Source organism: Bufo gargarizans, chromosome 9 (assembly GCF_014858855.1).
Source record: "Bufo gargarizans isolate SCDJY-AF-19 chromosome 9, ASM1485885v1, whole genome shotgun sequence".
Taxonomy (NCBI): domain Eukaryota; kingdom Metazoa; phylum Chordata; class Amphibia; order Anura; family Bufonidae; genus Bufo; species Bufo gargarizans.
Genome location: NC_058088.1, coordinates 20873291 through 20945379, shown reverse-complemented (window position 1 = coordinate 20945379; position 72089 = coordinate 20873291). Strand labels below are relative to the sequence as shown.

The 72089-nt window shown below is 44.9% G+C and overlaps 1 protein-coding gene across 1 annotated transcript; it reads left to right on the top strand.

The window, feature by feature from the left end:
• The first annotated feature begins 20797 nt into the window (after nucleotides 1–20797).
• Nucleotides 20798–54624, top strand: LOC122946223 (mamu class II histocompatibility antigen, DR alpha chain-like). Its single transcript, XM_044305673.1, has 5 exons — nucleotides 20798–20942; nucleotides 42712–42957; nucleotides 47022–47306; nucleotides 48432–48585; nucleotides 53930–54624. The coding sequence occupies exons 1-4, from the start codon at nucleotides 20870–20872 to the stop codon at nucleotides 48575–48577; spliced, it is 750 nt and encodes a 249-aa protein (XP_044161608.1). The 5' UTR covers nucleotides 20798–20869; the 3' UTR covers nucleotides 48578–48585; nucleotides 53930–54624.
• The last annotated feature ends 17465 nt before the right edge of the window (nucleotides 54625–72089 follow it).

The window sequence follows — 72089 nt, the reverse complement described above, 5'->3', positions numbered from 1 at the left end:
AGGGGGCTGAGTCATTTGGGTTACTAGAGGTGGCGATGCGGAGGTGAGCCACTCCCACTCCCCACTCTACACCCATATTCCTGACAAGTCAGGTGAGGGTGCGTCACTCCATAATATCGTAGGAGGCGCTACCCAAGGTATTTAAAAACAGGAAACATGTTGCGGTTTGAATGGCCATAAATAGGTGGTATAGAGATGCATGATCCAAACATGCAGTGTGAACAGGAACATAAAGATATGTATAAACAGCTCTGCAGCTGTAGTCAAAAGTCGCAATAATCAAGGTCCCCATATGTACATAGAAGATGTCGCACAGATGGAGAGACAAGAGAACTGCAATTGTATGTGTGGAATTACAATAAGAGGGGTGACGCTGGACTATACCTACTAACGCTGGACTGCACCTATTAACCAATTATATGTCAGTATACTTGTGGACACATATGTCTAATTTCTCTGGACAAAATAGGTATAGAGTGGTTATTATAGGTATTATAGGTATTAAAGGTATATAATAGGGGACTGGAGGTGATAACATACTAGTGCGTGGATCTAGATTCCTCAATGAACGAGCTAAATGAAAGCTGCTCATTGAGGCCTGTAGGATAGGAGGTCTTTAGCTCAAAGATCCACCACGTCTCCCGCTGTAATATCCTCCTATCCCAGTTGCCCCCTCTCTTCAGCCGGGGGACTGATTCAATACCCATAAAGGTGATGCCTATCAAGTTGCCATTATGGCTGATTTCAACGTGTTTGGCGAGGGGGGTATCCCTTTTGTTCCTAATGTCTCCAAGGTGTTCCCCCACCCTCCTACGAAGTTCCCTTGTGGTTTTACCCACGTACTCTAATCCACAATGGCAAGTGGCCTTATAGATGACACCCTGAGATCTACAATTCAAAAAATTCCTGATATTGTAGGTCTTATTGGTGGTATTACTTTTGAAGGTGCCTCCTTTTTTAATGAACGGGCAAGCTACGCAGCCACTACAGCGAAAGCAACCCACCGGCGGTTTTAACCAGCCGTCTTTTTGGTCGTTGGTCTCGCTGAAGTGGCTGCGTATAATTCTGTCTCGTATCGACCGACCCCTACGATAAGTAATGTTAGCACGGGGTGCAACCACATCCTTAACATCTGGATCAAGTAACAAGATGTTCCAATGTTTTGAAATAACATCTCGTACCTCTTTGGCTGCCCCATCAAAAGTTCCAATCAGACGAATCTGCTTGTCGCCCTTGTCTGTCTTATTGGGGTGCAGCAATTCGCATCTACTCCTAGAGCAGGCCTTTTGATATGCTTCCCTCAGGGTCGAGTCGGGATAGCCCTTTTCCTTGAATCTTGTCCGTAGGTCGTCGGCTTGTAGTTTAAAATCTCTCATATTGGAACAGTTCCTCCTCATTCTTAAATACTGTCCTGTAGGGATGCCTCTTTTAAGCGGGAGGGGATGATGACTGTTCCAATTGAGAAGAGCATTGGTGGAGGTGGGTTTTTTGTAGGTTTTAGTATGAATCTCCCCTCCTCTCCCTCTCATAATAACCACATCCAAAAAAGGTAAAGTGTCCTTTTGGACCTCTGATGTGAACCGTAGTCCCACTTCATTAATGTTGAGGCTGTCAACAAAGTGTTGTAGGTGATCAGCCTCCCCATTCCACAATAGGAATATATCGTCGATGAACCTGACCCACGTCCCCACCTGTGTGACGACGTGGGCCAGCGAATCACCGAAGACGACATTCTCCTCCCACCAGCCCAGGAACAAGTTGGCGTACGATGGGGCACACGGACTCCCCATCGCCGTGCCCCTGAGCTGGTGGTAGAATACCCCATTGAATAGGAAATAGTTTGATGTCAACGTAAATTCCAAAAGTTTGATGACCAAATCATTATGAGCATAGAATTGTCGGCCCCTAGTCATAAGAAAGGTCTCAACTGCTCTCAAACCCAAACGATGTGGGATTTATTGTTGAGCCAATTATTTTAAATATTAATTATTAAAGACATATCTTTTAAGATGTACCACCATTCAATTTAGTATCTAATTATTTTGGGCATCATTATATATATAAGTGTGACCAGCTTTCAATATAGGTTGTTATCACATACTTTTCAGATTTTTTAGGGTATGGCAGGTTTCTTGGCGACTGGTTTGGATAGGAATTCCTGGTTAAATGAGGCTAGTGATGTATTTTCCGAAAAAACACTGACTTTGAAAAGATATACTCCCTCCTTCAAAACAGCCTTCAAGGAATTGACAAAAACCTTCAAGGAACAGATTAGCTCTTGGTGGGAGATTCAATACCTGGAGAATTACCTGAAACATGAGATAGTTCCCAGGGGGCTCAGAATCTCGCTCACTCCAGCCAATAGATGCAGAAGTTCGGCACTAATGGCTAAATGGGAGGAGGAAGCCACAAAGAGCTCCTTGAGGTTTATGACACTCCTATTGGAGGAAGAACGAATTAATCTGAACCAACTGGACAATAAGCTTAAAGAGCAGATTGAAGTGACTAATAAACTTAAACAAGAACCAGATTTTGCGAATAAGGAGGCACAACTTAAGACCACGTTAGAGAAATTTCAGTTTCACCTAAAAGAAAGAAAGCACCGTCAGTTCAATAGGGATCTGCAAGACTTTCGTGAAAACAGGGTCTACATCACTATTGAACGCGGTCCTCAAAAAGGAACAGGAAAACTAGATTCTGACATCTCTTCCAGTGAAACTGACATCTCTGAAGGCGAAAAGGAGGGTGGCCAATCAAATCGAGGGAGAGGTCGCGGACGCAGAAGGGGTAGAGGACCACGGGGTACCTATGAAAATAGTGGGTCACGTGGCTCGTATGACAACAGCGGTGTACGTTTTTTAGATCAAGGAATTCCCTATTACCTGCGAAACCGCAAAGAACCTGTAACCCCAACGACATTGAGCCAAAACAGTGTGGGCAGATATTGAATCTGTCATCACGTAAACTTGAGCAAGCAGAGATGGCAATTCTCTGCAAAGGTTTATCATTTGTACCCACTTCTTTCTTTAACTTGTTCAATTGGATCAAGGATCTGAGTTTGTTCACCAGAAAACTCAAATGGCATAAACACTTTTCCTTGATCGGTAGACGTGAGAGTAAAGAATTGGGAATCCCTTCTGATATTTTACAGGATGTCAAATTGCTCTTTAACCTGAGTGACTGCACCATGCAGGAGGGTAAACGGCCCTTTACTACTTTGAAAAATAGAAGTACTAGAACACCACCAACTGGGGACCCCTCCTGCATTGATGTATTCTTAAACCAAGTGTCGCGAGATTTGGAGAAAATTACTCTGGAGAAACCCAGATTCAATTGCTCCAAAGAGGAATACAAGGCGATAGAAAATCTGGCTAGTGACAAGACCATCACAATTAAATCCTCCGATAAAGGGGGTAATGTGGTGATTCTGGACACTTCAGACTATAAAAACTTATGCCTTGATTTGTTGAAAGACAAAGACACATACGAGAGACTTAAAGGTGATCCCACTATTGGTTATCAAACAATACTTAAAAACATCTTGGGTGAGGCCAGATCTGCTGGCTTGATCTCAGGAGAAGAGTTTGATTTCCTTTTCAAAAAGTATCCCACTATCCCGACTTTCTATAGCCTTCCCAAGGTCCACAAGGGAACAACACCTCTCAAGGGGAGACCCATAGTTGCTGGGGTAAATAGTTTGGGACAAAATGTGGGTATCTACCTGGATTTCATCCTGGCCCCTTTTGTGAGGACCCTACCATCCTACATTAGGGACACTAGCGACCTTCTTGGTCGCCTGGATGGAGTGTGTATTGATGGTAACACTTGGCTGGCCTCCATAGACGTGGAGGCGTTATACTCCTTAATCCCACATCGTTTGGGTTTGAGAGCAGTTGAGACCTTTCTTATGACTAGGGGCCGACAATTCTATGCTCATAATGATTTGGTCATCAAACTTTTGGAATTTACGTTGACATCAAACTATTTCCTATTCAATGGGGTATTCTACCACCAGCTCAGGGGCACGGCGATGGGGAGTCCGTGTGCCCCATCGTACGCTAACTTGTTCCTGGGCTGGTGGGAGGAGAATGTCGTCTTCGGTGATTCGCTGGCCCACGTCGTCACACAGGTGGGGACGTGGGTCAGGTTCATCAACGATATATTCCTATTGTGGAATGGGGAGGCTGATCACCTACAACACTTTGTTGACAGCCTCAACATTAATGAAGTGGGACTACGGTTCACATCAGAGGTCCAAAAGGACACTTTACCTTTTTTGGATGTGGTTATTATGAGAGGGAGAGGAGGGGAGATTCATACTAAAACCTACAGAAAACCCACCTCCACCAATGCTCTTCTCAATTGGAACAGTCATCATCCCCTCCCGCTTAAAAGAGGCATCCCTACAGGACAGTATTTAAGAATGAGGAGGAACTGTTCCAATATGAGAGATTTTAAACTACAAGCCGACGACCTACGGACAAGATTCAAGGAAAAGGGCTATCCCGACTCGACCCTGAGGGAAGCATATCAAAAGGCCTGCTCTAAGAGTAGATGCGAATTGCTGCACCCCAATAAGACAGACAAGGGCGACAAGCAGATTCGTCTGATTGGAACTTTTGATGGGGCAGCCAAAGAGGTACGAGATGTTATTTCAAAACATTGGAACATCTTGTTACTTGATCCAGATGTTAAGGATGTGGTTGCACCCCATGCTAACATTACTTATCGTAGGGGTCGGTCGATACGAGACAGAATTATACGCAGCCACTTCAGCGAGACCAACGACCAAAAAGACGGCTGGTTAAAACCGCCGGTGGGTTGCTTTCGCTGTAGTGGCTGCGTAGCTTGCCCGTTCATTAAAAAAGGAGGCACCTTCAAAAGTAATACCACCAATAAGACCTACAATATCAGGAATTTTTTGAATTGTAGATCTCAGGGTGTCATCTATAAGGCCACTTGCCATTGTGGATTAGAGTACGTGGGTAAAACCACAAGGGAACTTCGTAGGAGGGTGGGGGAACACCTTGGAGACATTAGGAACAAAAGGGATACCCCCCTCGCCAAACACGTTGAAATCAGCCATAATGGCAACTTGATAGGCATCACCTTTATGGGTATTGAATTAGTCCCCCGGCTGAAGAGAGGGGGCAACTGGGATAGGAGGATATTACAGCTGGAGACGTGGTGGATCTTTGAGCTAAAGACCTCCTATCCTACAGGCCTCAATGAGCAGCTTTCATTTAGCTCGTTCATTGAGGAATCTAGATCCACGCACTAGTATGTTATCACCTCCAGTCCCCTATTATATACCTTTAATACCTATAATACCTATAATAACCACTCTACACCTATTTTGTCCAGAGAAATTAGACATATGTGTCCACAAGTATACTGACATATAATTGGTTAATAGGTGCAGTCCAGCGTTAGTAGGTATAGTCCAGCGTCACCCCTCTTATTGTAATTCCACACATACAATTGCAGTTCTCTTGTCTCTCCATCTGTGCGACATCTTCTATGTACATATGGGGACTTTGATTATTGCGACTTTTGACTACAGCTGCAGAGCTGTTTATACATATCTTTATGTTCCTGTTCACACTGCATGTTTGGATCATGCATCTCTATACCACCTATTTATGGCCATTCAAACCGCAACATGTTTCCTGTTTTTAAATACCTTGGGTAGCGCCTCCTACGATATTATGGAGTGACGCACCCTCACCTGACTTGTCAGGAATATGGGTGTAGAGTGGGGAGTGGGAGTGGCTCACCTCCGCATCGCCACCTCTAGTAACCCAAATGACTCAGCCCCCTCCGACTGTGCGACCAATCACCTTAGAATGTTATGGCCGCATTAGCATGGACCGCCCCTGATCACGTGAAAGTAACGAGTGACGCGACCTGATACGTCACAGGTCACGTGACTGATCACATGGACCGGGGGGAGGAGCCTAGCTGACGCGCGCGCCTTTAAAAAAAACGCCAGCGCGAATAACCCGCTGCCACTGCCATACGCAGGATAGGTGCGGACCATGGACCCAGGTTGAAGTTCCAGCAAGCTAAGTACTGCCTATTGTAACTGTCTAGGATTGTGTCTCATGCTGCTTCAGCCTCATATGGAATGCTGACATAGGCACATACTGCCTGTCGCTACTCACCTGTGGTCCAGTTTATACCTGAGTCCCCTGATGATCTGGTGCTTGCCAGTGAAACGCGTTGGGATAGTGTTTCTTTGTTTTTTCTTTTTTCTTTTTCTATCATCTGATCTTAGAGGTGACTGGTCCTTTAACTTCGACGAAGCTGGGCAGTCAAACAACAGGTCTAAGGGCCATCTAGGGTCAGACGGAGGGAGTCCTCATATAGAGTATAGGGACACATATAGGGGTTGAGACCCAGTATCTGTCCACCTCTCCTTATCTCTATCACCTTTCATTCATAACTCAATCCTCCGAGTGGGCCAGTGTTCACACCGCCTGGCTCCACAATTTTTTCTAACCTGACCAGTTCACTGAGGTTGGCAGGGAATAATTTTGTCCTCCAGGAGAGGTTATTGTTACAATGTTTATTGTTGAGCCAATTATTTTAAATATTAATTATTAAAGACATATCTTTTAAGATGTACCACCATTCAATTTAGTATCTGATTCTGTGTAATCACTAATTGAAAGGGGCATGTTCAAAATAATAGCAGTGTGAAGTTCAATGAGTGAGGTCATTCATTCTTTGGAAAACAGGTGGCAATTATTGCCCTTATTTAAGGAAGGAAGGCAGCAAATGTTGTACATGCTGGTTACAGTGCATTTCTCTGAAATTCTGAGGAAAATGGGTCGTTCCAGACATTGTTCAGAAGAACAGCGTACCTTGAGTGAAAAGTTGATTGGAGAGGAAAAAACATAATGAAGTGCAGAAAATGATAGGCTGCTCAGCTAAAATGATCGCAAATGCTTTAAAATGGCAACAAAACTACTATTCGAATGGATAGAAGAATAGCCAAAATGGCAAGGACTCAGCCAACAATCAGCTCCAGGAAGACCAAAGAAGGTCTAAAGTCACCTGTGAGTCCTGTTACAATTAGGAGACGCCTATGTGAAGCCGAGCTATCTGCAAGAAGCCCCAGCAAAGTCCCACTGTTGAAAAAAAAAAGACGTGCTGAAGAGGTTACAATTTGCCAAAGAGCACATTGACCGGCCTAAAGTGACATTCTGTGGACTGATAAAAGTAAGATTATTATTCTTTTTGGGTCTAGTGGCCGGAGACAGTTTGTCAGACGATCCCCAAACACTGAATTCAAGCCACAGTACACTGTGAAGACAGTAAAGCATGGTGGACAAGCATCATGATATGGGGATGTTTCTCATACTATGGTGTTGGGCCTATTTATCGCAGACCAGGGATCATGGATCAGTCTGAATCCATCAGAATACTTGAAGAGGTCATGCTGCCTTATGCTTAAGAGGAAATGCCCTTGAAATGGGTGTTCCAACAAGACAAAGACCCCAACACACCAGTAAACGTGCAACATCTTAGTTCCAGACCAACAAAATTGACGTTATGGAGTGTGTGGCAGGCGCAGCACTATGAAGTGCCCTTTGCGCTGTGGCATTAGAAGAATTTTGATAACTCTGACTTTTAGTCTAACCAGACAATTACTCTGTAATTCCTCTAGCGTCGTTCTATGGAAACAGTAGGTTTAAAGGGACACTGACAGGCCGTTAGAGCATATAAAGTGACATATATTCTTCTATTGGTCTTAATATGCTTAATTTAACTATACCATTATCACCCCTCGCAGCCTTTCCTTTACTTATAAAAAGCGTTTTTTTATCAATATGCAAATTACCTTACTTTGTGCCCAAGGGGCTGTCCCTCATTCAGTTGTGTGCCCAGCCGCCCCCCAACTGCCATCTCCTAGCGCCGCCCAGCTCATTAGTAGGGATGAGCGAACTCGAACTGTATAGTTCGGGTTCGTACCGAATTTTGGGGTGTCCGTGACACGGACCCGAACCCGGACATTTTCGTAAAAGTCCGGGTTCGGGTTCGGTGTTCGTCGCTTTCTTGGCGCTTTTGTGACGCTTTCTTGGCGCTTTTTGAAAGGCTGCAAAGCAGCCAATCAACAAGCGTCATACTACTTGCCCCAAGAGGCCATCACAGCCATGCCTACTATTGGCATGGCTGTGATTGGCCAGAGCACCATGTGACCCAGCCTCTATTTAAGCTGGAGTCACATAGCGCCGCCCGTCACTCTGCTCTGATTAGCGTAGGGAGAGGTTGCGGCTGCGACAGTAGGGCGAGATTAGGCAGATTAACTCCTCCAAAGGACTTGATTAACTGATCGATCTGCAGCTGTGGATCATTGAGCTGCTGATCCTCAATTGCTCACTGTTTTTAGGCTGCACAGACCGTTTGTCAGTCTCATTTTTCTGGGGTGATCGGCGGCCATTTTGTGTCTTGTGGTGCGCCAGCACAAGCTGCGACCAAGTGCATTTAACCCTCAATGGTGTGGTTGTTTTTTGGCTAAAGCCTACATCAGGGTGAAGCTGTCACACCAAGTGCATTTAACCAGCAATAGTCTGTTCATTTTTTGGCCATATACAAAATCAGGGGCAAGCTGCGCCTGTCACCAAGTGCATTTAACCCTCAATGGTGTGGTTGTTTTTTGGCTAAAGCCTACATCAGGGTGAAGCTGTGACACCAAGTGCATTTAACCAGCAATAGTCTGTTCATTTTTTGGCCATATACAAAATCAGGGGCAAGCTGCGCCTGTCACCAAGTGCATTTAACCCTCAATGGTGTGGTTGTTTTTTGGCTAAAGCCTACATCAGGGTGAAGCTGTCACACCAAGTGCATTTAACCAGCAATAGTCTGTTCATTTTTTGGCCATATACAAAATCAGGGGCAAGCTGCGCCTGTCACCAAGTGCATTTAACCCTCAATGGTGTGGTTGTTTTTTGGCTAAAGCCTACATCAGGGTGAAGCTGTCACACCAAGTGCATTTAACCAGCAATAGTCTGTTTATTTTTTGGCCATATCCCAGTCTAATTCTGTCACTAAATCCATACCGGTCACCCAGCGCCTAAATACTAGGCCTCAAATTTATATCCAGCTAAATCTGTCCCTAGTGCTGTAGCTGGGCGAGTTATTTAGTGTCCGTTCAAGCACATTTCTTGTTCTGGGTTGAAATACAATTCCCAATTTAGCAATTTCATAATTTAGTGGTTCCTGCTATATCAGAGCTATTTGAAATCTATCCCAAAAAGGGTATATAATATTGAAGGTGCACATAGGGTCATTCAGAATAACTTCACACACACCCGCTACTGTGTATTTCCAAGTCTAATTCTGTCACTAAACCCATACCTGTCACCCAGCGCCTAAATACTAGGCCTCAAATTTAAATCCCTCTAAATCTCTCGTTACCGCTGTACTGTTGTTGCTGGGCAAGATATTTAGTGTCCGTCAAAGCACATTTTTTGTTCTGGGTTGAAGTACAATTCCCAATTTAGCAATTTCATAATTTAGTGGTTTCTGCTATATCAGAGCTATTTGAAATCTATCCCTAAAAGGGTATATAATATTGAAGGTGCACATTGGGTCATTCAGAATAACTTCACACACACGCTTCTGTGCATTTCCAAGTCTAATTCTGTCACTAAATCCATACCGGTGACCCAGCGCCTAAATACTAGGCCTCAAATTTAAATCCCTCTAAATCTCTCGTTACCCACCGCTGTACTGTTGTTGCTGGGCAAGATATTTAGTGTCCGTCAAAGCACATTTTTTGTTCTGGGTTGAAGTACAATTCCCAATTTAGCAATTTCATAATTTAGTGGTTTCTGCTATATCAGAGCTATTTGAAATCTATCCCTAAAAGGGTATATAATATTGAAGGTGCACATAGGGTCATTCAGAATAACTTTACACACACGCTTCTGTGCATTTCCAAGTCTAATTCTGTCACTAAATCCATACCGGTGACCCAGCGCCTAAATACTAGGCCTCAAATTTAAATCCCTCTAAATCTCTCGTTACCCACCGCTGTACTGTTGTTGCTGGGCAAGATATTTAGTGTCCGTCAAAGCACATTTTTTGTTCTGGGTTGAAGTACAATTCCCAATTTAGCAATTTCATAATTTAGTGGTTTCTGCTATATCAGAGCTATTTGAAATCTATCCCTAAAAGGGTATATAATATTGAAGGTGCACATTGGGTCATTCAGAATAACTTCACACACACGCTTCTGTGCATTTCCAAGTCTAATTCTGTCACTAAATCCATACCGGTGACCCAGCGCCTAAATACTAGGCCTCAAATTTAAATCCCTCTAAATCTCTCGTTACCCACCGCTGTACTGTTGTTGCTGGGCAAGATATTTAGTGTCCGTCAAAGCACATTTTTTGTTCTGGGTTGAAGTACAATTCCCAATTTAGCAATTTCATAATTTAGTGGTTTCTGCTATATCAGAGCTATTTGAAATCTATCCCTAAAAGGGTATATAATATTGAAGGTGCACATAGGGTCATTCAGAATAACTTCACACACACGCTTCTGTGCATTTCCAAGTCTAATTCTGTCACTAAATCCATACCGGTGACCCAGCGCCTAAATACTAGGCCTCAAATTTAAATCCCTCTAAATCTCTCGTTACCCACCGCTGTACTGTTGTTGCTGGGCAAGATATTTAGTGTCCGTCAAAGCACATTTTTTGTTCTGGGTTGAAGTACAATTCCCAATTTAGCAATTTCATAATTTAGTGGTTTCTGCTATATCAGAGCTATTTGAAATCTATCCCTAAAAGGGTATATAATATTGAAGGTGCACATAGGGTCATTCAGAATAACTTCACACACACGCTTCTGTGCATTTCCAAGTCTAATTCTGTCACTAAATCCATACCGGTGACCCAGCGCCTAAATACTAGGCCTCAAATTTAAATCCCTCTAAATCTCTCGTTACCCACCGCTGTACTGTTGTTGCTGGGCAAGATATTTAGTGTCCGTCAAAGCACATTTTTTGTTCTGGGTTGAAGTACAATTCCCAATTTAGCAATTTCATAATTTAGTGGTTTCTGCTATATCAGAGCTATTTGAAATCTATCCCTAAAAGGGTATATAATATTGAAGGTGCACATAGGGTCATTCAGAATAACTTCACACACACGCTTCTGTGCATTTCCAAGTCTAATTCTGTCACTAAATCCATACCGGTGACCCAGCGCCTAAATACTAGGCCTCAAATTTATATCCCGCTAAATCTCTCGTTACCGCTGTACTGTTGTTGCTGGGCAAGATATTTAGTGTCCGTCAAAGCACATTTTTTGTTCTGGGTTGAAGTACAATTCCCAATTTAGCAATTTCATAATTTAGTGGTTCCTGCTATATCAGAGCTATTTGAAATCTATCCCAAAAAGGGTATATAATATTGAAGGTGCACATTGGGTCATTCAGAATAACTTCACACACACCCGCTACTGTGTATTTCCAAGTCTAATTCTGTCACTAAACCCATACCTGTCACCCAGCGCCTAAATACTAGGCCTCAAATTTAAATCCTCTAAATCTCTCGTTACCGCTGTCCTGTTGTAGCTGGGAAAGTTATTTAGTGCCCGTCAAAGCACATTTTTTGTTCTGGGTTGAAGTACAATTCCCAATTTAGCAATTTCATAATTTAGTGGTTCCTGCTATATCAGAGCTATTTGAAATCTATCCCAAAAAGGGTATATAATATTCAAGGTGCACATTGGGTCATTCAGAATAACTTCACACACACGCTTCTGTGCATTTCCAAGTCTAATTCTGTCACTAAATCCATACCGGTCACCCAGCGCCTAAATACTAGGCCTCAAATTTATATCCCGCTGAATTTGAATACAATACATTGGGCCAAATAATATATTTGTTGTTGTGGTGAACCATAACAATGAGAAAAACATCTAGTAAGGGACGCGGACGTGGACATGGTCGTGGTGGTGTTAGTGGACCCTCTGGTGCTGGGAGAGGACGTGGCCGTTCTGCCACATCCACACGTCCTAGTGTACCAACTACCTCAGGTCCCAGTAGCCGCCAGAATTTACAGCGATATATGGTGGGGCCCAATGCCGTTCTAAGGATGGTAAGGCCTGAGCAGGTACAGGCATTAGTCAATTGGGTGGCCGACAGTGGATCCAGCACGTTCACATTATCTCCCACCCAGTCTTCTGCAGAAAGCGCACAGATGGCGCCTGAAAACCAACCCCATCAGTCTGTCACATCACCCCCATGCATACCAGGGAAACTGTCTCAGCCTCAAGTTATGCAGCAGTCTCTTATGCTGTTTGAAGACTCCGCTGGCAGGGTTTCCCAAGGGCATCCACCTAGCCCTTCCCCAGCGGTGAAAGACATAGAATGCACTGACGCACAACCACTTATGTTTCCTGATGATGAGGACATGGGAATACCACCTCAGTATGTCTCTGATGATGACGAAACACAGGTGCCAACTGCTGCGTCTTTCTGCAGTGTGCAGACTGAACAGGAGGTCAGGGATCAAGACTGGGTGGAAGACGATGCAGGGGACGATGAGGTCCTAGACCCCACATGGAATGAAGGTCGTGCCACTGACTTTCACAGTTCGGAGGAAGAGGCAGTGGTGAGACCGAGCCAACAGCGTAGCAAAAGAGGGAGCAGTGGGCAAAAGCAGAACACCCGCCGCCAAGAGACTCCGCCTGCTACTGACCGCCGCCATCTGGGACCGAGCACCCCAAAGGCAGCTTCAAGGAGTTCCCTGGCATGGCACTTCTTCAAACAATGTGCTGACGACAAGACCCGAGTGGTTTGCACGCTGTGCCATCAGAGCCTGAAGCGAGGCATTAACGTTCTGAACCTGAGCACAACCTGCATGACCAGGCACCTGCATGCAAAGCATGAACTGCAGTGGAGTAAACACCTTAAAACCAAGGAAGTCACTCAGGCTCCCCCTGCTACCTCTTCTGCTGCTGCCGCCTCGGCCTATTCTGCTGCTGCCGCCTCGGCCTCTTCCTCCGCCTCTGGAGGAACGTTGGCACCTGCCGCCCAGCAAACAGGGGATGTACCACCAACACCACCACCACCACCTCCGTCACCAAGCGTCTCAACCATGTCACACGCCAGCGTTCAGCTCTCCATCTCACAAACATTTGATAGAAAGCGTAAATTCCCACCTAGCCACCCTCGATCCCTGGCCCTGAATGCCAGCATTTCTAAACTACTGGCCTATGAAATGCTGTCATTTAGGCTGGTGGACACAGACAGCTTCAAACAGCTCATGTCGCTTGCTGTCCCACAGTATGTTGTTCCCAGCCGGCACTACTTCTCCAAGAGAGCCGTGCCTTCCCTGCACAACCAAGTATCCGATAAAATCAAGTGTGCACTGCGCAACGCCATCTGTAGCAAGGTCCACCTAACCACAGATACGTGGACCAGTAAGCACGGCCAGGGACGCTATATCTCCCTAACTGCACACTGGGTAAATGTAGTGGCAGCTGGGCCCCAGGCGGAGAGCTGTTTGGCGCACGTCCTGCCGCCGCCAAGGATCGCAGGGCAACATTCTTTGCCTCCTGTTGCCACCTCCTCCTTCTCGGCTTCCTCCTCCTCTTCTTCCACCTGCTCATCCAGTCAGCCACACACCTTCACCACCAACTTCAGCACAGCCCGGGGTAAACGTCAGCAGGCCATTCTGAAACTCATATGTTTGGGGGACAGGCCCCACACCGCACAGGAGTTGTGGCGGGGTATTGAACAACAGACCGACGAGTGGTTGCTGCCGGTGAGCCTCAAGCCCGGCCTGGTGGTGTGTGATAATGGGCGAAATCTCGTTGCAGCTCTGGGACTAGCCAATTTGACGCACATCCCTTGCTTGGCGCATGTGCTGAATTTGGTGGTGCAGAAGTTCATTCACAACTACCCCGACATGTCAGAGCTGCTGCATAAAGTGCGGGCCGTCTGTTCGCGCTTCCGGCGTTCACATCCTGCCGCTGCTCGCCTGTCTGCGCTACAGCGTAACTTCGGCCTTCCCGCTCACCGCCTCATATGCGACGTGCCCACCAGGTGGAACTCCACCTTGCACATGCTGGACAGACTGTGCGAGCAGCAGCAGGCCATAGTGGAGTTTCAGCTGCAGCACGCACGGGTCAGTCGCACTACAGAACAGCACCACTTCACCACCAATGACTGGGCCTCCATGCGAGACCTGTGTGCCCTGTTGCGCTGTTTCGAGTACTCCACCAACATGGCCAGTGGCGATGACACCGTTATCAGCGTTACAATACCACTTCTATGTCTCCTTGAGAAAACACTTAGGGCGATGATGGAACAGGAGGTGGCCCAGGAGGAGGAGGAGGAGGATGAGGAAGAGGGGTCATTTTTAGCACTTTCAGGCCAGTCTCTTCGAAGTGACTCAGAGGGAGGTTTTTTGCAACAGCAGAGGCCAGGTACAAATGTGGCCAGCCAGGGCCCACTACTGGAGGACGAGGAGGACGAGGATGAGGAGGAGGTGGAGGAGGATGAGGATGAAGCATGGTCACAGCGGGGTGGCACCCAACGCAGCTCGGGTCCATCACTGGTGCGTGGCTGGGGGGAAAGGCAGGACGATGACGATACGCCTCCCACAGAGGACAGCTTGTCCTTACCCCTGGGCAGCCTGGCACACATGAGCGACTACATGCTGCAGTGCCTGCGCAACGACAGCAGAGTTGCCCACATTTTAACCTGTGCGGACTACTGGGTTGCCACCCTGCTGGATCCACGCTACAAAGACAATGTGCCCACCTTACTTCCTGCACTGGAGCGTGATAGGAAGATGCGCGAGTACAAGCGCACGTTGGTAGACGCGCTACTGAGAGCATTCCCAAATGTCACAGGGGAACAAGTGGAAGCCCAAGGCCAAGGCAGAGGAGGAGCAAGAGGTCGCCAAGGCAGCTGTGTCACGGCCAGCTCCTCTGAGGGCAGGGTTAGCATGGCAGAGATGTGGAAAACTTTTGTCAACACGCCACAGCTAACTGCACCACCACCTGATACGCAACGTGTTAGCAGGAGGCAACATTTCACTAACATGGTGGAACAGTACGTGTGCACACCCCTCCACGTACTGACTGATGGTTCGGCCCCATTCAACTTCTGGGTCTCTAAATTGTCCACGTGGCCAGAGCTAGCCTTTTATGCCTTGGAGGTGCTGGCCTGCCCGGCAGCCAGCGTTTTGTCTGAACGTGTATTCAGCACGGCAGGGGGCGTCATTACAGACAAACGCAGCCGCCTGTCTACAGCCAATGTGGACAAGCTGACGTTCATAAAAATGAACCAGGCATGGATCCCACAGGACCTGTCCGTCCCTTGTCCAGATTAGACATTAACTACCTCCCCATAACCATATATTATTGGACTCCAGGGCACTTCCTCATTCAATCCTATTTTTATTTTCATTTTACAATTATATTGCGATGCTACCCAAAGTTGAATGAACCTCTCCTCTGCCTGTGTGCTAGGCCTAAATATATGCCAATGGACTGTTGCAGTGGTGGCTGACATGAAGCCTGATTCTCTGCTATGACATGCAGACTAATTCTCTGCTGACATGAAGCCAGATTGTCTGTTACGGGACCTCTCTCCTCTGCCTGGGTGCTGGGCCTAAATTTATGACAATGGACTGTTGCAGTGGTGGCTGACGTGAAGCCTGATTCTCTGCTATGACATGCAGACTGATTCTCTGCTGACATGAAGCCAGATCCTCTGTTACGGGACCTCTCTCCTCTGCCTGGGTGCTGGGCCTAAATTTATGACAATGGACTGTTGCAGTGGTGGCTGACGTGAAGCCTGATTCTCTGCTATGACATGCAGACTGATTCTCTGCTGACATGAAGCCAGATCCTCTTTTACGGGACCTCTCTCCTCTGCCTGGGTGCTGGGCCTAAATTTATGACAATGGACTGTTGCAGTGGTGGCTGACGTGAAGCCTGATTCTCTGCTATGACATGCAGACTGATTCTCTGCTGACATGAAGCCAGATCCTCTTTTACGGGACCTCTCTCCTCTGCCTGGGTGCTGGGCCTAAATTTATGACAATGGACTGTTGCAGTGGTGGCTGACGTGAAGCCTGATTCTCTGCTATGACATGCAGACTGATTCTCTGCTGTCATGAAGCCAGATTGTCTGTTACGGGACCTTTCTCCTCTACCTGGGTTCTGGGCCTAAATTTATGAAAATTGACTCTTACAGTGGTGGGTGACGTGAAGCCTGATTCTCTGCTATGATATGAAGACTGATTCTCTGCTGACATGAAGCCAGATTGTCTGTTACGGGACCTTTCTCCTCTGCCTGGGTTCTGGGCCTAAATTTATGAAAATTGACTCTTACAGTGGTGGGTGACGTGAAGCCTGATTCTCTGCTATGATATGAAGACTGATTCTCTGCTGACATGAAGCCAGATTGTCTGTTACGGGACCTTTCTCCTCTGCCTGGGTTCTGGGCCTAAATTTATGAAAATTGACTCTTACAGTGGTGGGTGACGTGAAGCCTGATTCTCTGCTATGATATGAAGACTGATTCTCTGCTGACATGAAGCCAGATTGTCTGTTACGGGACCTTTCTCCTCTGCCTGGGTTCTGGGCCTAAATTTATGAAAATTGACTCTTACAGTGGTGGGTGACGTGAAGCCTGATTCTCTGCTATGATATGAAGACTGATTCTCTGCTGACATGAAGCCAGATTGTCTGTTACGGGACCTTTCTCCTCTGCCTGGGTTCTGGGCCTAAATTTATGAAAATTGACTCTTACAGTGGTGGGTGACGTGAAGCCTGATTCTCTGCTATGATATGAAGACTGATTCTCTGCTGACATGAAGCCAGATTCTCTGTTACGGGACCTCTCTCCTCTGCCTGGGTGCTGGGCCTAAATTTATGACAATGGACTGTTGCAGTGGTGGCTGACGTGAAGCCTGATTCTCTGCTATGACATGCAGACTGATTCTCTGCTGACATGAAGCCAGATTCTCTGTTACGGGACCTCTCTCCTCTGCCTGTGTGTGTGCTGGGCCTAAATATATGCCAATGGACTGTTGCAGTGGTGGCTGACGTGAAGCCTCATTCTCTGCTATGACATGCAGACTAATTCTCTGCTGACATGAAGACAGATTCTCTGTTACGGGACCTCTCTCCTCTGCCTGGGTGCCGGGGCCTAAATATCTGAGAATGGACTGTTCCAGTGGTGGGTGACGGGAAGCCAGATTCTCTGCTATGGAACCTCTCTCCAATTGATTTTGGTTAATTTTTATTTATTTAATTTTTATTTTAATTCATTTCCCTATCCACATTTGTTTGCAGGGGATTTACCTACATGTTGCTGCCTTTTGCAGCCCTCTAGCTCTTTCCTGGGCTGTTTTACAGCCTTTTTAGTGCCGAAAAGTTCGGGTCCCCATTGACTTCAATGGGGTTCGGGTTCGGGACGAAGTTCGGATCGGGTTCGGATCCCGAACCCGAACATTTCCGGGATGTTCGGCCGAACTTCTCGAACCCGAACATCCAGGTGTTCGCTCAACTCTACTCATTAGTATTCACTGCACAGGGCGGCTTTTTTTCTCCCGAAGCGGTACAATCCTGCGCATGCCCAGTACTATCTTCCTGGCATCAGCCTCATCTTGTCGCTCCGTGCCTGCGCCAGACCTTAGCTCCAGTAGAAGATAGTACTGGGCATGCACGGGATTTCACTGCGTCGGGAGAAAAAAAAGCCGCCCAGTGCAGTAAATACTAATGAGTTGGGCGGCACTAGGAGACGGCAGTTGGGGCGCGGCTGGGCACATAACTAAATGAGGGACAGCCCCTTGGGCACAAGGTAAGGCAATTTTCATATTGATAAAAACTCTTTTTATAAGTAAAGGAAAAGCAGCGAGGGGTGATAATGGTATAGTTTAATTAAAGGGAACCTGTCGCCGGGATTTTGTGTATAGAGCTGAGGACATGGTTTGCAAGATGGCCGCTAGCACATCTGCAATACCCAGTCCCCATAGCTCTGTGTGCTTTTATTGTGTAAAAAAAACGATTTAATACATATGCAAATTACCCTGAGATGAGTCAGAGCTTGAAAATATGACTCTTCTCTGGTCACACAAGTAAGATATGACTCTTTTATGTTAATTTGCATATGTATCAAATCGGTTTTTTTACACAATAAAAGCACACAGAGCTATGGGGACTGGGTATTGCAGATGTGCTAGCGGCCATCTAGCAGCCCATGTCCTCAGATCTATACACAGAATCCCAGTGACAGGTTCCCTTTAAGCATATTAAGACCAATAGAAGAATATATGTCACTTTATATGCTCTAACGGCCTGTCAGTGTCCCTTTAATGAGCACACCAAATGTTTGAAATAATTTTATTAACTTCAACTTTTCTTCATATAACACTGCCGCCTGAAAAGATATCACAAAATGGCGGTATGCATAAGATGGTCATTCAACTGTTCAATCTTGTCATTCAACATAAAATGGTGGATATATTTCTCTCCTCAGTATCTGTACTCTCACTTTAAGTTATTTAAGCACTTTATGATCTCTCTGAGGTATATCTGAGGTCTAACTAATAGTTCTACTTGCTGAATTTGGTCGCAATTTGCAATATGCAGTTAGTATTAACTATTTGCAGATTGGTTGAGTATGATCTGGTATGGTTGTATGCAATTTGGATTGCAATATGGAATTTGAATTTGGATTGCGAACTTTGTAGTTTGCAATTGGTGGAACTGTAAGTAAACACACATATAACTGGTTCAGTATACAGTTTTAATCACTATATTAACAGTAGTAACATTATATTACTGTTTTAAATACCTATTATAGCCTCTCTGCTTCCATAAAACACAGCTCTTAGTGGAGTGAATGTCTGTTCAGCTTCTCTCCTCTGGTGTAATGATTCTAGCACAGTGTTTCCCAACCAGTGTGCCTCCAGCTGTTGAAAAACTATAACCCCTAGCATGCCCGCACAGCCAAAGGCTGTCCAGGCATGCTGGGAGTTGTAGTTTTGCAACAGCTGGAGGCACACTGGTTGGGAAACACTGTTCTAGCAACTCCTGCTAGGGGAATTTCCCACACAGGCTGTGTGTGAGGCTGGCTGTGATTGGTCAAAACTCTTGCTGTGTGTGAGGCTGGCTGTGATTGGTCAAGACTCCTACCCAGCAATAACAGTTTAACTCTATGCTTTCTGTTGTTTCTGCTGTGTCATTGCGCTTACCTTACATTATATAATGAATCTAAGGCATAATATCTTTTCTTCTTCTGTGAACACAATATATAACAGTTATATGACATCCAAACATGAAGTTACTGTAAATAACTCTGCTTTTGTCTTTAACACACAAACATAGGAACTGTATTAACGTTTTTGGCAGGATTAGCTATATCAACATATAAGCTATATTAGCAACCTAGGACAGGTCTTAGCTGGCCAGCTCCAGTCTGTACAAACTACCAGCTGTGACATCTACAAAGAACCAAAATATAAAAAATGCTAAATTGAAAATCTAAAACTGACACTGAACACGTTGCACCAACAAAGCCCAGATTTAGGGAGGGAGAGTGGGGGTTGTCTGGTTTGCTAATGGACAGTCTAAAGAGGAATATGGATCCTCCCACAGGGATTATAATGTCATACATCCCAGGGGGCATGTGATCTTCCCTCGCTAATAGGAAGGCACTCCCACAAAGAAATGCCTCTTGGGTAAGTCCCTTAACTAGACATAGCTCAACACTCATGAATGATATATGACTGCTGTGACATACTGTCCAAGCAGATGTGACCACCGAGTTCTGTGTTTGGCCGTAGTGGTCTTGAGACTAAGCCACTTCCTGGCCCTGCAGGGACTGGAAGCAACAGCAACACAGCTATGGCAGGACCATGGTGTTTTTTTTTGTTTTTTTTACTGGGGCACAGGTTAGTTGCATTGGAGTTATTGGCTTCTAGGCAGTAAAACTTCTTTAACACAAGCTGGGAGCCATAAGGTAAGGCTTAATAGACACTTTACAATGGTGGACTTCAGAGCCTTCACAAAGCCCCAGGCTGCCATAGCTACTAATTGTCCCCTTTTTTTCTGACTAACCGCTAAGAAGTTGCGGTCGCAATTAACCACGTCATTTGAGGGGTTAAATGACCAAGACTGAAGTTATCTCGGATCTCAGTTATTGTGGCTGGATGTTAGCTGAATAACACAGCCAGCATCCACCATGAGTGAGTGAACTTACATGGATTGACTACTTTGGAAATACCCATTTGTTAAATAAGTCCTTTGACAACAAGACAAAAAATGTCACCCTCTCTCTGGGACCTCGAGTGATCTGCGGTAATCTGTGGGAAAACCAGAAAATGTTCAATTAACCCACAAGCATTACACACAGTGCCCAGTCAGTGGGTTGTCCGGGGAAAGGACAGGTCCTCCAGAGATAGAGGTGCTCTTTGTAACGACTCTGGCCAAGTAATGAGGATCCTGAACAGAGACCCCCTGTTATTCCCTGCATGAAAATGATTTATATTTATTATATACTAGACAGTCACTTTAAGGGGTAATGTATAAAGTTCTTATATTTCACATATCTTATCATGTTTCTGGTCCTTAATAAAAATTTATGTAAAATCATCAGGCATAAAACCGACACATTGTGAATGATAAAGTACTTGTGAAGACATGCTAAAGAAGCTTGTAGAAGCATAAGTCTACCCAGAGACTGTGAGGTCAGACTCCACAAGTCAGCGTATTGGATGGGAAAAAAAGTCATGCACGCCCTTTAATGTTTTCTGCATGGTTCTTTTACTTTTAGTGGAAACAACATCTCAGAAGGTTTATTCAGAATTTCCACCTTAGACAAGTAAGATGACCGGGAGAAGACCTATGTACCTGGCTCTAATCTGTGCATTGTGCCTGAAAGTAATCCAGGCTGTGAGAGGTAAGTGGGGAGGAGGGAGGAAATGCACGGCTAGAGGAGAGAGAAGGTAAATGATGAGGAAAAGAAAGATTGTCAGATAGAATGATGCATTATTTTGAAATATATATATTTTCTTTATAGGGGTAAGAATCCATTAGTAAAATATGATAATGTACCAAAAATATTGTTCTGTTTGGGGATTCAACTAATTACTAGAATTAAAATACATTTCACCCATAAAAAAGTAACATTTAAAGGTGTTATACAGATTTTAGAAATTGATGGTATATCTTTAAAATAGGCCATCAATATTAAAGGACTCCGGGCTTTTCAGTATTGATGACCTATCCTCAGGATCGGTGGGGGTCCAACACCCCCGTCGATTAGCTGTTTGAGAAAACTTCTCGCGCAGTGCGTACGTGCCATCTCCCGACTCTATGAGACAGCAGCAGCGGACAGAAAGAGACGGGAGACGGCACGTGCGCACTGAGCGCGCCGTTTTCTCATACAGCTGCCCCCCCCCCCCGCTGATCTGATATTGATGACCTATCCTGAGGAAAGGTCAGGAACATGCTCTATTTTCTTTTGCAGTGCGGAGGCACGTACTGAAGTCTCATGGAAGCACTCCGTGGTGCTTTCGTGGCCTTCCAATCTGTGCCTCTGTTCCACACCGTTCCGTAACATGCACATTTTTGACCCATTCATGTGATATGGAGCGCACACGGCCGGTGCCCATATATTTTGGACCCGCTGTTTGCAGGCTGCAATACTGGCACGGGTGGCACACGTTCATGTGCATGAGCCCTTATTACTACTGATACAGAGTAGATGCGGAGCTGATTACAAGAGACATCAGCTTCTGAAATCCAGGCACTTTTCAGTTTATTCCATTTTTCTGTAGCCCTTTCAGATATGCAAACATAACAAATAGCAACTGAAGCATATTTTACAAAACTCAACTTCTGAAATGTTTCAAAGTCATGACAAAATACAACTGGTGTGACAGATGCACCCAGTAACGCTAGTTTCACTTCTGCGGCAGAGCTCTCTGGCGGGCTGTTCCTCAGAGTTCTCCGGATCCGGCATATCAGGATACTGCCGCCTGGCCTCCGGTCCTCCTTGACAATGATATGCCGGGACATGTGACAGTCGCACATGTGAAACTAGCCTAAGGCTAGTTTCACACTAGCGGCAGAGGAGTCTGGCAGGCTGTTCCGGTGGGTGAACAGCCTGTCGGATCCGTCATGCCGCTAGTTTACGTGTGCTACCGGACTGCCCATTGACTATACTGGGGGCGGGGTGGAGTTCCGGCGGCAGCAAGGCAGCGCACGGGAGAGGTAGCCGGACTAAAAGTACTGCATGTCGTAGTTTTAGTCCGTCTGCCTCTCGCCGTCCGCTGCCAGAACTCCAACCCCTTCCCCATTATAGTCAATGGGGACAGAGTGAGAGTCGGGGGGCACACGTGAACTAGCGGCAGGACGGATCCGACAGGTTGTTCACCCGCTGGAACAGCCTGACGGACTCCCCTGCCGCTAGTGTGAAAGTACCCTAAGAGATGCCCTGTTCTCTCCCATGACAGATTTTCTCTAAATGATAAGAAAGAATATATTTTTCCATACACTATGGCAGGAGTGGGATTCAACTTTCAAAGAAAAGCTTCTCAACAAGGAACTGCAGATGTGAGGGCTCATAACACACATATATATACAGTGGATATAAAAAGTCTACACGCCCCTGTTAAAATGTCATGGTTTCTGTGATGTAAAAAAATGAGACAAATATAAATCATTTCAGATCTTTTTCCACCTTTAATGTGACCTATAAACTGTACCACTCAATTAAAAAACAAACTGAAATCTTTTAGGTAGAGGGAAGACAAAATATAAAAATAAAATAATATAGTTGCATAAGTGTGCACACCCTAAACTAATACTTTGTTAAAGCACCTTTTTATTTTATTACAGCACTCAGTCTTTTGGGGTATGAGTCTATCAGCATGGCACATTTGACTCTTCTTTGCAAAAACACTCCAAATGTGTCAGATTGCGAGGGCATCTCCTGGGCACAGCCCTCCTCAGATCACCCCATAGATTTTCAATCAGATTCAGGTCTGGGCTCTGGCTGGGCCATTCCAAAACTTTAATCTTCTTCTGGTGAAGCCATTCCTTTGTTGATTTGGATGTATGCTTTGGGTCGTTGTCATGCTGAAAGATGAAGTTCCTCTTCATGTTCGGCTTTCTAGCAGAAGCCTGAAGGTTTTGTGCCAATATTGACTGGTATTTGGAACTTTCCAGCTGAAGAAAAACAGCCCCTTGGCATGAAGCTGCCCCCTCCATGCTTCACTGTGGGGATGGTGTTCTTTTGGTGATGTGCAGTGTTGGTTTTGGGCCAAACATATCTTTTGGAATTATGGCCAAATAGTTCAACCTTGGTTTCATCAGAACATAACACCTTTTCCTACATGTTTTTGGGAGACTTCAGATGTGTTTTTGCAAAATGTAGCCTGGCTTGGATGTTTTTCTTTGTAAGAAAACGCTTTCGTCTTGCCACTCTACCCCATAACCCAGACATTTGAAGAATATGGGAGATGGTTGTCACCACACAGCCAGTACTTGCCAGATATTCCTTGCAGCTCCTTTAATGTTGCTGTAGGCCTTTTGGTCGCCTCCCAGACTAGTTTTCTCTTTCATATTTTCTCCACTTGATGATGACTGTCTTCACTGTGTTCCATGGTATATCTAATGCCTTGGAAATTCTTTTCTACCCTTCTCCTGACTGATACCTTTTAACAATGAGATCCCTCTGATGCTTTGGAAGCTCTCTGTGGACCATGGCTTCTGCTGTGGGATGAGACTAAGAAAATTTCAGGAAAGACCAACTAGAGCAGCTGACCTTTATTTGGGGTTAATCAGAGGCACTTTAAATTATGGCCGGTGTTTGCTGACTCCTATTTAACAGGATTTTTAATGTGATTGCTTAATTCTGAACACAGCTACATCTTCAGTTATAAGCGGGTGTGCACACTTATGCAACCACATTATTTTAGTTTTTTGTTTTCTTCCCTCCACCTAAAGGATTTCAGTTTGTTTTTCAATTGAGTGGTACAGTTTATAGGTCACATTAAAGGTGGAAAAAGTTCACACAGGTGAAACTCGAAAAATTAGTCCATTTATTTCAGTAATGCAAATTAAAGGGAATTGCATTAATGCAGCTTAAAATTTGAATTTTATGAAAAGGTTCAATGTTCTAGGCTCAAAGTGTCACCCTCTAAAAACATCCAAGGAATGTCAGAAAAAACTTACACTAGCCATATCTTCCATAGTTTTGCAAATCTATTTTTCTTTCGAATATTTACTAAATGGAATTCTTTTCTCTGGTGCGCTGGGGCCCCCAACAATTTTTTGTTGTTTTTGTTTTTTAGGCAGCAAATAAAAAAAAAATGGGGGGGGGGGTGTTATACATGGAACTGTAATTTTAAAGTTGTTATGATGTTTTGTATGATGCAAGAAAATATATAATAAAGATTATTTAAAAAAAAAGAAAGTGTCACACTCTAGTCAGCTAATTAATCCATACCCCCTGAGAAAAGGTTACCTCAAAATTGTGACTTTGGGGTTTCATAAGCTAGAAAGCCATAATCATCCAAATTATAACAAATAAAGGCTTGAAATATCTCGCTTTGCATGTAATGAGTCTATCACATGTTAGTTTCACTTTTAAGTTGCATTACTGAAATAAATTAACTTTGCACGATATTCAAATTTTTCAAGTTTCACCTGTGTATATATAAAGACACCACAAATAAATGCACATACATCATACAGTATATGTATGCAATACACGCATATATAGCCAATAAAATAAGAGAAATCCTTGACACCCAGTAATAATAGCAGGAATCCTTATTTTTAGACCCTCATTGCAGGTAATACAAGGGACACCAACACATGTCGATCAGCCTGCAGAAATGGTTTAAGAACACAAAACAGCCATTGTCTGCTTCCTGTGTATTTCCTGAAATGAAGCTCCATGATGAAATCTATGGCACTATTTTAATTGGTAACTGCCGTGGATTTACTTTATTTTAAATGACTACTACAAAGAGTAATTTGCTTGATTACTGACATAAATGCTGACATTTCTGTTATATGAACTTGACACATAAAAACTCATATCCTTTACATATATATATATATATATATATATATATACACTACACACATATATATATATATATATACAGTACAGACCAAAAGTTTGGACGCACCTTCTCATTCAAATAGTTTTCCGTATTTTCATGACTATGAAAATTGTAGATTCACACTGAAGGCATCAAAACTATGAATTAACACATGTGGAATTATATACATAACAAAAAGGTGTGAAACAACTGAAAATATGTCATATTCTAGGTTCTTCAAAGTAGCCACCTTTTGCTTTGATTACTGCTTTGCACACTCTTGGCATTCTCTTGATGAGCTTCAAGAGGTAGTCACCTGAAATGGTCTTCCAACAGTCTTGAAGGAGTTCCCAGAGATGCTTAGCACTTGTTGGCCTTTTGCCTTCACTCTGCGGTCCAGCTCACCCCAAACCATCTCGATTGGGTTCAGGTCCGGTGACTGTGGAGGTCATCTGGCGCAGCACCCCATCACTCTCCTTCATGGTCAAATAGCCCTTACACAGCCTGGAGGTGTGTTTGGGGTCATTGTCCTGTTGAAAAATAAATGATGGTCCAACTAAACGCAAACCGGATGGAATAGCATGCCGCTGCAAGATGCTGTGGTAGCCATGCTGGTTCACTATGCCTTCAATTTTGAATAAATCCCCAACAGTGTCACCATCAAAGCACCCCCACACCATCACACCTCCTCCTCCATGCTTCACGGTGGGAACCAGGCATGTAGAGTCCATCCGTTCACCTTTTCTGCGTCGCACAAAGACACGGTGGTTGGAACCAAAGATCTCAAATTTGGACTCATCAGACCAAAGCACAGATTTCCACTGGTCTAATGTCCATTCCTTGTGTTCTTTAGCCCAAACAAGTCTCTTCTGCTTGTTGCCTGTCCTTAGCAGTGGTTTCCTAGCAGATATTCTACCATGAAGGCCTGATTCACACAGTCTCCTCTTAACAGTTGTTCTAGCGATGTGTCTGCTGCTAGAACTCTGTGTGGCATTGACTTGGTCTCTAATCTGAGCTGCTGTTAACCTGCGATTTCTGAGGCTGGTGACTCGGATGAACTTATCCTCCGCAGCAGAGGTGACTCTTGGTCTTCCTTTCCTGGGGCGGTCCGCATGTGAGCCAGTTTCTCTGTAGCGCTTGATGGTTTTTGTGACTGCACTTGGGGACACTTCATTTCTTAAAGTAATGATGGCCACTTGTTTTTCTTTACTTAGCTGCTTTTTTCTTGCCATAATACAAATTCTAACAGTCTATTCAGTAGGACTATCAGCTGTGTATCCACCTGACTTCTCCACAACGCAACTGATGGTCCCAACCCCATTTATAAGGCAAGAAATCCCACTTATTAAACCTGACAGGGCACACCTGGGAAGTGAAAACCATTTCAGGTGACTACCTCTTGAAGCTCATCAAGAGAATGCCAAGAGTGTGCAAAGCAGTAATCAAAGCAAAAGGTGGCTACTTTGAAGAACCTAGAATATGACATATTTTTAGTTGTTTCACACCTTTTTGTTATGTATATAATTCCACATGTGTTAATTCATAGTTTTGATGCCTTCAGTGTGACTCTACAATGTTCATAGTCATGAAAATAAAGAAAACTCTTTGACTGAGAAGGTGTGTCCAAATTTTTGGTCTGTACTGTATATATATATATATATATATATATATATGCGACATACGCATATATGAATACACCGTATATACGCCACAAACATACCCAAAACTGGTTATGTCTCAGGCATATAGTTTGTTTAGACACTGGGTCTTGCCACAAGAGGGTGTAATAGTGCTTATTTTATTTTTTAATGCACTTACATATTCCGCAGCGCTTTACAGACATTAGCATCACACTGTCCCCAATGGGGGTCACAATGTAATTTCCCCATCAGTATGTCTTTGGAGTGTGGGAGGAAACCCATGTAAACATGGGAAGAACATTCTAACTCCATGCAGATGTTGTCCTTGGTAAGATTCAAACCCAGGACTGCAAAGCTGCAAGGCATCAGTGCTATCCTCCGAGCCACCATGCTCAGTGATACAAGAGACACTAACAGCTCAGTGATATGGGCAGGACATCCTGCAACCACATGTGTTGCCTCTGATGGCAGGGCTTCCAACTGGCATTTTTTGGCAAGATTGCAACATGTCCTGGCCAGTTGCCATATTTATCATCAGTCGAGCATTAATGGACCATCTGGGACATCAGATTCAGCAACTTACAAGTGTGCAGGACCTACAGGCCCAGCTGTAACATCTGTGGGCAAATGTGCCGCAGGATACCATATAGGACCTGTATGCCTGCATGTTCAACCATATCTCATTTTGTATCCAGTCAAGTGGCTGCCCAACAGGGTCCTAAAGCCGCCTTTCAAATGTAGAGTTTTTTCCAATAAACTTCTCCTTTCACTCTAACATTGTAATCACCTACAGATATCATCATTACATTCACGTATAGACAGTATAATTCCTTTCCAACAACTCCTTCCTGGTGCATCAATGAGTGCATATAGTGCAGGCACATACACAGGGGTGAAGCTATAGGGGTGCAGAGGTAGCAGTCGCTGCCGGGCCCAGGAGCCTGAGGGGCCCAAAGACTCACGTGCCTCATAAGAAGACACCAGTATTATAAACAATGCATGCTGTGAGGGCTCTGTTATAGATTTTGCACTGGGGTCCAGAATGTTAAGGTTCACCTCTGGCTGGGAGGAAAGGGTCAGGTAAAGAATTCGGCATGGGAGGGTGCTGTTTCAGTTTTTGCCTCAGCAGCAGGAAGGCTATGTGCTCCCCTGCCCCAAAGCACTGAGGGAAGGGGGGCCCCAAGCTGAACTCTTGCACCAGGGCCCATGGGCCTTTTGCTACGTTCTTGCACATACAGTTAGGGCTGGGCGATTAACCCTTAGGATACCAGAGTTTTTTTTGTTTTCACAATCAACTCTATGCAACGAAGATGTGTTGCACAACGTGAGGCAAACAGTGGCCACACCAGATACTGACTGGTTTTCTGACTCCCCCCCCCCACCCCAATTCTCTGAAACGCCTTTGGAGACGGCTTATGGTAGAGAAATGAACATTCATTGCACGGGCAACAGCTCTGGTAGACATTCCTGCAGTCACCATGCCAATTGCACGCTCCCTCAAACTTTGGAACATCTGTGGCATTGTGCTGTGTGATCAAACTGCACATTTCAGAGTGGCCTTTATTGTGGGCAGTCTAAGGCACACCTGTGCAATATTCATGCTGTCTAATCAGCACCTTGATATGCCACACCTGTGAGGTGGGATGTATTATCTCGGCCAGGGCCGGCGCTACCATAAGGCAGGCCAAGCGGCCGCCTTAGGGCGCGCCCTGCGCAGGGCGGCAAGAATGGATGAATGCTTTTTTTTTTTTTTTGACTTGACTTACTCATTTGAACCTGCCGCTCCCGCCCCACGTGTGTCGGCCGGCAGCAGCCGCGGCGCTCGTCTGTCTAGTCTACAGTAGTCAGGGACTCTCAGGGCAAGTTAGACATATCACCCGGCCCCCCCAGCCTGTGTGTGCGGCGGGCGGCTGTGTGCTGGCTGGGCCGCCCGGCCGGACTCGTAGTCAGGGCAACATAGATAGCAGCAGCAGCTGAGCTAGGAGTAGGCAGGCAGAGCTAGTTGATCACAGTCTCACAGATGAATGATAGATATTCTTCATTCATTGGCTCAGTCAGCAGTGCGCCGCTCTGGCTGCCACTACTAGTGACTGACAACTCAAGTCACCTGACCTGCACAGGGGGGCGTAGACTAGACAGTCACACACAGGCAGCTCAGCCTCGCTCTAATCAGATTAATCTGATAATTCTGATTCAATTTCTTGGCGGGCGCGGGCTGCGGCTGCCGTCTGCTATATGTGTCCACACAGAGATCCAGAGGTACACGGTGCAGCTCCTTGGCACAGAGGATGCCCTCTTTGTGACCAGCAGCATCATGGGAAATCTAATCTCAGGTAAGTGTCAGTGAACTCTCCTGCTCTTTGTATAAATCTCCATTGCAAAAGTATTGCCCCCACCTTGGGATAATACGCAGCATCAGCAGCAGCGCACACAAATGGGGATTAAATAAAAAGCACAGGTTCTGCTAAGTTCTTCGCCATTACCAAAATCTCTGCTTGCTATCAATGAATGGTGCCACTGCACCCAGCGGCTGTAAACCCATCCTGTCCATCTGACACAGGAGCATAGCTCATAGCGGTACATCACAGCATTTTTTGCACGTCAAATTAATGCTGAAATGCAAAGTGTTTTTTTTTTTTGTAAATTGTAAAACTTTCCTTCATGCGTGAAAGTGCTGGTCAACGGCATCGCAATCAAGATCATTAACCTAAAACCTGAAGGGGCAGAGCGCTCTGAAGAACACCAGGGCATGGTATAAGTTGCAGAAGGGTTGAGAAGTTGTATGAAGGTGCAGTACACTAGTTTACGCTCATGTCTCTCTCCATAGTCATGGTTCACTGCTGGGTCAGAGGATCTGGGGTCCTGGTTAGGGATGAATCTCACATCCTCTTCTATGAACAAGGCAGTGTAGCGCATGTACCGTAAGTCATCAGATATTACAAGTTTTCTAATGTTATACTGCCATCTGGTGGCCGCAGCTTGTAACAGCACAGGTTTTTTATAATGCCTGCAGAGTTTGACATCAGATGCATGGAGCAGTCCTGGTCTTGCACACACAGCTAAGGCCTCTTTCACACTTGCGTTGTCCGGATCCGGCGTGTACTCCACTTGCCGGAATTACACGCCGGATCCGGAAAAACGCAAGTGTACTGAAAGCATTTGAAGACGGATCCGTCTTCAAAATGCTTTCAGTGTTACTATGGCACCCAGGACGCTATTAAAGTCCTGGGTGCCATAGTAGTAGTGGGGAGCGGGGGAGCGGCATACTTACCATCCGTGCGGCTCCCGGGGCGCTCCAGAATGACGTCAGAGCGCCCCATGCGCATGGATCATGTGATCCATGCGATCACGTCATCCATGCGCCTGGGGCGCCCTGACGTCACTCTGGAGCGCCCCGGGAGCCGCACGGATGGTAAGTATGCTGCTCCCCTCTCCCCACTACAGTTTACCATGGCTGCCAGGACTTTAGCGTCCCGGCAGCCATGGTAACCATTGAGAAAAAGCTAAACGTCGCATCCGGCAATGCGCCGAAACGACGTTTAGCTTAAGGCCGGATCCGGATGAATGCCTTTCAATGGGCATTCATTCCGGATCCGGCCTTGCGGCAAGTGTTCCGGATTTTTGGCCGGAGCAAAAAGCGCAGCATGCTGCGCTATTTGCTGCGGCCAAAAAACGTTCCGTTCCGGAACTGAAGACATCCTGATGCATCCTGAAGGACGGACTGTCCATTCAGAATGCATTAGGAAAATCCTGATCAGTATTCTTCCGGCATAGAGCCCTGACGACGGAACTCTATGCCGGAAGACAAGAACGCAGGTGTGAAAGGGCCCTTAATGTACATAAACTGCTTTCCTTAAAGGGGTTGTGCACTCATTTCAAGACCTCTCAGACTGGCGGAACCCATGTTAGTGATCTTACTTGCCTGATTCCCTGCTTGTCTCAGGTCTTCCATGTAAACGTCCTGTTTGGGCCGTTGCTCTCCTTGCAGGGCCGTGCTACCATAAGACAGACCAAGTGGTCGCCTTAGAGCGCACCCTGGGGGAGGGTGGAAAAATGTGACATGGAGGGGGAGAAATGTGACATGGGGGTCTGATGGCTGGGGGATGATGTCTGACATGGGGTTCTGATCTAAGGTCTGATTAAGCAGAGAGAAGATACCAAGACCACAGAGGGGAGGGGGGGGGGGGGCGCCAAAATGTAGCTTCGCTTGTGTTGGCAAAAATCCTTGCACCGGCCCTGATCTCGGCAAAGGAGAAGCGCTCACTAACACAGATTTAGACAGATTAGTGGACAATATTTGAGAGTAATGGGTCTTTTGTGTATCTAGAAAATGTTTCAAATCTTTGAGTTCAGCTCATGCAAAATGGGAGCAAAACCGAAAGTGTTGAGTTTATATTTTGTTCAGTGTGTGTATATATATATATATATATATATATATATTAACCTATGCAATCCCCTTGCAGTCTTTAGATATATATACATATATATATATATATATATATATATATATACATATAAATACATACATACATACATACATACATACATACATACATACATACATACAGACTGGCAGTGTAGGGATTAATATATATAGTGCAATATGCAGTGCAAAATGGTATCAATAAAAATTACAGATTGCCCTGCAAACAAATGAGCCCACACACAGACATAAAAAAGTTATGGGGGGGTGCAAAGAAAAAATAAATGTTTTTCCAAAGTTTTTTTTTTCAGCATTAAGACACAAAAAAATCTATACATATGTGGTATGGAGAATGAAAATATTAGGTCAGTTTTACTGCATAGTGGACACCGTTAACACAAAATTCATAAAACTATGGTGGAATTGTGTTTTGTTTATAATTCCACCCAATTTGGAATTTTTTCCTGCTTCCTACTACATTATATGCAACCGTAAATGGTGCCATTTGAAAATATAACTTTTCCCGCAAAAAACAACCTCTCATACAGCTATGTGAATGGAAAAATGAAGAAGTTATGGCTTTGGAAGGCAGGGAGTAAAAAATAAAAATGAAAAAACTGTCCTGAATGAGTTAGGCCTCATGCACATGACCGTTGTGTGCATCAGCGGCCGTTGTTCCGTTTTCCGTTTTTTTCCGCGGACCCATTGACTTTCAATGGGTGCGTGGAAAAATCGGAAAATGCTCCGTTTGGCATCCGTGATCCGTGTTTCCAGTCCGTCACGGACAACGGTTCATGGACCCATTCAAGTCAATGGGTCCGCGAAAAATCACGGCTGCACACAAGATTGTCATCCGTGTCCGTGATCCGTGTCAGTTTTTTCCTATCATTTCAAAAGCAAACTTAACTTAGATTTTTTTTTTCATTTTTCATGTCCGTGGATCCTCCAAAAATCAAGGAAGACCCACAAAAGAAAAAACGGACACGGATCACGGAACAACGGAAATCGTTTTTGCGGACCGAAAAAAAAAACGTCCGTGTGCATGAGGCCTTAAAGAGGACCTTTCACAGATTTTTACACTATGAACTAAGAATACAGACACGGAGAGAGACGCCCGGGGATCTCACTGCACTTACTATTATCCCCGGGCGCCGCTTCGTTCTCCTGCTATGCCCTCCGGTATCTTCGGTCACAAAGTTATAGTAGGCAGAGATTTTAGTCCCAAAGTTATGGTAGGCGGAGTCTGCCCTTGTTCTTCTGTAGCGCTGGCCAATCGCATTGCAGAGCTCACAGCCTGGGAGAAAATAACCTCCCAGGCTGTGAGCTCTGCGCTGTGATTGGCCAGCGCTACAGCAGAACAAGGGCAGACTCCGCCTACCATAACTTTGGGACTAAAATCTCCGCCTACTATAACTTAGTGAGCGGAGATACCGGAGGGGAGAACGGAGCGGCGCCCGGGGATAATAGTAAGTGCAGTGAGATCCCCGGGCGCCGCTCTACATGTCTGTATACTTAGTTCGCAGAGTAATAATCGGTGAAAGGTTCTCTTTAAATATGTAATCTTCTGTTTACTTGTACCATAGATAGCAATAGAATACTGCTGCAGTCTATGTGACTTTTCGTGTCCCAAATTCACCACAATATAGTTAAAAAATCCAGAATAGTGGGATTTTTTGCAACTGTAGTAACACAGCTGTGGCAATGTGACTCCATTCACTTTCACTGTGCTCCATTTACTGCGGTCACGAAGCCCCAGGATTTTGTTCAAATGTCCCCCACAGTGGGACCTGTGAAGAGAGCTGTACCTACCTGTTCACTGATGCCCTGTTCAAGCTCTGGGGTTTCCCAAGTTGTCGTCATTAGACTTCCAGTTGCTGCATATATACTTCCTGTACGGATGGGGTGATATGTGCTGCTGCAACCAGTGACTGGCCTCAGTGATGATGTCACTGCTTAGGAATACATTACCACAGAGGCCAGTTATTGGCTGCAGCAGGGAGCTGACCCCATCTGTCCAGGAGGTGTACATGTGGGAGCGGAAGTCTGGAGCCAATAGCCCAGGAGCCATGAAGCCTGAATGGAGCAGCAGGGGGCAGTTAACCCCTTCACGACATCCACTGTACATGTACAGAAGATGTTGGGTCTTTAAAGACGGAACCCGCTCTGGAAAGGAGCGAGCATCATAGCTAGTGGTTAGGGGCATAGCTAAAGGCTCATGGGCCCTGGTGCAAGAGCTCAGCTTGGGCCCCCCTTTCCTCAGTGCTTTGTGGTAAGGGGCAAGGATGCACATAGCCTTCCTGCTGCCTGAGGCAAAAATTGAAACGGATGCCCCCCACACCCATGCCAATTTCTTGACCCAACCCCTTCCCTCCAGCCAGAGGTGTAACTTAAAGATTCTGGGTCCCAGTGAACAATCTATAAGATCCCTCCCAGCATGCATTTTCTATAATACCGGTGTCTTCTCATGCAGCGCAAGGGTCTTTTTGTCCCCTCCTGGGCCTAGTAGCAACTGCTACCTCTGCACCCTCTATAGCTACGCCCCTGCTAGTGGTTGCCTGCTGTTTCATACAGCAGACACCCGTGGCTAATGTCCATGATCAGCGGTAATGCCGATCATGGATATTTTACCACTCATTTAACCCCTGAGAAGCCGGAAACCTGGAAACGAGCAGGAACGCCTCCCCCAGCGGAGTAAGTAGGCTTGAGCCAGCATTAGGCTTCCAGGCTCATTACTTGTATATTACAATTCAGACCATCAGGTGACAGCACTGAATTGTAATATAGCTATTTCTGTATAGGATAATAGGGAAAATGTCAATACCCTATACAAATTGGAGTCTGATAATTGCATGTTGTGGTCCACCTAAAAAAAATGTAAAAATAAAAGTTTTAAAAAATATTTAAAAGGGCCGTACAATAATGGCAGGGTTTTAAATATGAAAAGACAAAAAAAAAGTTAGTTTTTTTAAAAGTTTTTTTTCAGTATTAACCACTTCAGCCCCGCTAGGTGAAACCCCCTTCATGACCAGAGCACTTTTTACACTTCGGCACTACACTACTTTCACCGTTTATCGCTCGGTCATGCAACTTACCATACAAATGAATTTTACCTCCTTTTCTTCTCACTAATAGAGCTTTCATTTGGTGGTATTTCATTGCTGCTGGCATTTTTACTTTTTTTGTTATTAATCAAAATGTAACGATTTTTTTGCAAAAAAATGACATTTTTCACTTTCAGCTGTAAAATTTTGCAAAAAAAACGACATCCATATATAAATTTTTCGCCAAATTTATTGTTCTACATGTGTTTGATAAAAAAAAAATGTTTGGGCAAAAAAAAAATGGTTTGGGTAAAAGTTATAGCATTTACAAACTATGGTACAAAAATGTGAATTTCCGCTTTTTGAAACAGCTCTGACTTTCTGAGCACCTGTCATGATTCCTGAGGTTCTACAATGCCCAAACAGTAGAAAAACCCCACAAATGACCCCATTTCGGAAAGTAGACACCCTAAGGTATTCGCTGATGGGCATAGTGAGTTCATAGAACTTTTTATTTTTTGTCACAAGTTAGCGGAAAATGATGATGATTTTTTATTTTTTATTTTTTCTTACAAAGTCTCATATTCCACTAACTTGCGACAAAAAATAAAAAATTCTAGGAACTCGCCATGCCCCTCACGGAATACCTTGGGGTGTCTTCTTTCCAAAATGGGGTCACTTGTGGGGTAGTTATACTGCCCTGGCAATTTAGGGGCCCAAATGTGTGAGAAGAACTTTGCAATCAAAATGTGTAAAAAATGACCGGTGAAATCCAAAAGGTGCACTTTGGAATATGTGCCCCTTTGCCCACCTTGGCAGCAAAAAAGTGTGACACATCTGGTATTGCTGTACTCAGGAGAAGTTGGGGAATGTGTTTTGGGGTGTCATTTTACATATACCCATGCTGGGTGAGAAAAATATCTTGGTCAAATGCCAACTTTGTATAAAAAAATGGGAAAAGTTGTCTTTTGCCAAGATATTTCTCTCACCCAGCATGGTTATATGTAAAATGGCACCCCAAAACACATTCCCCAACTTCTCCTGAGTACGGCGATACCAGATGTGTCACACTTTTTTGCTGCCAAGGTGGGCAAAGGGGTACATATTCCAAAGTGCACCTTTCGGATTTCACCAGTCATTTTTTACACATTTTGATTGCAAAGTTCTTCTCACACATTTGGGCCCCTAAATTGCCAGGGCAGTATAACTACGCCACAAGTGACCCCATTTTGGAAAGAAGACACCCCAAGGTATTCTGTGAGGGGCATGGCGAGTTCCTAGAATTTTTTTTTTTTGGTCGCAAGTTAGTGGAATATGAGACTTTGTAAGGAAAAAAGAAAAAAAAAGAAAAATCATCATTTTCCGCTAACTTGTGACAAAAAATAAAAAATTCTAGGAACTCGCCATGCCCCTCACGGAATACCTTGGGGTGTCTTCTTTCCAAAATGGGGTCACTTGTGGCGTAGTTATACTGCCCTGGCAATTTAGGGGCCCAAATGTGTGAGAAGTACCTTGCAATCAAAATCTGTAAAAAATGGCCTGTGAAATCTGAAAGGTGCTCTTTGGAATGTGGGCCCCTTTGCCCACCTTGGCTGCAAAAAAGTGTCACACATCTGGTATCGCCGTACTCAGGAGAAGTTGGGGAATGTGTTTTGGGGTGTCATTTTACATATACCCATGCTGGGTGATAGAAATATCTTGGCAAAAGACAACTTTTCCTATTTTTTTATACAAAGTTGGCATTTGACCAAGATATTTCTCTCACCCAGCATGGGTATATGTAAAATGACACCCCAAAACACATTCCCCAACTTCTCCTGAGTACGGCGATACCAGATGTGTCACACTTTTTTGCAGCCTAGATGCGCAAAGGGGCCCAAATTCCTTTTAGGAGGGCATTTTTAGACATTTGGATCCCAGACTTCTTCTCACACTTTCGGGCCCCTAAAAAGCCTGGGCAGTATAAATACCCCACATGTGACCCCACTTTGGAAAGAAGACACCCCAAGGTATTCAATGAGGGGCCTGGCGAGTTCCTAGAAATTTTTTATTTTTTTGCATAAGTTAGCGGAAATAGATTTTTTTGGTTTTTTTCTCACAAAGTCTCACTTTCCGCTAACTTAGGACAAAAATTTCAATCTTTCATGGACTCAATATGCCCCTCAGCGAATACCTTGGGGTGTCTTCTTTCCGAAATGGGGTCACATGTGGGGTATTTATACTGCCCTGGCTTTTTAGGGGCCCTAAAGCGTGAGAAGAAGTCTGGAATATAAATGTCTAAAAATGTTTACGCATTTGGATTCCGTGAGGGGTATGGTGAGTTCATGGGAGATTTTATTTTTTGACACAAGTTAGTGGAATATGAGACTTAGTAAGAAAAAAAAAAAAAAAAAAAAAAAAATTCCGCTAACTTGTGCCAAAAAAAATGTCTGAATGGAGCCTTACAGGGGGGGGTGATCAATGACAGGGGGGGTGATCAATGACAGGGGGGGTGATCAATGACAGGGGGGGTGATCAATGACAGGGGGGTGATCAATGACAGGGGGGTAATCACCCATATAGACTCCCGGATCACCCCCCTGTCATTGATCACCCCCCTGGTAAGGCTCCATTCAGACGTCCGTATAATTTTTACGGATCCATGGATACATGGATCGGATCCACAAAAAACATGCGGACGTCTGAATGGAGCCTTACAGGGGGGTTATCAATGACAGGGGGTGATCAGGGTAATCAGGGTGATCACCCCCCTGTCATTGATCACCCCCCCTGTAAGGCTCCATTCAGACATCCGCATGATTTTTTACGGATCCATGGATACATGGATCGGATCCACAAAAAACATGCGGACGTCTGAATGGAGCCTTACAGGGGGGTTATCAATGACAGGGGGTGATCAGGGTGATCAGCCCCCTGTCACGGATCACCCCCCCTGTAAGGCTCCATTCAGACATCCGCATGATTTTTTACGGATCCATGGATACATGGATCGGATCCACAAAAAACATGCGGACGTCTGAATGGAGCCTTACAGGGGGGCTATCAATGACGGGGGGTGATCAGGGTGATCACCCCCCTGTCACTGATCACCCCCCCTGTAAGGCTCCATTCAGACATCCGCATGATTTTTTACGGATCCATGGATACATGGATCGGATCCACAAAAAACATGCGGACGTCTGAATGGAGCCTTACAGGGGGGTTATCAATGACAGGGGGTGATCAGGGTGATCACCCCCCTGTCACGGATCACCCCCCCCTGTAAGGCTCCATTCAGACATCCGCATGATTTTTTACGGATCCATGGATACATGGATCGGATCCACAAAAAACATGCGGACGTCTGAATGGAGCCTTACAGGGGGGTTATCAATGACAGGGGGTGATCAGGGTAATCAGGGTGATCACCCCCCTGTCACGGATCACCCCCCCTGTAAGGCTCCATTCAGACATCCGCATGATTTTTTACGGATCCATGGATACATGGATCGGATCCACAAAAAACATGCGGACGTCTGAATGGAGCCTTACAGGGGGGTTATCAATGACAGGGGGTAATCAGGGTGATCACCCCCCTGTCACGGATCACCCCCCCTGTAAGGCTCCATTCAGACATCCGCATGATTTTTTACGGATCCATGGATACATGGATCGGATCCACAGAACGCATGCGGACGTCTGAATGGAGCCTTACAGGGGGGTTATCAATGACAGGGGGTGATCAGGGTAATCAGGGTGATCACCCCCCTGTCACGGATCACCCCCCCTGTAAGGCTCCATTCAGACGTCCGCATGATTTTTTACGGATCCATGGATACATTGATCGGATCCACAAAAAACATGCGGACGTCTGAATGGAGCCTTACAGGGGGGTGATCAATGACAGGGGGTGATCAGGGAGTGTATATGGGTGATCACCCCCCTGTAAGGCTCCATTCAGACGTCCGCATGTGTTTTGCGGATCCGATCCATGTATCCATGGATCCGTAAAAATCATGCGGACGTCTGAATGGAGCCTTACAGGGGGGTGATCAGTGACAGGGGGGTGATCAATGACAGGGGGTGATCAGGGAGTGTATATGGGTGATCACCCGCCTGTCATTGATCACCCCCCTGTAAGGCTCCATTTAGACGTCCGTATGCGTTTTGCGGATCCGATCCATGTATCCGTGGATCCGTAAAAATCATACGGACGTCTGAACGGAGCCTGACAGGGGGGTGATCAATGACAGGGCGGTGATCAATGACAGGGGGGTGATCAGGGAGTTTATATGGGGTGATCATGGGTGATCAGGGGTTTATAAGGGGTTAATAAGTGACGGGGGGGGGGGTGTAGTGTAGTGTGGTGTTTGGTGCGACTGTACTGACCTACCTGAGTCCTCTGGTGGTCGATCCTAACAAAAGGGACCACCAGAGGACCAGGTAGGAGGTATATTAGACGCTGTTATGAAAACAGCGTCTAATATACCTGTTAGGGGTTAAAAAATTCGGATCTCCAGCCTGCCAGCGAACGATTGCCGCTGGCATGCTGGAGATCCACTCGCTTACCTTCCGTTCCTGTGAGCGCGCGCGCCTGTGTGCGCGCGTTCACAGGAAATCTCGCGTATCGCGAGATGACGCGTATATGCGTGACTGTGCGCAGCGCTGCCACCTCCGGAACGCACATGTGCGTTAGGCGGTCCGGAGGTGGTTAAAGCACAAGAAAAAACTAAAAAATGTGGTACCGTTGTCACCGTAGTGAAACAGAGAATGAAAGGCACAGGTCAGTTTTACTGTATAGGGAACACCGTAGAGACAAAACTGTGGCAGAATTTATTTATTTTTTTCCAATTCCGGCCCATTTGGAATTTGTTTCCGGCTTCCCACAACATTGTATGCATTATTAAATGGTGCCATTAGCAAGTACAACTTGTCCCGCAAACAACAAGCCCTCATACGGCTATGCGAATAGAGAAATAAAAAAGTTATGGCTCTAGGAAAACAGAGAAGAAAGAAGTAAAAAATGGTCCAAGACTCAAGGGGTTAAGATTGTGTGCAAATGCGCATATGATGTGTGGTGCACGCCACTTGCATGCTTTTCCAAAGCATGTTGTTCAGTATTGCAGGACTGTAGGCTGAAATGGGTGCACTTTACAAATGAGCGAATAGATTGTAAGAAATTGATTTGTCTCATCAGCAGGACTTCTTCACCTGTCGGTATTGTCCCCACAGGTGAAGAAGCGCCCACCTGCCGCTAGATTGACACGGGCAGACATTTAGCCCAGCCCTGACAATTTCCTTCTGCTGCTCCAATTAGCAGATCAAGGGCAGAGGCTCTGCTTCAGCTTTGGAGCAGCGACTGCTCAGGTTCTACTACAAGTCCAGGCCTGCAGAGTTACTCCTCTGATGCTGAAGCAGATCCCCTGCCCTTGCTCTTCTAACTGGAGCAGCGGCAGGAAATTTTCAGGGCTGGGCTAAATGTCTGCCCGTGTCAATCTAGCGGCAGGTGGGCGCTTCTTCACCTGTGGGGACAATACCGACAGGTGAAGAAGTCCTGCTGATGATCGACTTGCTCATCTCTAATGAACTTATGATGTTTTCTGAATTGCAAACTGTTAACATGTTTTTGGCAGATTTAATTGATAAATGTACTTCTGAACAAAGTGAGATTAAAGGACCTGTCATGTCCCTAAAAAGAAACTGCCAACAGCCTCTAATTACATAGTAACAGTATATAAGGCCAAAAAAAGACATTGGTTCATCCAGTTCGGCCTGTTATCCTGCAAGTTGATCCAGAGGAAGGCAAAAAAAAAACTGTGAGGTAGAAGCCAATTTTCCCCACTTCAGGCATCAGAATAACTCCCTGGATCCGCGACCCCTCTCTAGTAGCTATAGCCTGTAATATTATTACACTCCAGAAATACATCCAGGCCCCTCCTGAATTCCTTTATTGTACTCACCATCACCACCTCCTCAGGCAGAGAGTTCCATAGTCTCACTGCTCTTACCGTAAAGAATCCTCTTCTATGTTTGTGTACAAACCTTCTTTCCTCCAGACGCAGAGGATGTCCCCTCGTCACAGTCCTGGGGATAGATAGATGATGGGAGTGATCTCTGTACTGACCCTTGATATATTTATACATAGTAATTAGATCTCCCCTCAGTCATCTTTTTTCTAAAGTGAATAACCCTAATGTTGATAATCTTTCAGGGTACTGTAGTTGCCACATTCCAGTTATTACTTTAGTAATTTGCCCTCCTCTGTACTCTCTCCAGCTCTGCTATGTCTGCCTTGTTCACAGGAGCCCAGAACTGTACACAGTACTCCATGTGTGGCCTGACTAATAATTTGTAAAGTGGTAGGACTATGTTCTTATCACGGGAATCTATTCCCCTTTTGATGCAATCCATTATCTTATTGGCATTGGCAGCATCTGCCTGTGTCACTGCCACTTCTGTGAGAAGGTCTGACAGATGTCCTTTTCTACCTCTTGCATGATGTTCTTTGTTTTGGTTTCACTTTCTCATCTCATTTCCTTCTCCCAGGTGTCACCTATTTAGACTAATCCTCTTTCCTTTATATTCCCTCCCATACTGCCTCACTTTGCGGTTTATACTACTTCCTGGATTGAAGTGTTCACTGCTGGAGACTTCTGCTGCTGCTTGTTCAGATAAGTCCTTTCATGTATTGTGCTTCCTTGCTGGCTTGATTCTAGGTGACCCTGACTCCCTTCGTATGAAGTGCAGGGAACCGGTGGTCGTGTCCCCTGACTATTATAGGGTTTTCAGGTGTCACACAGTTTAGGTACGTGGGCATGCAATCGTCTACCTCTGAGACCCTTGTATGTGCTTAGCAGTCAGGGTGAGCTCTTAGGGTTTTATAGGGGTCACCTATATGCTCCTTAGTTTGGGATCAAGCCAGTCGGACATTTATTCATAACTTCCAGCTATCTGCAACATCATCCGTGACATTATGATGCTGCACTTTATAGCATTACCAGGGCTACCTAATGCTAAAACTCTCGCACAAGTGTTTTTTGACAACACCGTTAAGCTACATTGTATTCCCTCTGATGTGGTGTCTGATAGGGGGACTCAGTTTGTTTCCAGATTCTGGAAGGCGTTTTGCACTCGCTTGGGGGTACAATTGTCCTTCTTTTCGGCCTTTCACCCTCAGTTGAACGGACAGACTGAGCGCACTAACCAGAATCTGGAGACATATTTGAGATGATATGTCTCTTCTTGGCTTTGGCCGAGTTTGCTATAAATAACCTTAGACAGGAGTTTACTGATAAGTCGCCGTTCTTTGGGACATATGGGTTCCACCTGCAATTTGGCACTTTTTCTGGTACTGAGACTTCTAGTGTACCTGAAGAGAAAAAAAATTCCTCTTCTTTGTCATCTATCTGGCGGTTTATAATGTCACGGATGATGTTGCAGATAGCTGGAAGTTATGAATAAACGTCCGACTGGCTTGATCACAAACTAAGGAGCATATGGGTGAGCCCTATAAAACCCTAAGAGCTCACCCTGACTGCTAAGCACATACAAGGGTCTCAGAGGTAGACGATTGCATGCCCACGTACCTAAACTGTGTGACACCTGAAAACCCTATAATAGTCAGGGGACACGACCACCGGTTCCCTGCACTTCATACGAAGGGAGTCAGGGTCACCTAGAATCAAGCCAGCAAGGAAGCACAATACATGAAAGGACTTATCTGAACAAGCAGCAGCAGAAGTCTCCAGCAGTGAACACTTCAATCCAGGAAGTAGTATAAACCGCAAAGTGAGGCAGTATGGGAGGGAATATAAAGGAAAGAGGATTAGTCTAAATAGGTGACACCTAGGAGAAGGAAATGAGATGAGAAAGTGAAACCAAAACAAAGAACATCATGCAAGAGGTAGAAAAGGACGTCTGTCAGACCTTCTCACAGAAGTGGCGGTGACAGCCTGACACTGGTTTTTACTGCTTAGTTTGCTGTTCACTAAAATTCCTAGGTCCTTTTCCATGTCAGTGTTACCCAGTGTTTTACCATTTAGTATGTACGGGTGACTTGCATTATTCCTTCCTATATGCATAACCTTACATTTGTCAGTGTTAAACCTCATCTGCCACTTCTCTGCCCAACATGACTCCTAATTGCTGCACCCTCATCAACCAACTGTTTCAAAGTAGGTTACTGCATCGCTGCTTCCATTGACGGAATCAGAGACCTCTGCTGATAAGATACAGACGTTGCCGACCTAAAATTGATTCTGATAACTCATATCACAGTCTTATCTCGGTTATCTCGTGACAAAAGCCATTGAAATCCATTGAAAAGTCAGTTAACATTTTCTTGCCATTTTTTACTTAACGGATTAACCATCTGGTTTAGCTCGGCTGCATCTGTATTTATAACAACATTCTTGACAATCCCTTGAAAAGGTTTTTAAACCATGAATGTAAAGCATGACTGTACAGCCAGACGATCTGTGCGCCATATCTGTGACATTCATCATGTGAATATGTTTTGTTTCATTAGTCGGGAATGTGCTGATTCAGTCGGAATTCTATCAGACTCAGCTTCCAAGCGCAGAGTTCGCTTTCCAGTTTGATGATGACGAGATATTTAATGTGAATTTTGACAATAAAGAGGTGAAATGGAGACTGCCGCAATTTGGAGAGCTGGCCAGTTTTGAGGCTGCTGGTGCCTTGCAGAACAGAGCAGTGATGACTCAAAACCTGCACATATATATAAAGAGATCAAACAACACGGCAGCAAAACCAGGTACAAATCATTAAGAAGCCAATGTTATATCTGAAATACCACTGTACAAAATACAGCCTAAAATAAGCAGACTTCTGATGTTATTGACCTCTCAGTGCAGCATATATTAAAGTGAGCTTTTCAATCCATACTCAAGAATATTGGGTATTTCACATTCATATTTCTTTCATTTAGGTCCCTTTAACACGGGCGAGTATTCCACGTGGGTGCAATCCTTGATTTGAACGCATTGCACCCGCACTGAATCAGGACCCATTCATTTTTTATGGGGCTGTTCACATGAGCGGTGATTTTCACGCATCACTTGCTCGCGCAGCCCGGCATCTCTTCTGACTGTCTTCTGTGCTGTGTGCAGGAAAATAACCTGTGGTGACATCACTCCGGTCATCACATGATCCATCGCATGATCCATCACCATGGTAAAAGATCATGTGACGGACCATGTGATGACTGGAGCGCAGTGATGACCATGTGATGACTGCTGCGCAGCCTAGTATCTCCTCTTATGACAGAACATGGCGCTTGGAGCGCGCGATGTTCTGTGGCCAGACAGTAGAGAAGGAGAGAGGGAGTCCCTCCCTCCTATGACGCGACCGACGCTGAGCCCAATGAAATGACCGAGCTCTGAAGCTGCTCGCACCACTGCCACCAATGAATGTGCGGCTAATTAAAGCAGGAGGAGGGACAGGGGAGGTAATAAACTGCTGCGCCGTCTGAGCGAGTGAGCTCGGCGAATGTCAGCAGCAACCTTTTCCTGAGTGTCTTGTGTCCTCCCCAGCGTCAGCCCGAGCCCCTGAGTCAGTGTGCACTAGTGCACTGAAGAGCAGCCAGCATAGCAGGTACCCGGCCCACACCGTGCAAGAGTGATTAGCCTGCCTCAAAATAAAGGCAGGCAAAAAACATATGTGTCAGGCAGCCAGCAAGATTGCGGTAAATGTGACTCATGATGGACCCCATGTGCCTCACATTGATAGTAAGTGACCCCCAAAGTACCATCTCACATAATGGGCAACATGGGGTTAATGTGAGTTATAGAATACAGGCTACTTATAAGGGTACATTCACATGGATGGTCCGGACCCGTTCCGCAATTATGCGGAACGGGTGTGAACCCATTCATTTTCAATGTGGCTGGAAAAGATGCGGACAGTACACAGTGTGCTGTCCCCATCCACATTTCCGGTCCGCGGCCCCGCACTTCCAGTCCTCGTCTCCACAAAAAAAAGCATGTCCTATTCTTGTCTGCAGCTGCAGACAAGAATAGGAATCCTCTACAGTCATGTGAAAAAATTAGGACACCCTTTGAAAGCATGTGGTTTTTTGTAACATTTGTAATAAAAGGTTATTTCATCTCCGTTTCAACAATACAGAGAGATTAAAGTAATCCAACTAAACGAAGAAAACTGAAGAAAAGTCTTTTCAAGATCTTCTGTAAATGTCATTCTACAAAAATGCCTATTCTAACTGAGGAAAAAGATAGGACACCCTCACATGTATTCCCTCTTAAATTGGCTCAGATCTCACACAGGTATATCACACCAGGTGCACATAATTAGTAGATCGTTACTCTGCATGTTGAATGAGGCTTGCCCTATTTAAACCTCAGACATTTAGTTTGGTGTGCTCCTGACTGTTGAAGTGAGAGTGAGCACCATGGTGAGAGCAAAAGAGCTGTCAGAGGACTTCAGAAAAAAGATTGTAGCAGCCTATGAGTCTGGGAAGGGATTTAAAAAGATCTCAAAAGATTTTGAAATCTGCCATTCCACTGTCCGGAAGATAGTCTACAAGTGGAGGGCTTTCAAAACAACTGCCAACATGCCCAGGACTGGTCGCCCCAGCAAGTTCACCCCAAGAGCAGACCGCAAGATGCTAAAAGAGGTCTCCAAAAACCCTAAAGTGTCATCTCGAGAACTACAGCAGGCTCTGGCTACTGTTGATGTAGAAGTACATGCCTCTACAATCAGAAAGAGACTGTACAAGTTTAACTTGCATGGGAGGTGTGCAAGGAGGAAACCTTTGCTTTCCAAGAGAAACATCGAGGCCAGACTGACATTTGCAGAGATAAAGTTGACAAAGACCAGGACTTCTGGAATAATGTTCTTTGGACAGATGAGTCCAAAATTGAATTATTTGGACACAACAGCAGAGGACATGTTTGGCGTAAACCAAACACAGCATTCCAAGAAAAGAACCTCATACCAACTGTGAAGCATGGAGGTGGAAGTGTCATGGTTTGGGGCTGCTTTGCTGCAGCAGGACCTGGTCAGCTCACCATCATAGAATCCACGATGAATTCTACTGTGTATCAGAAGGTGCTTGAAGAACATGTGAGACCATCAGTTAGAAAATTAAAGCTGAAGCGGAACTGGACCATGCAACATGACAATGACCCAAAACATACTAGTAAATCAACCAAAGATTGGCTGAAAAAGAAGAAATGGAGAGTCCTGGAATGGCCAAGTCAAAGTCCAGATTTGAATCCCATTGAGATGCTGTGGGGTGACTTGAAAAGGGCTGTACGTGCAAGAAACCCCTCAAACATCTCACAGCTGAAAAAGTTCTGCATTGAGGAGTGGGGTAAAATTTCCTCAGACCGATGTCGAAGACTGGTAGATGGCTACAAGAACCGTCTCACTGCAGTTATTTCAGCCAAAGGAGGTAACACTCGCTATTAGGGGCAAGGGTGTCCTATCTTTTTCCTCAGTTAGAATAGGCATTTTTGTAGAATGACATTTACAGAAGATCTTGAAAAGACTTTTCTTCAGTTTTCTTTGTTTAGTCGGATTACTTTAATCTCTCTGTATTGTTGAAACGGAGATTAAATAACCTTTTATTAAAAATGTTACAAAAAACCACATGCTTTCAAAGGGTGTCCTAATTTTTTCACATGACTGTATATAGTGCCGGCGATGTGCGGTGTCAGTGTTTTGCGGTCCGCTTAATATGAGGCACATGGATTGGAAGTCAAAATTCATAAGACTGTGCCAATAGCAAGTGACTGTTCGTGTAGCTCAGGGATGCTCAACCTGCAGCCCCTCAGCTGTTGCAAAACTACAACTCCCAGCATTCCCAGACAGCCTACAGCAGGGCATGATGGGAGTTGTAGTTTTACAACAGCTGGAGGGCCGCAGGTTGAGAATCCCTGATGTAGCTCATGCATTAACCCCATGTTGCCCATTATGCAAGGATATGGATACTTGGTAGGGTTATTATGAGGCACGTGGGGGTTTTATCACTAGGAACGGTTGGACCTGTGCCTCACGTTAACCCTATCATGTATCACTTTGGCAGCTTCCAATCGGAGCCATGGCAAAAGTCCAAACTATTAAAATATTTAAAAAATATCTCCTATGTGGTGAACAGAAAAAAATAAAAACTGAGCCATTCGGAATTTTTTTGTCACCTTGCCCCCCCCAAAAAATAGGATAGGACTGTTCTATTATGGGCCAAATGTTGCATAAAATGCGAAATGCATGCGGCCTTGTTTTTTTTTTTTCGCGTGGTATCGAATGGTATTGAGTATCGCAATACTTTTTCATGGTATTGAAATCGAATCAAAATTTTGGTATCATGACAACCCTAGGTTACATAGCATCATAAATCATTATAATGCTATGCGACTCCGGCAGTGCTGGGAGGTCAGGACGGGAGCTGCCGCATACTCACGCTGCGAGTCCGATGCATGGAACTCGCTCATCTGTGTGTCTAGGTTACTATTATGGTGTATATGCACATACAAATGGTACCAATAGAGTCCCTTGTTTCCAATTAGTGCACAGCAAAATCGTTCACGTTTTACCATGAATCTCAGAAAGTTGCTGTAAATCCAGTTTTCTCATGAGGTTATCAGCTGCATGGCACATGAGAATTTATCCTCACTTGTCCTGTGAGCGCTCTATTTAATATGCAAACAAATATACTTTATGTGTAGAAATTGTGAGGTTTCATTTTATTTATTTTCTCATTTCATACACATCGACAAAATTATTTCAGAATATATCAGAATTTTAACCTAAATTAATCGGGTAAAGAGATAATTATTCTTATCTATGTTTGTCTTCCAGTCACTCCTATAATACACATTTTCACAGAGGAACCCGTAGTCCTGAATGAGCCCAACAAACTGACTTGTTTTGTCAAGGAAATCTTCCCACCAGTTATCAAGATGAGCTGGCTGAAGAATAATGAGCCGGTGACGGTCGGAGTTTCAGACACTGACTATTATTTTGCATCAGATTTGACGTATTACAAATTCCTATACTTGGCTACCATCCCAGCAGAGGGCGACGTGTACACCTGCTCTGTAGAACATGCGGGACTCCCTACTAACCCCACCAACAAGTTCTGGTGTAAGTAACACCATAAAAGGTGCATTTATACTTTCATATTACACATACGCTTTAGTTTTTTTTATCATTGATAAAATGGTGCCCGCATACTTAAAGGGAACCTGTCACCTCCAAAAACCATCCCAAGCCTCCAGCAGTACCTGAGAGTAGTCCGCGGTGTGTTTCTGATGATCATTTTCGTTCAGCAGTCAGATGTGGTAAAAGCTCTGAAAACTTTCTTTTATTCCCTGCCCATGCTATTTTCTGGTCATGCTTGAAGTCAAGGGGGCAGCGGCCTCTTGAAGTTGCGTTAACCACGCCCCTTTCCCTGCTCCTTCGCTGTGACTGACAGCCGGCAGTTCGGCTAGCTTTGCCGAACTCTCTGCATAAGCGCTGTCAGTTCTTATGATCCTGCATGCAGTACTTTAATTTTTCTGTCTAAAATAACGGATCTTTGACGGAAATGGCACAAACGGATGCCATATGTACATAACGAATGCACAGGATCGTTTTTTTTTTTCTTTATTTTTCTGTTCTTTTGATGGCAGCTGTTCAGCATGGTGAATAGTGTTGAGCAAATTGAATTCCATAATTCGATCCGAATTGCAGAATAAATTTGATTTCGTCACAAAGCCGAATTTGCTTGTGTTTCATGGTAGCAAATCGATAAAAACTGAAATAGTGAAAAAAAAATGTATACATACCTGATCCATTTGCTTGCAACGGGCCTGTGGCCGCCATCTTGCTTGAAGATCTCTCACGAAAGGCTGTGCACGGTGATGTATGACGTCACCACGAGCTGCACAAGATTTCGCGCCATGTTTCAAGCAAGATGGCAACCTGTCGCGAGCAAATGGATCAGGTAAGTATGTATAAGTATACTGACTTATAATGCTATGTGTCTCTGCATGACCTTGTTTCTACAGGATCATAGTGACATAAAGCTGTCATTGTAATTCTGTAGCAGTAAGGTCGTGCAGATGCACGCAGCATTATAAAACCAGTATAATACCGTGCGCTCCTGCAAGATGAGCAGTGTCCAGAACGGAGGATCACGCTCCCACACGGAGAGTGATTTCCGCACAGGACACGCTCGTGTGAAACAGCCCTGTCTGTAATGTCTCATAGTTTACCTTTGTCTTTCAGTTCCTGAGGCGCCCAGTCATCTGTCAGAGACGTCCGAGAATGTCGTTTGTGGCCTGGGCCTAGCGGTTGGAATAATTGGAATCGTTGCTGGCATTTTTCTGATCTTCAAAGGACTAAGGAATAATAATCAAAATAGAGGCCGCTGATCTCCCAGGTATTGTCTACTCTGTTTCACTCACGTCAAGACCTAATTCTATTAAATTTACATCCCAGAATTAGATTGTTCATATTTCTTATCAGAGGTCACAATAACGCCTGTACAGGCAATTTTACACTCTGAAAAAAAGTGTCATGCATATTGTAACGGATCTCCTGGCACCCTGACTGGGTACCTCCGTTGATGGATGCTCCTAGCGCTTCCGGAGGACTCCAAGCCCTCCACTCGACACCGTAACCACCACAGGAACCAGGAACAGGGACAGCTCTTACAAGAGCTAGTAGTTATAGCCAGGGGAGTATAGCAAATCTTCAGCGTATAGCAATCCCCAGTGTCGATCAGTTACCCAAACACCAGCCTCAACATGATGAAGGGTAAAACAGGAACTCTTTATTGAACACAGAAGCATTGACTTATATACACATTTTCCAACAAGGGTACTACCCCCGTGGACCTGGTTGGGAACTGAGGACATGACATAGCAGCCAATCCTTACAGTTTAAACACAAAAACTATACATTCAACAAACACAATGGCATTGCCTGTGACGCACTCAATAACAGAATAGGCATTGTCTTTACAAATACAATTACCAAAACACAATGGGCTCTGCCTGTGATACAAATTACCAAACATAATGGGCTAACTTAATCACTCACAGGCGGAAAACACTAATCTTTCCCCAAAACACAGAAAACACCTCAAAACCCCACATATCCCCATAATTTATACATCCATGGATAGCTCTGATCTAGGTGAACAACATATCCAAAAATCACCCAGATCAGAGCAGGGGTACCAGAATTCCATGGAAGTCACATTTGTCCGACCGCAAGCATGGCTTTCCTGCCCAAAACAGTTCCACAGATTTAGGCTGTGCGGCGGGTCTACCTTCTCCTTCAAAGTTAGTATATGGGCCATAATCCTGAGGCAAGAGGCTGGCAAACAGGCCCCTCCAAAACCCAGTGGCGAGGTTATTTTCGCCACACATATTAATACATGGAGCCTATCCCTGCTAGTAATGTGCATGCTGTGAACAGTCATTTTTTTACCAGCAATTATACCGGTAATTTCACGAGAGGCAGTTTGTACATGCGATATTTAGGTTCCTGTGATGTTGCTGAACATCTTTTATCCAGCTTCCTGCTGATTGGATGTCAGCAGTACTGGTAAGAGAAGTTTAGCTGCAAACTGGTCCAGATTGGAGGCAGCCAGCTAGAAACATCTGACATGAGCAGTGGACACCACTGACCTTAGCTTCTGGCATCCAAGTAGTAAGACTACGAAGAAGACTGTGCTGCTGCATTCTTCTAACTATGGAGCCAGATCAGAGGTGAGGAAAGAAGGTCACTGCCAGACGAGAGGTTAGATTCTGGTGTCAAGACTCAAAAGAGGTATGATGAAGTGCTGATTACAGAACAGCTCATTATGGGGTTAATCATACTGCTGATGGGCCAATGTAATACTGGAGATGCAGAACACTGATAACTTGGTGCCTGTGCAACTCAAACAAGATGTGGATTGATTGAGGCAAACATAACATCCTGACAACACTGCACCAGCATGCCCTGGCTGAACAGCTGAGCCTCTGATTGTTCTTCTGTCCCTCACATCAGGTTTGAGAGGGACAGACAGAAGATACTGGTACAGTCAGGATTAGAGATAAGCTAAGTTTTTGAAAATTCTATTCGGATGCTTCACCGAATTTCGCCAAGAAATTCAGTTTGTTGCGAATTAATTTGTCACAAAGCGAGTTAAATCAGGTCTATCCCGGCCTGCAGTTAAACTTTAGGGAGAGTGTATCTCGGTGTACATCAATGTGCATTGCGCAAACATGCATAGCTAGTCCTTTCTGGTAGCAGATATCGTGCGTCAGAATGACAGGCAGGTCTCATATATAAACGTGTGCATTGTCGTGCAGGCCACCAACATTTCTAGCTAACCCCTAACTAAACCAAAAGAAAAGCATACAGCAGCCTTCAGTAAAGAAAAAATATTGCTGCGCATCCCTGCAGGAGATGTGACCAAATAACTCTTTACTGGAACAAAATAAAGATATAGAGACAGCGGCAATAAAGTAGTGGAGGAAAAAAAAGTTTTTTCAATTCATGTGGTGGCAGTGCAAACACATGCTTTTGAATCCCTTCTGTTAGCTGTAGAACTACTGTGCATCACTATTAAGCCTCCTTCACATGTCAGTGTTTTGGTCAGTGATTTCCATCAGTGATTGTGAGCCAAGACCAGGACTGGAGCTACACAGGCATAAGGTATAAGGGAAAGATCTGCACCTGGTCTGTGTTTAGAGCCGCACCTGGGTTTGGCTTTGAAATAATTTACCAAAACACTGACGTGTGAATTCAGATTTAGGCTCAGTTCAGACTTCAGTTATTTGGTCAGTTATTCTTATCAGTTATTGTCAGCCAAATGCAAGTGTCGGTCAAACCCACAGAACAGGTGTAGATCTACTCATGATACCTAATCCAAGAGAAGTCTTGGCTCCTGAATTTGGCTCACACTCACAAAAACTGATAGAAAAAACTGAAGTGTGAACTCAGCCTTAGGGCTGTTTCACACGAGCGAGTCCATTGCGGGAATCGCGTTCCGTGTGTGAGTGTGATCCTCCGCTCTGGACTTGCAGGAGCGCACGGCATTATCATGATTTATAATGCTATGTGTTATAAGGGAAAATAATACAATCTTCAGAAAATCAATCCCAAGCCCGAACTTCTGTGAAGAAGTTCGGGTTTGGGTACAAAACATGCGCGATTTTTCTCACGCGAGTGCAAAACGCATGACAATGTTTTGCACTCGCATGGAAAAATCGTGCATTTTCCCGCAACGCACCCGCCTCTTATCCGGGCCAAAAATATGACGCCCGTGTGAAAGAGGCCTTAAATAGAACTAAGTACAAAATATTACCTGTCCTCACAAACAAAAGATGGGCTGGGTTCACGTCTTTATTATCTGCTTAACAGATCCTGATAAACAGATCTGCTAAGAGGATGATAGAGATGTGATGTCAACCCAGCCCTATAGGGGTTGTTCAGGGGCATAGCTATAGGGGGTGCAGAGGTAGCAGTCGCTACCGGGCCCAGGTTCCTGAGGGGGCCCAAAGACCCTTGTGCTGCATAAGAAGACACCATTGTATAGAAAGTGCATGCTGATCAAGTTACACATTTGGCTGTAGGGAAGGGGTTAGGTCAAGAATTTGGCATGGGGGAAGGGGGGCTGCTGTTTTAATTTTTGCCTCAGGCAGCACAAAGGCTATGTGCTCCCCTGCCTATGGCCACAAAGCACTGAGGGAAGGGGGGCCCAGGCTGAATTCTTGCACCAGGGCCCATCAGGTGTGCACCACCAATGAGGCCAGGTGAGGCAATTGCCTCAGGCAGCACTAGGTAGGGGCAAGAGGCGGGCAGCGGAAGGGCCATGGGCAATGAATGCTTTCATTGTGGAAAAGCTCATCTCTACATATTCAACTGCATCGCTGTACTCAGGACTGCAAGTCAGTTGAATGCAGTGACGGTGCATGGGAGCAATGTCTCCGTGGCCCACCGTTTCCTCTAATAGGCTTTAGTCCTAGTTCATGTAGCCTATCAGGGGCCAGTGTCATTATTATTGTGCTATCTGAGCCGGGCTTGATAGAGCGCAGGGCACAGACTAGAAGAAGTCCGAGTCTTGTATCGCATCACTGACAGCAGAATGGAGGTAAGTATTTGAGTTTATTATTTTTATTTGTTGGGCCACAATGGGTTGGGGGTCATTATTTTGTCAGAGAAAGCAATATGGGGACATTGCACTGTAAGAAGGAGCATTTTTGTACTGGCACACATTATAAGGGGGGCACTATGGGGACATTTACTGTACTGGGAGCCCTAAAAGGGGATAGTTTTTTGTACTAACACTTGTTATAACGGAGCATTTTTTTTGTACTGGCACATAACAGGGCATTTTTTGTACTTAGTGCACATTATAAGTGAGCATTTTTTTGTACTGGCACATGTCATACGGGAGCATTTTTTGTATTGGCACACATAAGAGGGTATTTTTACACTGCCACACATTATAAGGGAGCATTTTTGTACTGGCACACATTGCAAGGGGGTCGCCGTTTCAGTTTTTGCCTCAGGCAGCAGAAAGGCTAGGTGCACCCCTGGGGCTCATTAGTCTTTAGCTACAACCCTGTCAGTAGGTCACATTATTTAGGGTTTCGGGACCTCCTAACATGTTCTGAATGAACTGTTCCTGGCTCTTATTTTAAATGACAGCTATCCATGCTTCCTTCAATGGAATGAGAGCCAGACAGGGGCATAGCTATAGGGGGGGCAGAGGTAGCAGTAACTATCGGGCCCGAGAGCCTGAGGGGGCCCAAAGACCCCTGTGCTGCATAAGAAGACACCAGAATTATAAAAAAGTACATGCTAGTCAAGCTACTGCTTTGGCTGGAAGGAAGGGGTCAGGTCAAGAATTTGGCAAGGGGGGGTGCTGTTTCAATTTTTGTCTCAGGTAGCACGAATGCTATGTGCTTCCCTGCCCCTAGCCACAAAGCACTGAGGGAAGGGGGGCCCAAGCTGAACTCTTGCAACAGGGCCCATGAGCCTTTAGCTACGCCCCTGGGGTTGTTCCATATTGCTTCCATAGTGAGATGGGACTAAGCACTGGCCTCGGTGGCCAGAGTTCTGGAAATGGCCAAGTGGCTGGCACTCTGTTGTTTCCGTAACTCTCATAGCAGTGCATGGCAGCTGCATAAACAGCCTAGGCTATGTTATTTCTGCAACTCCCAGATTACGGACACAGCATTGTATGTTGTGCTTCCACTATCTTCATAGTCCCCCATGCACTGCTATGAGAGATACAGTGACAGCCGAGCACTGGCTGTTTTTGTAACTCTGCCTCCCCTGGCTGGCGGGTTAGTCCCATCTTGGCCATGGAAATAGTGAGATGGGGCAACACCTTTAAATAGTATTTTCACCAGTCGTCGGATATAATCCTTTTCGATATTTGTTTTGGTTAAATGACATATTTTATTCTATTTTTGCCATTTTTCAGTAACTTTCACTATGTAATGAATTCATGTAATGGGTCGGCTTGTGACTGGAACAGCATACCATATCTCCTTGTGTACATAGGGGGTGTGCTGCCGACAATGGTCGTCCGTGCCCATGCAGAACGATGATTGCTGCGTGTAAAGAGCACTGATCAACTTGCTATATAGTTCATTGGCGCTCATTATGGCAGAAAATCTGTACATGTAAAAGGGCTCTAAAAGAAAACAGAAGTTGTGATATAGCGTATAGCTAGTGTATAGAAAATGTATTAATATATTAAAAAAAATTTCTTCCAGCTTTTATACTACATCAGCAAATCATCGCCCTACACAGATGATCCAACTATCCCTAAATGTTGCTGAAGGTCTGAGCTTCTATAACGGCTGATATGCAGATTGAAGATATGGCTGCCCTGCTTGCCCAGTACTATGGAGGACCTGTCTCTAAATTCTACCTGCGGTTTTTTGTACGCTTCCTTTTTTGTAGGCTGTGCCAGGATTCACGGATACAGTACATGCCTTGGCTTGAAAGTCTGTGTAAAAGGCGCTCTTTGGAATTCTCTTTACAATGTGCATATTGGCACAACACACAAAATGTATATTTCCTTTGTAAATAGGTGTTTGTTTCAATTTAATCATCTTACTACGGTCGGCTTCTGCACTTTCAACACTATAATCATATCACTGATATTTGCTATTGAATCATGTAACAGCTTTGTACAACAGCAATGCAGGAATATATTACAGGATCTGTCCATGAAGTCATCTATAGGATGTTTTTAGGTCCAGTAGGACATTTTAAAGTTGCTTTAATAAAAAAATAAAAAACTTTTGTAAAAGTTCCAGTCAATTTTGCTAACGAAAAATATCCTGGAAATTCTCTCTGTCGAATACTATACATCAACTGTCCTAAAGGGGTTATCTAGGAATAATTATCTGTTAAAGGGGTTAACCTATGATTAATGTGAATAATAAAAATCAGACCACATGTAGTACATGACAATCAGTTTCTAAGCCAGAAAGCCAGAACCAGCCCTGTACCTCCCATTGTTCCAGAGATCTCCCCATTCATTGCTCTGCTAGATCTATATCAAGCTGGCAGCTCAGGGGAGTGTCCTTTCTCAGAGGGCGTGTCCTTTTGCTGCAGCTGTTGGTAGTTGAAGGAGGGAACTGAGCATGTGCACCCACCGCACTGTGGAGAACAGAGAAATTAGAAAAAGAACGAACAGCAGGTGGCGCTATACAGATGGATTTTATTGACTAACTCAGTAGCTATAATACATTTTTAATTACATGCCATTACAAAAGTATTCACATCCAGGTGCTGTTTTGAAAAAATGTAGAATATTTTTCTTGGGACAACCCATTTAACTGAAGGTCCCCAGCCTGCATTAGACTGGGTTCACATCACCTTTCCTTTTCCGTTCATCTGGTCAGTCAGAAGAACAGGAAAAAAAAAAAAAAAGATCCTGTATTTTAAAGGGGTTGTCCTCTTTTTACTATTGATGACCTATGCTTAGGATAGGTCATCAATATCAGATCGGCGGGGGCCCGACTGCTGGCACCCCTGCAAAGCAGCTGTTTGAAGTGAAAGAGGTGCATAACAGCATAACTAATGCTTAAAGGGGTGCTCCGCTTTTTACTATCTTCAGGATTGGTCATCAATATCAGATCGTCAGAGGTCTGACTCCCGGGACCCCCAGCGATTAGCATTGTGTTTTTATATGCCACATTACACAGACAGACATACTTGCACTGTAAAGAAACAGAGGTGAAAAAGAATACAGGGTCATCGTCCGGGACCACTAACAGCAAACTCTAAACCTGCTCCCTATCTTCCTTTACCAGTCCGTTTAGTAGACCTAATACTACCCCAGGCGTTTGCTAGAGTCCACCACAAGGTCAGATTAAGTTAGCTGCCAGGTTACTGTCATGACCGGCGTGCCGATCACATACGTGACGCAAAGGGAGGGAAATGGGAAGGCCCTGTCCAAGGGAGAGGGAAAGGTGGTGACCCCTATCTCACCTTGAGGCTGGCACCTGACTGCCCTGACGTCCCTAGACGGGTTCCTCACCCGTACGCCGATCACGTGCCTAAACCCTGGCTTTCCCTGAGATGAGCCCTACGTAGTGAATATGGCGGTGGGAACACTAGTCCACACCACTAACACTAAAGGAAAACACCAAGGAGAGGACAGACAATACAGACAAACATATAATCCCAGGTGGGCGACAACAAACAACCAACAGGGATCCGGAGGGTAACGCTCTGGTACGACAACCAGGAATCACAGCTACACAGCTCCAGTGGGTCAGTATAGATGTCCAGGCAGGAAGCTCTATATCTGGCAACCAGAGAAGTGGGAGAGGAGAATATAAGGAGGTTGGGAGTGCTGGACAAGGAACAGCTGAGGAGAAGGAGCTACGGATCCCTGAGTGAGCCAAAAGGGATTGCAAGGCAAACCCAGAAAGCTACCATTAAGAAACAGCCCTATCTTTAGACATAGGGCCAGATTTATCATTACTCTGACAGATCACTCCACTTTAACCTATGGCTAAAGTCAGTTTTAGCCAAGTCAGATTTATGATCGGCCCTTTAAGACTGTAATAAATGTGGTTTGACGGTAGCAGTTTATCCGTCAGTAAGCAGCTTTACAAAAGTCGCACATCTTTACGAAAAAGTCACACGTTTTGATGAAAAAGTCGCATGTTCTATTAAAAAGTCTCATAAGATAAGCATGGTCCTCACTGGAGTGAAATTGCGACTTTTTAGCGACTTTTTAAATAGTCCCAATAGTAAATCTGTCTAGAGATTCATTTACATAAGAAAACACGCCCACTTTCAGAAAACTGGCGAGCATAGTGCAGAGCAGAAGAAAGTGGCAAATTTATGCGCAGTTTTAGCGTTTGGGACTTTTTTGGGGACTTTTTCACTCCATTATTCTGACCTGAGCTAATGATAAATCTGGCCCATGTCTAAAGCCACCCGCTGCGACTTCCTGACCCCGGGTATAACGGAGTCAGACGTGGCTCTTGACACCCTCGTGACAGTTACATCTGCAGAGTAAAGCAGCAGAAAACAGGTGCAAGCTCATATGTAGCAGACCTATCAGATGCCAAGGAGTAGCATGAGAGACGTACCAGCCAGAGACTAAGCTAAGGGAAATTTGGAGACAAGTCAAAGTCAGTAGGCAGGAAGGTCCAGCAGAAAGGCAGCACATCTGAACACACAGAACTAACAAGAGGCAGGCATTTTGCCTTAATTGACACCCTGCTCAGAAGAGCCAGTGCTGACATCAAACATCCATGTCAAGCAAAGAAGAATGGGCATAACAGCCAGGAAAATGGCACTCTTCATTCCTCCAGCACCACCCAGACGACTCTTCGTGAGCAATTTACATACCATATAGCACTTCCTGATTTATAAGTAAAATAGACAATTTCATCAGGGGCATGTTTAGAAAGTAGAAAGAACAAAATCCCAGGAAAAGACATACAATGTCAGACTTTAATCCTCCACCTAGCTCTGGGATTGGATGCTGTTAAGTATCAGTGAGTGTGGACCCACTGTGCCAACTAACGGGTTTGGCATAGGGCTAACTCTAAGGGCATTATTGTGCTGCTCCCCTGATATTCACTTAAATGCAGGTTCCTAGATCTGGGCTGCACACTGGCACTGTAGATCATTGAAGACATAGGAGAAACTGGCAAGCTGGGTGGTAGTGAAGACACAGGCAGGGCAGGCAGGCTGGACACTTGTAACAAGAACTAGGCAGACAGACTATACTCTGCCTGGAGAAGGTGCGTTAAAGAAGACCTCTCCCCTCTCCTAACATGTATGTTTTAGTAACTATTTCCGTTCCCCATGCAACAACAATTCTGGAGAATAACTTCTTACTCCATGTTGTGTTTATGGATAAATGTACAGATGGGTGTTGCCAGATGAGGGTGTGTCCAGGCTCGGACTGGCCCACAGGGGTACAGGGGAATCCCCCGGTGGGCCCCTGAGCAAGGTGGGCCCCTAGTCTCCTACCCCCTGCACAAGTGGCACATAACACATTAGATTTAGTACACTACATACATATATTCAATGTACAGCACCTCAACCAGCCTATGTTCATATAAAAAAAAAACTGGTTAGATTATTTATCATATTTGAATGTATCCGTACGGTGGGCCCCCAAAACAAATTTTACTGGTGGTCCCTAGGTACCCCAATCCGACACTGGGTGTGTCCTTGCACGGTCTGCCACTGATAGCACTGACTGGTCAATGCGAGACTGTGCAGGGACCCCCCCCCCCCCCCCAAAAAAAAACTAGTAACACACATCTGTACCTTTATCTATAAACTTCTAGAAGAAGAATGGAAAAACATAGAGTCATAAGAATAAATGTTCCAGAATTGTCATTTCATGTGGAATACAATTATTTACTAAAACAGACTTGTCAGGAGAGGTGATGGGTTCTTTTTAAATACCCAGGGACCCCCAGACATTGGGGGCAGATGCTGGGGCACTAGGCATGGAGGCAGCAGCATGAGGACAAAAAAAACACTATGGTGGGAATCTATTATAAGGGGAAATTCAGAAGTCAGTTTTTCAGGCATCTGCACTGCTCTGAGGGATTGAGAACTTAAAGTGGGACCATGTTGTACGCAAGTCCAAACTGATAGAATGCAGGGCCACAAGCTATGACAGAAGTAGGAGCGCCAGGAATACCGTAGTGCAGCACAAAACACCACAGTACAGCATAAAATACTGCAGTATCACCATCCAAAGGACGGCGATAAAATTGAATTCAAGAAGGCACCTGTGGCTGCCAGCCAGGTGCTAAGTACTTCATGCTCCAAGCCGTTGTCCACGGCTGTGAGCGGTCCGTGGAACCGCAGCCTGGATTCCTGCTGAGTGCAGGAGCGCACGGCGCCATTGGTTGCTATGACGCCGTGCGCTCCCTGCTGCCGCCACAGTACAGTAACACACTGGCATAGATCATACCAGTGTGTTACTGTATTGCGGCGGCAGCAGGGAGCGCACGGCGTCATAGCAACCCATGACGCCGTGCGCTCCTGCTTTCAGGAGGAATCCAGGCCGCGGTTCCACGGACCGCTCACGGCCGTGAACAACGGCCGTGTGCATTCGGCCTAATGCTGAGAGCATCAGATTATTATGTACCTTGCCAGCGGCCATTAGAATCGCTCAGGTGGCCCCCCCTGAAGATTGTCCCACCAGGAAATTTCCCTATAGTGTCTATGGCCAGTCTGCCCCTGGTTGCTGTAATTTGTGCCAAATTTATCAAATGTTGCACAATGTGTGATAAATAGTGTTGATTGCGAATATTCTAATCGCAAATTTTTATCGCGAATATTTGCACTTTGAGAATTCGCGAATATCTAGACTATAGTGCTATATCTTTGTAATCGCGAATATTTTAGATTTTGTTTCATCAGTAACCATGATCCCTCACTGCTTCTTGCTTGTGCGCCAATTAGAAGGCTGCAATATCTTTGACTTTAGGAGAAGTGTTGATTGCGAATTTTCGTATCGCGAATTTTCCGATTGCCGATTTTCACAATAAAGAAAATAATGACTGGAGATCATAAAATTCTAGAATTCACGAATATATGATGAATATTCGCCTAAATATTCGCTAAATATCGTGAATTCGAACATTGCCCCTGCCGCTCATCACTGGTGATAAATCTGGTGCATGTCTTGAGATGTTCCTCCATTTTCTGTTTTGAAATCTGCACTCCTGTCCAGGTACCCTAAGTACTGTGCCCTCAGGTCTGAGAGACTGGCAACCACCATCTATACATGTTTGGTGCTGATATAACCGTACTGAAAGGTACAATGTCTACACTGAAAAAAACAATAGGTGATGGGTTTTTTTTACGATCCTCCAAGAAATTGTTATAGGGGTTATCCCATGACTAATGTAAAAAAATAAAATCTGACATCATATAATACGTGACAATCAGGTACCAGCCCTGTACCTCACATGGATCCAGAGATCTCCCCATTCATTGCTCTGCTAGATTTATATCAAGCTGACAGCTGAAGGGGAGTGTCTTTTCCGCTGCAGCTCAGGGGGTGTGTCCATGCTCTCCCTATCACAGCTCAGGGGGTGTGTCCATGCTCTCCCTATCACAGCTCAGGGGGCGTGTCCATGCTCTCCCTATCACAGCTCAGGGGGCGTGTCACAGCTCTCCCTATCACAGCTCAGGAGGCAGTTGAAAGATGAAACTGAGCATGTGCGGCCTTCTCAGTGAGCAGGTCAAAGAAATAAGAAAAATAAACAAACAGCAGATGGCGATATACAGATAAAGTTCATTGAATAATTATTTATTACATGCAAGTGCAAAAGGATTCAGATCCAGGTGCTGGTTTAAAAACTGTTGAATATTTTTCATAGGACAACCTCCTTTAAGAAATCATTGAGAGATCAATTGTCACAGGTAGGGAGCATATAGCGACAAAGGACCGGCACTCACTTTCTTGATGATATGAAGAGACGTTTATTCAAGGCATAATAGCATCATCAGTGACTAGTTTTGACGAGTCTTTTTCAAACTGCAAGGTAGGGAGCAGTGAGCCCTAGAATTTCCCACGCCACAGTCCCTACATACTTGCACGAGCGCCCTAAATGGCGGACCACATCTGGACAGCAGTCCCTGCTTAACTAAGTGCTGGGGCCTAAGAGGGAAAAAGCAGCGGACAAAACCATAAACGTAGTGACAGACAGGCACAAGGGATAAACAATAGTGGCGGACACAGAATCAATAGTTAGGCTAGCTGGCTCACAACACTGAAGGTCACGTCAGGGTACAAATCGTTAGGCAAGACAAGGTCAAGTCAGAAGCTGAGGTCAGAATAAATACCCCTTTATAGGGGCAACGTAAATACCAAGCCGAGGTCCAAAACCAGGAGAGCACGTCAGAAGCCAAATCAGAGTCCACATACATAGTCAGGTATACAATCCAGGACAGAGTCAGGAATAACAGTCAGATGAACGCTAGGGTCAGAAATAACACCAAACAGAGGCAACTGCTTAAGGCAGAAGCCTGCTCAAATAACCCGCTTCCTGGACGAGCAGTATCCAATGGGTCCAGCGTGTCATGTGACCCGGCGTTGATGTCATCGTGCCAGGGTCACAAGCGCCAGCTCCGATTGGTCCCTGGGCTGACACGCCACAGGACGAGATCAGACCCTGGAAGCAGCCTGAGGACGACATGACCACCCAGTTCCCAGCCGCTACCATATTTTACATTAAAGGGGTTGTCTGGTTTCAGGAGGAAACCAGACAACATAGGGGATCTGCCTGCAACAAAGAAGTGATCATTGCTTAATTCGCAGACCCCACACTGGCACTCCAGTTCTCCAGGCCGGGATCTGTTTACCCCGCTGTAGTAGTGAAATTATGTTGACTGGAGCCACTCACTGGCCTCTCTGGTGCACCACTGAGATCAGTGATTGGCTGCAGTGGTCCCCAGTTCTTGACATGACAGCATCCAGGTAAACAGATCTCAGCTGGGAGAACTGGAACGGCAGCATTGGATCTGCCAGGTAAGTAATGATCACTTCTCTATTGCAGGTGTAACCCATGTGTTGTCCGGTTTTCTCCTGAAAATGGACAACCCCTTTAACAATGAATCTTCACTACTCAGCAATTACTACTGTAGAAGAAATACTGGTTCTTAGAGCCGTTTACGCAATTGCTAGGTTTATTTCTGGAACCTGATACTTAGTTCTTTGCCAGGGACTTTCTGCCTCAAAAATCACCTCCCTGAAAGGAAGCCACAGCCAAGCGCTCGCAGCTTTCTGTTCCATATTACATTTCTACAGACACTGAAAAATTGATTGTGCTAATTACAGGGAAGTGAACAATTCAAGGTCCACATCCCAAAGTCATGTCTCCCTTTCCTCAGTACTCTGAGGTGAAAAGAGCGGGTCATTAAATTTGGTGTTAGGCTGGGTTCACACGGGCGTGACGGATTGGCTCAGGGTGCGTTCAGTGAAACTCGCACTATGTTGCAAGCAAATTTAGTCAGTTTTGTCTGCAATTGCGTTCAGTTGTTCAGTTTTTTCCGCGCGGGTGCAATGCGTTTTGATGCGTTTTTCACGCGCGTGATAAAAAACTGAAGGTTTACAAACAAAATCTCTTAGCTGCCATCAGTGAAAAACGCATCGCACCCGCACTTGCTTGCGGATGCAATGCGTTTTTCACGCAGCCCCATTCACTTCTATGGAGCCAGGGCTGCGTGAAAAACGCAGAATATAGAACATGCTGCGATTTTAAAGCATTGCAGAAGTGATGCGTGAAAAAAAACGCTCATGTACACAGACCCATTGAAATTAATGGTGCCGGATTCAGTGCGGGTGCAATACGTTCACCTACCGCATTGCACCCGCGCGGAAATCTCGCCCGTGTGAACTCAGCCTTAGACACATTTATGGAGTATTTTGTCACATTTTTTCCCAGTTTTTTCAAGGCTTGTTTGCGTCAAGATGCACAATGGGGGTGAATCATCAATTGTGTCATAAGAGGAATGAATTTGATCAGTGCAAATTGTTCCACATTTATCAGAATGATGCACGTGGTATTATCTGTTAATTTGACACAACTAGGGCTTCATTTTATCTACGCCTCTTCATGCTGCGCTGCCACAAAATGCAGAAGAGTTGCAGAAATGCAACTAATGAAAGTGAATACGATTGCTGTGCTACCTGCCAGTTGCCATGATCTGACAGCAGCATGATAGCCAGCATGTTCGGATTTCTTACAACTGTCAGGTTGTGGCCATGGCATCTTGAGGGCCGCAACGTAAACCTATTACCTTTACTTACTTGCGACACTGCAGTTTTTTTCCGTAACGTGTGTTGCTGTGAAAGTCACCGCACAGCCCGAGCCTACATTTTTGTGTTATGTTGGGTTCTTCAAAAGAGGTTTTATAATGCATTTTTAATGGGGTATTCCTGGTATAACAATTTATTCCCTATCCACAGAATAGGAGATAGCTATCAGATTGGTGGGGCCCCCAACCAATCACGAGAAAGGGGGCCCTAAACCTTTGGAGCCCCCTGGAATGGATGGAGCATACCGCTACTCCATTAATTTCCGTAGGAGCGCCAGAGATAGCCGAGTACAGCGCTCGAGTACTTCCTTTTTAAATGACACAGTTTGTAAGATGTAAAATGCCACAAAAAACACGTGGTAAAAAAAAGAAACGCGCCGGACATCTAAACCTGGCATTTTTAAATGGTAAAAAACACTGGTAACATAGTATATGATGGTTGTGGGGGTAATGTATTAAAGGGAGTCTGTCACCACATTTGAGCCTATTAGACAGATCCAATAGCGTTATATGTGCCACCCAGAAGTTTAAAACGGTACCTTTGTTGCATATACCGGAGTCTTGTTTCAGCCAAAAATTTACTTTGAAGCTTCTGTAAATGCGCCCTCTCAAGTGCCCAGGGAGGCGTCTCAATCTTCCAAGCCCAAGACCGGACCTCCCCAATGGCTCATATACCCGCCCTCCTTGTGCCTGTGCCCGCCCGTTTACGCTCCTCCTCTCTCCTTTTCCACTGCGCCCGCTACGAATTTGACCGCGCAGCCGCAGTGGAAAAGGAGAGAGGAGGAACGTAAACGGGCGGGCACAGGCATACGGAGGGCGGGTATATGAGCCATTGGGGAGGTCCGGTCTTGGGCTTGGAAGATTGAGACACCTCCCTGGGCACTTGAGAGGGCGCATTTACAGAAGCTTCAAAGTAAATTTTTGGCTGAAACAAGACTCCGGTATATGCAACAAAGGTACCGTTTTAAACTTCTGGGTTCGGGTTCGGGTTTGGGTTTGGGATCGGTGTTGAGTAAATGTTATTATTTTCCCTTATAACATGGTTATAAGGGAAAATGATAGCATTCTGAATACAGAATGCTAAGTAAATTAGAGATGGAGGGGTTAAAAAATAAATAAAATTAAACTCACCTCATCCACTTGTTCGCGCAGCCCGGCTTATCTTCTTTCAGGACCTGGGAGAAAAGGAAATGTGGTGACATCACTGCGCTCATCACATGGTCCATCACATGGTCCATCGCCATGTGATGGACCATGTGATGAGTGCAGTGACGTCACTAAAGGTCTTTTTCGCCCAGGTCATTAAAGAAGAAGACAGAAGACAAGCCGGACAGCGCGAACAAGTGGATGAGGTGAGTTTAATTAATTAATTTATTTATTTTTAACCCTTCCATCCCTAATTTACTTAGCATACTGTATGAAGAATGCTATAGTTTTCCCTTATAACCATGTCATAAGGGAAAATAATAATGATCGGGTCCCCATCTCGATCGTCACCTAGCAACCATGCGTGAAAATCGCACCATGCCCGCACTTGCTTGCAGATGCTTGCGATTTTCACGCAGCCCCATTCACTTCTATGAGGCCTGCGTTGCGTGAAAAACACACAATATAGAGCATGCTGTGATTTTCACACAACGCACAAGTGATGCGTGAAAATCACAGCTCATGTGCACAGCCCCATAGAAATGAATGGGTCCGGATTCAGTGCAGGTGCAATGCGTTCACCTCACGCATTGCACCCTCACGGAAAACTCGCCCGTGTGAAAGAGGCCTAAATGAATTGTGGTTCATGCTCCAAAACTGAAAGCTACACCTGCAATGGAGCTGATGTCAGTTTCAGCTATAATTTGAGGCTACATTCACACGACGTGAATGGCCGTCACTCGTCTGTTTCATGAGGCAGATTTTCTGACAACCAGTGAATAAAGGACGACGGACATCCAAAAATATAACGGCTCATGCACACGACCGTGCCGTTATTTGCGTACGCAGATTGTGGATCCGCAAAAAACGGATGCCGCCCATGTGCCTTCCGCAATTTGCGGAACGGAACAGGAGGCCCATTATAGAAATTACTATTCTTGTCCGCAAAACAGACAAGAATAGGACATGCCTCATAATTTTTGCGGGGCCACGGAACCGAGCAACTGATGTGGACAGCACACAGAGTGCTGTCCGCACCTTTTGCGGACCAATTGAAATGAATGGTTCCGTGTATGGGCCGTATACGGGATCAAAATACGGCCCGTATATGAAACGCAAAAAAGTCCTATTTTGTCCATTTTTGCTAACCAATAGTCCCCATACAATTGAAGGGGACCGTTTTTAACATCCTTTTCTCAGAAAGGCATCAGTGAAAAAGAAACGTCCATTAAAAACTGACAGTTTATCTGTTTTTAAGGCCTCTTGCACACGACCGTATGGCTTTTTCTGTATTTTGCAGTCTGAAAAAAACGGATCCGCAAAAAATACGGATGACATCCGCGTGCATTCCATTTTTTGCAGAAAGGAATAGCTGGCCCCTGATAGAAGAGTACTATCCTTGTCCGTTATGCGGACAATAACAGGACGTGTTCTATCTTTGAACGGAACGGAAAAACGGAAATACAGAAACAGAAGGCATACGGAGTATCTTAGAAACATAGAATGTGCCGGCAGATAAGAACCATTTGGGCCATCTAGTCTGCCCAAACTCTTCAATTTTTTTGCGGATCCATTGAAATTAATGGTTCCGTATACGGTCCGTATACGGAACGCAAAAAACGGAACGGAAACGGAAAAAAATATGTTCGTGTGCAAGAGGCCTAACTGACATTTTTTCCGCTGTAGTGTGAATGTAGCCTAAGCCACTTTCCTAGCATAGATTGTAACGGAAGTGGTAAGTCAGCTATGGCCACCCATTACCCCCATGTGCTTTTTGTAAAAGCCTCTAACGGTGCCCTCACACATGGAAAAAATTTGGCCAGAAAATGCCAAACATCAAGACTTCCCCCATGTTATTCTATAGGGCTGAAAATTTTCTAACCCTGCGTTGTGTTCCGCTGTGAAATTCAATGGCAAGCTGATACTGCAGTTGAAAACTCTGTGGGAAAATCTGCACCAAAAAAACGCCCTGATTTTTCGGCAGTATTTTTCACTGCAGAATCACTTTGCCATTAAATTGAAAGATTCTTAGGGTACTTTCACACTAGCGGCAGGTCGGATTCATCCTGCCGCTATTTCGCCGTGCCTCCGGACTGCCGCTCCGTCCCCATTGACTATAATGGGGACGGGGACGGAGCTCCGGCGCAGCACGGCAGTGCATGGTGAAAGCCCACCGGATTAAAAAGTCGGACATGCAGGACTTTTAGTCCGGCGGCCTCTCGCCGTGCACTGCCGTGCTGCGCTGGAGCTCCGCTCCCCCTCTGCCACAAAATTTGCATGATAATTCACATAAAAAATACTCAACTTTGATAAAAATCTGCGCCTATGGATTTTCTGTCAGAATTTTCTGCTACATGTGAATTTTGCCCAAGCATGGCATGCGCCAGTTGACTAGTTGCTAGTTGTCTGGTGTACAGAGGATGATAAATGTCCACCCATGTGAAGGACCCAAAAAGCTGCAAAAAACGCTGCATAACTGCTGACCCCTAAATCAGCACTAACGTAAAATGCCACGAAGAGAGAACCATACCATGCAGTTGGTTTGTGATACTGATGACAAGGAAAAAGGGGAAGGTTAAGGTTGTTTACTCTTTTGTATATTATATTATTTTTATAATATCAGCGCTCTAATATTAATGTATTCTTGATGTCAGACCTGTTCGTGGAGGCAGAAGGATGGACTCACATCATGGTGATTTCCAGACTAAAATACTGTTTACCCCACAAGGGACAAAATAAAAAGATTCAGCCAATCACAGCCAAGAAATTCACAGCATCATCTGTTGCTGGAAGACGTCCCATTCATCCTGACCATGCTGAATAAAACCAGTGCTTGTGCTGCACAGCGCCACCTACAGACTGAAGGTAGAGGTTCCAGAACACAAGTAACTGTAGAGCAGGGATGCCCAACCTGTGGCCCTCCGGCTGTTGCAAAACTTCATCTCCCAGCATGCCTACAGCTAACAGGGCATTTGGGGAGTTGTAGTTTTGCAACAGCTGGAGAGTCGCAGGTTGGGCATCCCTGCTGTAGAGGATTACCATTGTATGATTGGGTCAGCGACAGGTTAACATGCACAGAGCTCAATCTAAAACCGCAGCTCGTGTAACTTCCATTTTTCCCCATTTGTGTTTTATTTCCTATCTGGAGGTTAATGCACCTTCTTGCAGGGAGTTTAAAGCGGGTCTGTCAGCTTAAAGGGTATCTACATTTTTGGAGCCAATTTATTTTTATTATTGCTTTGTACTCATTATGAGGTAATAAGAATTTTTTAAATTGGTATTTATTAAAAATATTAAGTCTTTTTTTTATGCTCTAATAGAGGGACCTTCATTTTCTCTCTGATCTGTCAGTTGGGGAGCTGACGGCTCCTTATCTCTGCTCTCTGACCTCCTAAACACTCATTATAGCTCAGCTTGTATCTTACTGATAAGAATGTGGCCTAAATAAGTGTTTATGACCTCTCAGTAGTTTAGAGATAAGGGTTATTAGATGACGGCACAAAGAGAAAGTGAAAGTACCAGTCTCAGTTAGAAAACCAGTTAACCCTTTGTGACAGAATGGCTCTATATTTTTAATAAAGACCAATTGATTTTTAGCCCAAAATGAGTAAAATGCAATCATAAAAAAAATTGCCCCTGAAGGTGTACATAGCCTTTAATTTATACTATATGGGGTGTGTTCTCCTTATTCACCAGTCCATAAAATAGATGATACAAGGCAATTACTAATGTATTGTGATTGACTATATTGCCTCCTTTGCTGGCTTCATTTATTTTTTCTTTACATTATACATTGCTTGTTTCCATGATTACGACCACCCTGCAATCCAGTAGCGGTGGTCGTGCTTGCACACTATTGGAAACAGCGCAAACCTTTCTGATGGTTGGGACCGTGGGAGCGCACCTAGGCACGCATTCGCAGCAGCTCCCTTCCCGGCCACCGCTGCAGCGCAGATACGAAGCAGTGTATAATGTGATGGAAAAATGAATCCAGCCAGCAAAGGAAGCAATATGGACAATCACAGTACATTAGTAAGTGGCTTGTATTAACTTTCTCTCCATGATAAATGCCATTTATTGAAGTGAGACAACCTCTGGATATGTTCACACTTAGTGTTTGAGGTACAGTTAAAACTGCAACAAAACCGCATCTGGGTAACCACAATGCAGGTTTTCGATACAGTTGCATTGCTTTCTATTTGAGATTATCTACATGTAAGGTTAAATGTGTGTTCACATGTAAAACATGATTTGGAGGATGCTATATCTCCTTAGGGAGAGCGCCTAATCAGTGTGAGGAGTCTAGTAGGCCAGGATATGCAAATGACTTCTTCAAAGCTTTGCCTCTAATTTCACTAGATGTAAGGTAGCTATCCTTAAAGTCAATGTTTGACCTCGTAAACAGGCCTTGAAACATGCCTGGAATAATAATTAAGCCAGCATCTCATCTGCAGACAGCTGTTTTGGGGTGACTGCACTGATGAGGCGCAATCACCCCAAAACAGCTTTCTGCAGGTTAGGTCCTGGCTTAATTATTATCCAAGTCATGTCTCAAGGCCTGTTTAAGAGGTCAAACATTGACATAAAAAACAGCTACCTTACATCTGGTGGAATTAGAGGCAGAGCTTGCTAAGAGCTCATTTGCAAACCATATTACCTGTAAAACAGCAGCCCCACCAAAAACTGCATTGAAACTGTCTTGCCATCGCCGTTTTTATTGCAGTTTTACTTGCACCTGAACCACTACATGTGAACACGTCCCTCACTTTAGAGCAATTTCATGGTCAGCCATAACCATTTTTTCAATAGCTTCAACTATTATCCCTATTTATTTTTAAGGGAGGATTACACCTGTCGCAGCTCACCTGGGCTGGGGTCATGTGTCACAGAAGGTTTAGGGGCACTGATCCAGAAATGGTCCAAGAAATGTTCTAGCTTCTAGCTGGAAAATTTCTTGGACCCTTTAAAGAGAACCTGTCATGTGGATATTTGATTATAATCTAACTAATTAAATACAATCATTAACTACTAAAAAGTACCTTAGATGTATTCACTTACTGGTGTGACAGATGGTTACCTCATAATATACACACAAAGATGCCACATGCCGCATGCTAATGAGCTAATTTGAGTCCAGCGTGATGTCAGTGAGTCCAGCGTTTTTTTAATTCAGAGCTATAGCCACTCCCCTGCCCACCTGATGCTGATTCATATGGAAAATAACTGTCAATCAGCAGCAGGTGGGCGGGAAGAGTCAGGAGCTCATGAATATTCATGACTCATCATTATCAGCTGGAGCTTTTCAATACAAGATGTTGGCAGATTGACTGGGTCAATTAAAGAAAGTGACCCAGCATTTTGCTAAGAGAATCAGTCACTTATTTATGTTGCCCTTAGTTAGGACACCATAAAACTGGTGACAGGTTCCCTTTAAGAATCAAAATTCTTCTATTTAACCCTCCAACTAGCACCCAAAGCCGTCTGGTGTAGATTAGGTTTGGGCTGGAGTTACATTTTACTAACACAATGATCTGGTAGCTATAAGTGCTATTTATGGACGAGGCGTGGGTCATAGGAAGCATCTAAAAATGTATTTCCCATATTCACATTAACATCCACTGCTTATAGTAAGTGATTTTCCAGGCCATGTAACTGAATCCTGTTACAAATAAAATGAATTTGCCCATGACAGTTTGCATCGTTATACCAAAAGTTTCCATGAAGAGCTTCCAAACCGCACAGATTATTGCACATGTGATGCGTCGCTATATAAGATGTTTGCTTCAAACAAAGCCAGGTATCTTCTTGCAATGTAAGGCATTTTCTACTTTGGCAATTTATAGAAAGACTTGCAGATAAGCGAGGGTCCGACCACTACTGATCACTACAACAAACATGCCGCAGAACCAGAACCAGGCTCCTAGGGATGGACAGGAGTAATACTGTGCAGGAACATGTCAGAATCTACCATGCTTACATAAGCTTTCTTCTAGTGACCTCAGTAATCAGACGCCCACCGATCAGTTATGGTATATCCATTCGATAGGTCCTAACCTGCTATGGTGAAAAACCTTCTTCGACTACTTGTGGAGCATATGTAATGACACTATGTGCTGTACATGTAGTGTCTTTTCTGAGTTTGCAGCTGCAGAAGCTGGTTGTCAGACTGTTATGGCAGTGGATGTGGAACCACTGTGTCAACCAACAGGTTTGACTTTGGGCTAATCCTAAGGGTGCTATCCTGGCAGTCCCCTGGTTTTCATTTTCACTCTTCAACCCCTATACAAGGATCTGGGCTACTCTCCAGGGAAGCCACCAGTGGTCCCTGTGTGGTTGACAGCTGAACCATAGGGGTCAGAGCTAGTGGCTGTCCCTCCCTGTCACCGGATGTTTTTATCCACGCAACAGAGCGATGCGGGTGCCGGGGAGCAGTGTAAGTGTTACCTACATTAGAGGCCCAGGCATTAGCGGGGACATTATAGGGGTTGGATAACCCCTTTTACTGTAGCAACCAGTGTCAGACAGCTGCTGCCAAGGCCAATAAGATAATGGGTTGCATCAGAAGGGGCATAGATGCCCGTGATGAGAACATAGTCCTACCACTTTACACATCGCTAGTCAGACCACACATGGAGTACTGTGTACAGTTCTGGGCTCCTGTGAACAAGGCAGACATAGCAGAGCTGGAGAGGGTCCAGAGGAGGGCAACTAAAGTAATAACTGGAATGGGTGGACTACAGTACCCTGAAAGATTATCAGCATTAGGGTTATTCAGTTTAGAAAAAAGACGACTGAGAGGAGATCTAATTACTATGTATAAATATATCAGGGGTCAGTACAGAGATCTATCCCGTCATCTATTTATCCCCAGGACTGTGACTGTGAGGAGGGGACATCCTCTGCGTCTGGAGGAAAGAAGGTTTGTACACAAACATAGAAGAGGATTCTTTACGGTAAGAGCAGTGAGACTATGGAGCTCTCTGCCTGAGGAGGTGGTGATGGTGGGTACAATAAAGGAATTCAAGAGGGGCCTGGATGTATTTCTGGAGTGTAATAATATTACAGGCTATAGGTATTAGATTTATGGAGAAGGGTCATTGATCAAGGAGTATGCTAATTGTCTCATTGGAGTATAGAATTTTTTTCCCTCTAAAATGAGGAAAATTGGCTTCTACCTCATGAGGGTTTTGCCTCCCTTTGGATCAACTTTGCAGGATAACAGCCTGAACTGGATGGACGGAGGGCTTTTTTCAGCTTTACATACCATGTTAGGGTACTTTCACACTAGTGTTTTTCTTTTCCGGCATAGAGTTCCGTCACAGGGGCTCTATACCGGAAAAGAACTGATCAGGCATATCCCCATGCATTCTGAATGGAGAGTAATCCGTTCAGTTTGCATCAGGATGTCTTCAGTTCAGTCGTTTTGACTGATCAGGCAAAAGAGAAAACCGTAGCATGCTACGGTTTTTTCTCCGGCGAAAAAAACTGAAGACATGCCTGAACGCCGGATCCGGCATTTTTTCCCATAGGAATGTATTAGCGCCGGATCCGGCATTCAGAATACCGGAATGCCGGATCCGTCGTTCCGGCATGCGCATGCGCAGATCGGTAAAAATGCGAAAAATGTACAAGACGGATCCGTCGGTCCGCATGACAAGCGGAGAGACGGATCCGTCCTTGCAATGCATTTGTGAGACGGATCCGCATCCGGATCCGTCTCACAAATGCTTTCAGGCAGCAGCAGATCGGCGGATCCGGCGGCCAGTTCCGACGACGGAACTGCCCGCCGGATCACACTGCCGCAAGTGTGAAAGTAGCCTTACTATGAGGCCAAATGAGTGTCCTTCTGGCCTCTGGTGACCAGTATGTGTCAGCATACCTTTTTTACTATATGGGATAGCTCAGGAGGTTGTGCTTTCCTATACAAAAGCCCACTGCAAAAAAACGAAATAAAACTATTGTGCGGTATACAATAGGAGGTAGGGGAGATGCCTTTACAGGAGCATATGTCTGTGCCTTGAGTGGAGGCACATGATGGAAAATCTCTTCAAATATACCTCTAATGAGAAGAAAGAATGCAACGTGACAGGGTCTAATTCTACCTTATAGGTCATGGATAAATACAAGAAAAAATGGAAAACCCCCAAGGTGCCATTTGGACAAAGAAAGATGTTTATTCCTAAATGCCACTGCGGTGAGGTAAATGCTAGGCACTCAATCAGCTGTTTGGCACGCATCACCGACTGTCATGGGGCAGCACAATCTGGCTGCCATTCTAGTAAAGCAAGTACAGAGTACAGGCACCAATGTCCTCCTGAAGGTCCTCACCTCTGTGTGTATCGGCTATGCTGCCCCTGGGCATCATTACAATTGTCACAGGGTAAACCTCTAGGGAACCATGGCTGCCGGTCTGCCCCTTCCTGGGGTTAGAAGGATAACACATAGGTCATCATGATATTT

Bases quoted from the DNA above. Each gene is read 5' to 3' on its own strand.
- LOC122946223 (XM_044305673.1), top strand. From the start codon at position 20,870: ATGACCGGGAGAAGACCTATGTACCTGGCTCTAATCTGTGCATTGTGC. The intron at 20,943-42,711 runs GTAAGTGGGGAG...TTGTTTCATTAG, and splicing joins AGTAATCCAGGCTGTGAGAG to TCGGGAATGTGCTGATTCAG. The intron at 42,958-47,021 runs GTACAAATCATT...TTTGTCTTCCAG, and splicing joins CAACACGGCAGCAAAACCAG to TCACTCCTATAATACACATT.